The sequence below is a fragment of the Mus pahari genome, chromosome 8 (assembly GCF_900095145.1).
Source record: "Mus pahari chromosome 8, PAHARI_EIJ_v1.1, whole genome shotgun sequence".
NCBI classification, from domain to species: domain Eukaryota; kingdom Metazoa; phylum Chordata; class Mammalia; order Rodentia; family Muridae; genus Mus; species Mus pahari.
The window spans coordinates 63746099-63813498 of record NC_034597.1 but is presented as its reverse complement, the minus strand read 5'-3'; the positions used below and the strand labels follow the sequence as shown (position 1 = coordinate 63813498).

The following is a 67400-nucleotide window of genomic DNA, read 5'->3' as shown; positions in this document are numbered from 1 at the left end:
AGGGGAGAGGAGGGGAGAGGGGAGAGGGGAGAGGGGAGAGAGGAGAGGAGAGAGAAATAGATGTGGGCCAGGGTAGCCCATGTCTTTAATCCCAGCACTTGGGAGGCAGAGGAGGCCGATCTCTGGGAAGTCAAAGGCAGCCAGAGCTACACAGTGAGACCTTGTCTGGGAAAACAACATCCTAAATGTAAAGTGGTCCAGTGGAAAGCACCATGCAAATCTGCCATCTATAAATTAGTGACGACTTAGATATTAGAAGTCTAAGAAGCATGGACTTACAAATTTGTGTTAGTTTTAACATTAAATTAAAAAATTCTTACTCTGGGAAAAATACTAAATTGTGCTTTATAAGAACCACTAAAAATGTATAAGATCATAAATTTGTGATATCTTTTTTAAATCACTTAGAAGCTTTTGAAATTAAACCAAAGTAATAGCATAAATGCCACTGAAAGCAACAGAGTTACTAGGAAGTTGCATGCATGCTTTTAAAATGTGTTTTTTTTTTTTTCCCCAATCTGCAGTAAACATCTCCCAGCGGAGTCCAAATTCCAACAGAAACTAGCAGAAATGAGTAAGTTCCCATTCTCTTACTTTGTAAACAGGGAAGAAGCATTTGATTTCACTGAAGAAAGCCTTTTTACGCTGAAGGAATCCATATTATTCCTTCAAGTGGCAGAGTTATTTATGCATTTAAGAACTAGTAGTTCAAACAGGAGTATACAATTTACCTCACACATTGGTAGACTAAGTGTGTTCTACAAAGTGCGGGTCAGCACACTTTGAATAGTCTTAATCTGAGGTTGATCTGTACTACTTTTTGAAATTTTGTACATGTATGCAGTATGATTTGCTGGCGTTCTCCCCTCACTGGCCATCTTCCCACTTCTCCCAGGCGCCTCACCTTAAACTGCACTCCAGCCCTATCTCCTCTTCCTTTCCATAGCCACTGAGTCCAGTCAGTACTGGTGGTATGCAGACAACTTTAGGGCCACCCATGGAGGACACACAAACCACCAGGGGCTTGTTAAACTTCCTTAATCTCCAGGCTTTGAGACCGTTTCAAACAGAGGTTTCCATTACTGGAAGTCAGACTTTTGGAAATTTGGATCAGGTCTGTCAGTGTGACAGCAATTTGGAATGATGGGGTGAGGGGTTGTCACTGAGTGGCAATGTTTGCTGCCTAGTGTGCAAAAGGTCTTGAGTTCTCAGCACTGCAACAAACAGACTTATATATACAATAAATCAATAAAATCAATGTTAGTTTTAGAATATTATGACAAATTAAATTTCACCCTAAGCTATTATGAGACTAAAAAGTTAAGTAGATGGAAGGAAGCAGTATTTGCTCGGTGTTCTGGTGGTCTTCGGCACGTAGCTGTGGTGGTTAAGTGTAGTTGCTTCAAGATCCAAAAATAGGCAAAGAAAGGGACTTAGAAAATGTAGAAGTGTTTAGAAGCTTGTGGGAGGCAGTGGCAGTGAAGGTGAGGACTTGCAGGCGGGCCCTGGGCATGCATGGCAGCTGCCGGAGAAAGCACACGGCAGACTGCGCTTCTTCTTCTGACTTCTGTCTAAAGCCCTTCCCTTGAGTGTGTTGTTTGAACCAAAATTAAATATGCTAAACACTTAAAATACTAGTTATATGAATTAATACATTTCTATTGTTATTTTTTAAAGTTTTGTGTGTCCCATCCCCACCCCACCCCACCCCACAAGACCCCATGTGCAGGCATGATAGGCCGCCCCCGGTCCACTCACCCAGGGTCCTCGGCACTATTAATATTAATATATTGTTGCTTTTCCAGCTTCTACTCGAACACGAATGCAAAAGCAGAAAATGAATGAGAGCATGGATATCTCAAACAAGGAGGAGAAGTGAGGACCTCAGGACCCTGGGCACTGTAGACCCTGGGGACACCTGACTCATGTCTCATGGGTGTGACTATAGTTCCCAGGTTCTGCTCTTGTTATAGATAGAAAATGTGCAGGTACAAGCTGAATATTTGTGTGGGTGATTCGTAAGCCACTTCAATGTCGTAATCAATGGTATAGAATTGATAGTACACAGGATTGAGAATCTTGTGCAGATCATGCCATTTAAAATATGAAAGCAGATCGTGTGCATTTCCAACACGAGCCTGCTGCCCTCAGAAGTGAGGCTGCCTCTGGAGGGGCCCTGACAACCCTACGTCTGGCTGACTACTTTGCCTTTCCTTGTGGCACATGTGTGATGTTTGCTCTTGGTTTTATTAATTTATATGTATTTTTTTAATTTAACGTGACCTCCCTTAGAAAATGTGTCTTGTCTTCCAAATGCAAGTTGATTGACTGTCCACATTCAACCAAATTATCTTGAATCTTCTACTGAAACAGATTGTTACAAACTGGGAAAAAGTACTAATTTCTACACATTGGACTATTTTAATATTTGAATCTAATGTGCCGTGTGTTTGTTTCACATATTTTACTTTTGAAATACAAGCAAAAAAAGTATAATCATATGATACTGTCTTACTACTGACACAGATCTCATACCTCAGACCCTCTAAGAACCGATTCTTTTATTCACCCAATGCATACTTTAAACTGAAGACTATTGATAATACTCCAGGTATTTTTTTTTTCTTTCAATCATTCAGATCACTGAATTTATAAGTACCCATGTAGTACTTGAAAGTCAAGTCTGGCCACAACTGTGCTTAAGAGGACCCTAGTACAGTACAACCAAAGTGCACTTTTTAATGTTTCTGGGTCCTGAAGAATCAAGATACAAATTAATTGTGTTCTACAAGCAGACTGTTAACTATAGAAGCCTTCAGTTTTTTTTCCCCTCATAGAAGTATCTAATTACATCTCACCAGTTTGCTCTGTTCTTCTATAGCTGGGGATGTTTGTGTTCTCTCTGGAATGGTACATCTTCCAGGGTCTTTTGAACTGCAGGTATCTCTTTTTTAAAGCCAATCTGGTCTAATAACTCTGGCTTCTTCAAAGCCACACCATTTCTAGTCCAGCTGTGCAGAAACTTCAGATTAAAATAGCTGCATTGAAAAAAGAGGCACTCCCTTCACCCCTCCACCTAAAGGTGTATTTAAATTATCTTGTGGGATTAACTTATTTAGAGATGGTATAATTTAAAATAGGTGATATTTAAGGTAGCATCAGCTAGCATTTAAGAAAATCACTTTTTCTAAACTCCATAGTTTTTGAAAAGAAATCTGGTCTTGTTAGAAAACATTTCTCTTTTGTCCTCAATTTAGTTTCAGTTTTACTAGTTTGATAGTTATCTCGATAACAAAAGCAATAGACAGCTTCCCCCATTTCTTCATTAAGTTTTGCATGATCATCACACAGATTAGTTAGGTTTTAGGTCAAGGGCTTACCATATTTCTAGGTCTTTTGCTAGTAAGTTCAAGTTAGAATTAGTGACAGAATCATAGGAATTTTCAGAGATCCTGCTTTGAGATTTCTTAAAGCTGCAGACACTGCACTATTGGTTTTGTTTTTGTACCGGTTGAAACTGTACATTCAAATTGCTATGTTCCTATTTTCTATAATAGTTTGTCTATTTTAAAATAAACTAGTTGTTCAGAGCCTTACTGGTGTGATACCGTCTCTGAGTTAAGTGTTTTCTGCGTCTGAGCTTTCTCCTCACATCTTTTCCATTCTGATGACCCTCAGGTTTACAGAAATATACTTTTTATGCATACATATGGTATGTGTTATATATCAATATATATTAGTTCTGTTCTCTTGTGCCTTCTTTTTTATGAAATGAATTTGTTTAAAAAGCTGTATGCTTTGTGAGACCCTGCCAGAAACAGTAAAAAGATACACTGAAAACTTGAAAGCAACGTATACAGCAGGGCTCAGAAAGACTGGGATGAGACAGTAGTGGCTGTTTAGCTGCCGGCTGCAGGGCCTTCCCACATTTGAAGATTACTTTGTTGATAAACAGCAAATCTAACCAAACATGAAAATAAATGAGAGGAGGCTCATGTGCAGTAGTGAGTTTAGTGACGACTTGCTGGCTGCAGACATGGGCTGAGCTCAGAACAAATGATGTCTGTGGGACCTCTGCCAGACAGGGATACAAAAACAGAAGATCATACAGGACCACACAAGACTGACTGTGGTACAAATGCTTGTAATCGAAGTTCTCAGCATCTGAGTCAGGAGGGTAAATGTGGGAAGCCAGCTTGGGTTACACAGAAGATGTCAAAAAGAGGTGGAGAGGAGATAGAGTTGCAGACAGGGGGGAATGTTTACAAAAGATACATCTGAGAAAGGACTGTTACCTAACATATACAAAGAACTCTTAAAGTTCAACAGAATGACAAGTTCATATAAAAATGACCAAAGACTTGTCCAGATAGATCACCAAAGAAAAAGCAGATGTCAAATAAGTGCATGCAATGACAGTGCTGTCATACATTATCCAGGGGATGCACAGCAAGTCAACGGCAGCGCTACACACCAGCTAGAATGGTCAGAATTTGGACTGCCAATATTACCAAAGGCTGTGACGACAGAACTTGCCTCCATTGCTAGTGGGAAGACTTCTCAGCAGTGACTTATGAAACTAAACACAACCTTACCCTAAGATCACAGTCATGTGCCGCCTTGTGATTTACTAAAAGGAACTGAGAATATGTCTACATAAAACCTGTACAGTTCTTTGACCACTTCCTCACAATTGCCAAACCCTGGAAGCAACCAAGATACCTCTAAATAGGTGAATGGATAAACTTGTAAGTCCAGAGAGTAGAACTGTTATTCAGCACTAAAAAAAAGCTATTAAGCTATGGAAAGAGAATGGAGCAATCTTTAGCATCTATCACTACATAAAAGAAGGTAGTATGAAGAATCTGCATGCCAAAATTTCAGTGGTGTTTTGGAAAATGTAAAACTGAAGACAGAAGAACTGCGAGGGGATGGAGAGGGCTCAGCAGTCAAGAGAACGTGTTGCTCTCGGGGGGAACCTCGGTTCAATTCCCTGCACCCATGTGGTTCACAACCATCCAGAACTCTAATTCCAGGGACTCCAGCCCTATCTTCTTCCCTCTGCAGGTAATAGGCACATATGTGTTGCACTTACAGTTATGCAGGAAAAATATTTCTACACATAAGTTTTAAAAAGACCAGTGGTTGCCAAGGGTTGAGGAGGGAGGAGAATGGATAGGTAGACCACAGCTATTCCATGTGTTATTGTAACAATGGAGATGAGCCAGTGTATTTATTTGTCTAAACCCACAGAAGGTACAGTACCAAGAGGGAAACTTATAAACTAACCCTCATGGGATAAGGTTGGGTGAAGGTTTTCATCAACTGGAACAAGTGTACCACTCGGGAGATTTTGAATGGGTCAGGGTAACACATGTTGGTTAAGTAGCAGACAGAGGAACATATCTATACCATCTCAGTTTTTATGCAAAATTATAAAACTCTGCAAAAATTTTATAGCTTTAAAACAACTATCCTGGTTTTATATCAACCTGACACAAGTTTGAGTTACTTCAGAAGAGGGACTTGAAACTGAGGAAATACCTAAGATTGGCCTATAGGTTAGTCTGTCAGAAGTTTTCTTAATCAGTGGTGTGGGAGGGCCCAGACCAGTGTGTGTGGCACCGCCTGTGGGCGGGTAGTGTTGGCTTGTATAAGAAATCAGGCTCTGCAAGCCACGGAGAGAAAGACAGCAAGCAGCACTCCTCCATGGCCTCTCCTTCAGATCCAGCCCTGAGAGTTAAGCTGAAAAAAACCTTTCCTTTAGTCAATACAGTTACAGCAATAGTAACTGTAATGACTATATTTAGTCAGTTTGACTACATCTGGAGTGAACTACAATCCAGAAATGGAGGGCAAAATTTTTTGGGGTTTGAAGTAGGTGGATACACTTCTAGTCCAGACCTTTAAGATATGAGGACCTGAATCTTAAGACTGAAGGTAGCCCGTTGTGATGGCGCACACCTTTAATCCCAGCGCTCGGGAGGCAGAGGCAGGCGGATTTCTGAGTTATAGGCCTTATAGGCCAGCCTGGTCTACAAAGTGAGTTCCAGGACAGCCAAGGCCACACAGAGAAACCCTGTCTCAAAAAACCAAAAAAAAAAAAAAACAAAAAACAAAACAAAACCAAAAAAAAAAAACTGAAGGACGTAGACCTTTAATTTGAATCTTAAGATGGAAATACATAATACATGCCTTTAATCCAAATCTTGATTTGGGAAGACATACCCTTAAATATGGGCCCTGCCTTCTGCTGGAAGTCTATAAAATGACTTAGCAGAAGGAAGCTGTTGCTCTTTGCCTGCTTGCCCTTGTCTTGCTAGGACATCCATCCTTTCACTGGCATTGGAGCCTACCTCTTTGGAATTCCAGTATATACAGAAGACCAGCTAAGACATCCAGTCTTGTGTGACTGAGCAACTACTAGATTCTCAGACTTTTACAGATAGCCATTGTTGGATTGGCTAGACTGCAGCCTGTAAGCTATTTCAGTAAAATCCCCTGTGTATCTATCTATCTATAATTTTTTTCAAAACCTATTTCTAATGAAGGTTCTTAAACACCTTAACCTCTCTTGTAGCCCACCACTCACCAGAGGTAGTGGAAAAGAAAGGATACAGGGGAAGTAGACCTGTTTAGAATTGGTTCTTGGCAAGTGGACCTGTTTAGAATTGGTTCTTTGGAGCAACTCCCATTTGTTTTGTCAGGAAATCAGCACTTTAGTTCACAGGTTAGTAGCGGCAGCTCGATCCATTCCCAGACACTTCATGGATACACCAGCAGTCCAGTTCGATAGAGTCAGGATAGCAAAGAAGATTCAGTAGCTGTGGTACTACCTAGCAGAGACAGCCAGGGCTCAGTCTTGGCATGAGTCAGCAGCAGGAGGGACCAGCAGGAATGCCAGTTGTTGTTCTTGGTTATGCCTCTCTCAGGGAATCAAAGATCAGCGAAGACTGGAGACTAACAAGCATTGCACAGCTAGCTCTCTATAAGCAAGCCAAGCTCAGCTTCCTCCACTGTAAAGTCCTTTTTATACTCCCTCCAAACATCACATGTCTTCTACATGTCTTGCCTCAGCATATGTCTTGCCTCAGCACATGCATCTGTCTCAGCTGCTATCACTCTGTTAATCAGCCCAAGTCTGAGGAAGTGGCAAAAAAAAAAAAAAAAAGAAGAAGAAAAGCAGCAGCACACCACCTGATGGGTTTTCTTTGTTTTTGTTTTTTTTTGTTGTTGTTGTTTGTTTGTTTTAGTTTTTGGTTTTGGGGGGGTTGGTTTTTTTTTTTTTTTTTTTTTTTTTTTTTTTTTTTTTTTTTTTTTTTGGGGGGGGTTTTTTTTTTTTTTTTTTTTTTTTTTTTTTTGTGTGTGTGTGTGTGTGTGCACATCTCTCTATGGAGCTCAACTATGAAATATAAGGAGGATCAATACATGCTTGTTAGTGAAGAATCCTTCATGTGTCCTTTCATGTTTGCTTTACCAGAACATCCTTTCTCCTGTGTTTGCTTCAGCTAAACATTCCTTCAGGCGTCTGCCTTAGCCTTTCACTTGTATCCATTTCAGCTAAATGTGCCTTTATGTGTTTGCCCCAGCAGAACACCATCCAACTGACTTTCCAAAGAACCCGTAAGTTTCTACTTCAATCCATCCATCCATCCATCCATATCTATGGAGAGAGGGGATGGAGGGAGAGATTGATTCATTCCTAAATTCTGTGATTTTACCAATAAACACCAAGGCAATAAAATTAATAACTGGCATTAAAAAAATAGGAACCATTTATATCTTAGGGTCAACTTTGCTATAGAACATCTGAATATCTGCTTTTAATAAGTACAGATCATAAAAGGGTATTTTATCCACCTATAAGACAAAAGTTTGATATTTTTCAACAATTTAAGAAGGCAGTTTGTTCTTTATTATCAAATAATTATACATGAGAGTAAGATTTCTATTTCCAAAAAGATTTCCTTTACATAGTATCATATTGTGAGACACTTAGAGGAATCCAGTGCTACATTTTATTCAGTTTCTCTTTTGCTACACAATGGCTTGTTTTGGTCTAGAAACTCAGACTTTCTCCATCACAATGCAACCCATGAAATGTGTTAGTTCCTTTCTATCTAGTATTTACTAGTGCCTGGTTAAGAAACCTATTTTATAGTGACATAAAATCTAGCTACAAGAAAAACCTACAATCAGTCTTATAGAGAGAGACCCTCAATATAAAGAAAAGCAAAGGGCTTTATGCAATTACATAAGGCATAGGATTCCAGAAGTAACATTCAAAGTTAATGTTTTATTTTCAACAATGCCATTATGAGAAGTTAATGCAGAAAGTAGAAAATCAAAAGTAGCCCTTGGGCCTTTGACAACTTAGTTGCTAAGGCATTTTATGAATGCTAATAATGCTCTAAATTAGCTACTGTTTCTTAGAATTACAAACTAAAAGAATATGAATATCAGTAATTACAGACTTCTAATTTTGTTTATTCCTTTTCCAACCTTCTAGCTGTTCTCGGTGCACCCTTATGATGGACAGTGAATTAATTGAGTGCCTTTTATATATAAGGCACTGTGTTAGAGGCTAAAAATGTGGGCATGACAGCACTCCTTGTATAACTATGTATCAGCCAGTTGATACTGAACCATTTCTCTAGATTAGCAAACTATCAATGCCCCAAAGGTATCTACCATAGGTGACTCAGAGGAAGAAATGGTAACTATAATGTTTTTTTTTAGATGATACCTTATTCTTTCTCTACTTCAACCTCTTCCAGAACTTCCCAACTTTCCAAAAAAGACAACTAGCCAACAAAAGTGACAACAAAACAAAACAAAAAAGCACGCACACACAAAACAGAGCCATGAAATCTGTTAGCAAGTTACTCCTAAGCATGGGGCCTACCCTGAAAGAACAGGACACGCAGGTATGAAATCAGAGACTGACAGCGCGTAAGAGACTTGTACAAGCTCATGCCAGACAGATCCCTAGTCAGAGAAAGGAGGCAAACACACCCACCCACCCACCCACCTACCCACCAAGCCATTTACAGTTGACGTGTGCTGGGAGAGGGAGAGTCCTCAGTGCAGTGCCACTGGTACACTTTCAGCTTCTATGTGGTGTATCATACCCAGTTGGAGCACTCAGCGCCTGCTACTGTAAACCTCAGGGTAGGCAGATTAAGAGAACTGACTGCAGCCTTTTGACAGAACACAAGAATCTGGCCAGACATAGTTCTCATCAACACTGTTAATTACAGAGAAGTTGTTCATCAATGGCTTTTTTGGGGTAACTATTATTTATTCACTTGTTTATTTATCTTTGCTGGGGTGAAATGGGAAGGCTTAAGCACTCTTTTCCACATTCAGGATCAGTTCTTAAAGGCTCCAACTCTGCTGGCTTTGCTGATGAAGTTCTTTAGAAGATCATGGTCCATTTCTGCAAAGCCTGACGTTTGTGTTACTACAGTCAGATGGTTGATGCAGAACCTGAAGCAGAACTCTTCTAAGTCCTAGGAACAACAACAGCAGCTTGATGAGTTTGTATTCCCAGTGCAGCCCAACAAGGCAAGAGAACCTCCCTCAGAAGAAGGATCAGATGAGTAGTAGGAGGGAATATTAGCAGCGGTAAGGCTACAGCAATTATTAACTACAATTAGTCCATGTTTCTCAAAGTGTAAATAACATTAGAGTCCAATGCAGCCAGGCCAAACGCCTAGCCTTTTCCTCCAAAAGAGGAGTCTAAGCTAGGCATCCTTCAGTACCTTTTCCAGTCTTTCCTTCCCTCCTTCCCTTTCAATGCTTGGTCACAGCACTGCCCTCCCCTGTTTTAAATGACTCTGCCTGTGAAGAGTTTGTAGACAAAAGGACAACGAGACAATGCTAGTGCCAGCAAGCCTGGGACATTAACATCCTTATTTTTCTCTGAAGGACAATGGGTGGGATGGGTGGACTTCATCACATTCACCTTTGGTAATCTTAACTAGGAGTAACTAAGCAGTAGACTGTGTGCTTAGCACAGGTGAAGCTCTGGGTTCAGTCTCCAGAGCCAAAGTAATTTTTTACAGAATTACATATGTATCAATACAAATACATGTGTTTATATAAAATCAGTGCTGAGGAATGAGCTTAAATCCTCGGGCAGAGTAGGCTTTCTAAGGAAGTGTTTACACCCAGGTATGATCTGACTCAGCACAAAGGTACCACCTGTTCATATTCAAAGTTTAAAGTTCTGTCTCTGTTGTTGAAGCTATTTTATAAAATATAAAGCTCCCAACAGTTCCAAAGAAATTATATATGTCCGTTGCTTGTTATAGTCTTTCCTCTAAATACATGTAAACTCTAGCAAATGCTGAAGATGAATGTAGAAAAATAAACAGCCATGCCAACATGCACATAAACCCATAGGACATTTCCCTTGTGAGAAAGAACCAGCTACATGAGGAAAATGTAATCATGCCATCCTATAACAGACTGGCAGGCTGCTGGAGTCTCAGTGGCAGAGGGACATTTCTGCCTCACATGAGCTCTTTAAGACAAAATGGAATAGTCGTGTCCCTGCATGACAACAAAAATGTGCTGTCTGGATAAATGCCAAATACCCTTTGAGCCACTCAGTAGCAGACAGCATAGGAAAGTATACATGACAGAGTGGCACCTCTTAGGTTGAGTTCTACAGAATGATGGAGGGATGCTCACCCACACCAGTACTGATGCTATATGGAGGTAGGGAGATGAGCGCTTCGGTGTCTTAGAGATCCAGAGTCAGGAGAGTTGATAATGACTGGGAAACCAAAATGTCCCTAAGAAACTACCACTTAGGTCTATCTTCCTTTGGGTTTTGGACTGGGAATCTCCCATAATTATTCTAAAAATGGAATTCAGAAAGAGTTCGTGGGATTAAATAAATTGATAGAGTAGAACTGACCTCCCAGAGAATTCTGTCTGTATAAGACAAGCTCTTTATTATTTTTCCAACACTTTCTCTACTTAAATGGTTTTGTTTTACACAGTCACCTTTTAATAAGAGCTCTTAGTTCTGTTGCCTGTCCATCCTTCTGGAACATGACTCACACTTCATCCAGTACTTCCTCTTACTCGACTACGCGGGCAAATGGGGCCTCCTGCTTTACTCAGAAAAGGCTCCGTAAAGCCCTTCCCCTCACTTCTGCCTCTTGCTAGAAACCTGTGGACATTCCTCTTTGCGTATCATAGTGAATGGTCCGTGATTAATATAAGGCCTACCTCCTTGCTCTAATTAGGTCACACTGCCCCACCTATTTGAGGACTTGCTCTAGCAAGTGTCCCTATCAGCTTGTTTTTCATGTTTTTTTTTTTTTGTTTTTTTTGTTTTTTTTTTACACAAACATGCATTGATTTATCTCAGCCGGCCCTTCAATCTGTTTCCCGTTAAATCTGTAAGTAAAATTACCAAGAAAAGCTGCTTCTGGCTTCCCCGATTGCCAGTTCTTCGCTTCCATTCTCTCAGGCCTTCCCACAGGGCTCTACTGCAACAATGTAGCTTTCGCACTGGATCAGAGCACCCAACGTGACTCACTAGAGCTTCAGCATATTTAAGGATTTTTATCACCTCCTGAAACACCTGTCCTGAATTGTGTATTTCCAAATATTTGAAATTTCACTTTTCACTCAACATTAAAAATGGCTTTCCCGTGGTACTTCCATAGAGTTCTTTCCTAGTATAGCTCTCAGGACATGTCTCTCTGCACTGCAGAGTGGCTCACTGATGTCTTTTCTGCATGCTTCACAGACCCTTGAGACCAGATTCCTAGTGTGTCTCCTAAAACGCTGCTCTTAGTTGCCCTAGCCAAATGACTTGGTGCTCCTCGCCACGCTCCATCACACAGTAAGACTTCATCTTTTCAGTTACTCAGTCCAAAATTCTTGACATGAACCTTAATCTGTCTTTCCCCATCCCCATCCCACATGTAAGACATCAAGTATAGTTACAATCCAAGCACTTTTCAACATTCCTATAGCCAACGACTTGGGTGAGGCTGCCCTTACCACTGACTGGTAGACACTGGTGACCTCACTGGACATTCCCTACTACCAACCAACTACTCCATGTGGATACAGTTGCATGTTTTTTTTTTTTGTTTTTGTTTGAATATTGAATGAAAAATGAAACTTCAAGTATTTAAAAATACATACAAGTTTCAAGAATTTAAAAATAGATACAAGTTAGGCCTAGTGGCTCAGGTCTAGTTTTCAAGATATTTAGGAGCCCAAGGGCAAGAAAATGGCAAGTTGGAAACCTGTCTGGGCTGCAGAGTGTTCAAGGTCAAACCTGGACTAATAGTGAGGTCTGCCTCTAAATAGAGGGCAGTTGGGGATAGAGCTCAGAGGCCAGCTCTTGCCTGGCTCGTACAAAGGTCTAAAATTCAGTGTGTAGAACCACAAAACAAAGTCTTTAATGGAAAGTAAAGGAAGGCGGACTGAGCTCTGCCCTGGGGTGCTGGGGCAGCCAGGCCCTATGGATAGGACAGTCATAAAGTCTGCTCCCTGCATCGTTTCCTCCCGCAGACTTAGAATCCCCTACATAAGCATATTACTGTTTACCAAAAAGGAAAAGAGCATCCCGTCTTTACCAATCTCCCTTGCTCATCTATTTTTTAAAAAGTCACCAGGGAGAGAGGATATCCTTATACCAAGAGGAAACTGACTCCAAGAAGCTATGGCCTGTTTCCTACAGATTTAGCTCTAAATTAAGGTTCTTTCCTTTCTTTATCTTGACAATACACAGCCACTGTAGAAAGTTCAGGAAGAGAGCAAGGAGAAGGAAATAGAAACCATGCCTGACCTCCCATCCAAGTATATGCTCTTTAAGGACAGAATTATCTCCTGCTTCTCTCATTCATTATGTTTTCCATTTGTTCTTTGGTTCATTTTCTCTCAAACTGCCTGTATTTTCTTTTCATTTTTTTTTTTACTATGAAGAACTTGCTTTATTGTATGTTATGAAAACATTTTCTCAATGTGTCATTTACTTGTGAATTTATTGATGTGTGTGTGCTTGTCCATGGTGCATGTCATAGCACATGTATGGAGATCAGGCGACATTTTGGAGACAGTTCTCTCCTTCCATATGTGGGTCCTGAACTCACACTGTGAGGCTATGCAGCAAGCTCCTTTACTCGAGAGTCATTTCAGGCTTGATGTAGAAAGATTTTACTCACTGGAAATTACGTCTCCTGGCCTTTCATAGTGTCTTCCTCTAATGTTACTGAGACACGTTTGATGCCATTATAGTCACATAACTTCTCTAGGACTTTGTTTATTTCTATATGTTCCATTTTCATCTACCTACACGTCACTTTTAGTGGCTCACTGGAAGATGCTTTTCTTACCTGGGCATCGTACTTGACAGCAGCAGAGAGCAGAGCAATAGCATTCTCCTCACAGATTCCTTGCTTGATAGTTTGTTGACAGAGCTTTTTCAGCCGAGTCTCACTGTAAAATGTAGCCAGATCTAGCAATCCTGATGGAAATAAAAAAATTATTGTGAGTGTGCTCTGAGCGCCTGACCCTTGAATGCTTGAAGGGCTGTGAAGGGCTTCCATCAGGCAAAATGAGCTCTGCAGCACTAAAGCCGCCACCACAGCACCCTGAGAAGATAGCTGAGCTGAGCTGACACTGACAAAGGATAGGAGTTAACATCAGAATGGCTTGAATAATTTTTCCTAGAAATGAAACAGGTTTGTATTTCTCTGAATTACCCTCTCTGGAGTCAGCAGAATCTTCTGAGGCCATGCCCACCAGCACACATGTTGTCGTCATAGAATTAAAAAGAAAGCAGACTGGGCTGGGAGTGGGTCAGTGACACAGTGCACAAGCTCAGCAGGCCCAAGGCCTGCCTTCAGTTCCAGCACCAAATAACACATGGGCACATCTGCCTCCCGTCCTCCAACCCATCTTTCTGCTCCTCTCCAGCATCACTCCTGGAGAGCAGTCTCTTTAGCTGTCTTTCTCACTTGCCACTGTCTGAAGCTGCCCCGCGGTGAGTCTTCCCACACGTAAATGGGCTTCACGGTGCCAAATTCAAAGACTGGTCTGGATTCCTCTTATTCAACACTCACCCAGAGTGTACTGAGGGGGCATGCTCTGACCCCGGGCACTCTGTTACTTGCTAAAGTTTCCATTCTCTTTAATCAGTGACTCTCCTCTGGTTCTCTTCGCTAGGCTGTTTCCCCTGTGCATGACCTGGTCTTCAACCCTCACATTCTTATTGATTTCTCCAAATGAAAAAAAAAAAAAAAACAGATATAGTTAATAGATTTCAGATTGTGAAATGTTTAACTGAGCCACCTAAAATGCTCACTTTGACAACCAAGTATAGCAGAAGTGGCCTTGATGTACTCTGGAGCAATGATGACGAGATCTTCTAGGGCTTTACATTCACAGACAAGATTCACCATCTGCCCTTCCCTCCATGCTGGCCTGTGATGCTCCGGGGTGGCCTCTTACTGGACCTACCCACTCAACCTTCATATGTAGCAGTGACAAGGGAAGTCTGTGTTCTGGGCCTGAGGGTGTAGCTCAGTGGTAGAGTCTGAGAAAAGGCAATTGCTGCATCCAAGTACCAAAAAGAGAAAAGCGCAGGTTCAGCATCACCGGAAGAGCTCCTGCAAGTATCACAGTGTCTGTCTCCTGGCCTGGAAAGAAGCCACCTTCCTAATTACCCACCATTTGCCAATGTCTTGGTAAAGTCTGTGATGATTACCTACTGCCTCCTCAGGAGACAGACTGATGTTATCTGTGTATAGATACTCCAGGAACGCTCGGAACACAGGATACGAAAACTCGCTCATTTCTACAATATCGTCTTCACTGTCTTCTAATGAAGAACGAAAATGTTCACACCTGAAAGAAGAAAGGAAGATCATAGCCCAGGTTCTAGACTGGAGTCAAGGGACAACCTGAGGGCTTTCTCTTGAAGCTGTATACCTTTCCTGTTTGCTAGTCTGTCAAAGCTTGGCCCCAGGGTAGCAATAAGAGGAGGTGGTAGAACCTTTAAGAGGTAGGGTTAGAGAAGGGGACTTAGTGTGAGGTCTATCACTGGGGCAGTGCACTGAAAGAGACTTGTGGAGACCAAGCTCCTTTTTGACCCCTCATTTGTAACAGTAGTAGGGTGGTTCCAGTGGGCACTTCCCAACAAAATATGGTGCCTTTCAGGAAGCCCCAAACAAACCCTCCATATCAACCCCAAGCCAAGGTAAGCTTTCAAGCTGGAGTCACAGTCCAGCTGCACTAAGTAAGCAAATAACCTTTATGTCAGTTACTTATCTCAGGCATTTTCGTACAGGCACAGAACACTGCCAAAAACCCTGTCATTGCCTTGGCTCCTTGCTTTTCAATTGCCTAATCAGCAAGACTGCAAATGCAGCCTGCTGCTGCTGCTGCTGCTGCTGCTGCTGCTGCTGCTGGCAGCCCATGCAGCTGACTCTACAGCTGGACTGAAGGAGATGGGTAGTGGGGGGGGGGGGGGAACACCTGTGGCCTCCTTCTCACACTACATTTACAGATCAGCATTGTTTTCATAACTGAATAATTATGTTTCTTTACTCCATTCTGTCTGAATTATGTCCTTAAAAGTTCCTAGGTGATGATCTAACCATTGTAACTGGCAATGTGAACTTATGTGAAGACAGGCTCTTTACAGAAATCATCATAAGCTGAGTCACTGTGGTAGGCCCCAAGGCAATCAGACAAAGGGGAAGACTGCGACACTGGCAGACTCAGAGAACACTACGTGTCATGCCTCAGAAAGACAAAGATTGCCACAAACCACCACAAGTTCACGTGTAGGCCTTGTTCTTCTCCCAGCCTCAGAGAAAACGCCATACTGCTAATATGATAAAGCGCGTTGTCATGGCGTAGGCTGAGTATGTACAGTGCTCCCTCTGTCACAGCAAACTAAGTCCCCATTTCCTTTGTGAAAGTATAGGCTCCGTGGTGAGAGGGAACCAGGTGGCACTATGTGACCCTACAGAATGGGAACCTGAGACTGAAATACCATAGTGGGTTTCTGAGTCACGGAAAGAGGGTTTCAGTCTCTTTGACACAGTGGCAACACAATCCCAGATCATCATGCTAGGAGGAAGGAGGCAGGCAGGAAAGAAGAGATGCTATATAATTTCATACATATGAGCTTCTAGAACATGCTTCATGTGTATGACAGGAAAAAAAAGCATTGGCTATGGGACTTGGGATCTTTGAGGAAGGACAGATTTTTCTATCTGAAGGTAGGGTGGTGGCTTCACAGACTGTGACATGGAACAAAGGTGAGGTGAATATCATGCACTGCTCACATAAACAAATATAATTTATTTACATTTATAAATGTAAATGTAATAAGTTTGATTTAAAACACTTTTGTGTTGGTAACACCCAGGTCTCCTTGGTCTGTAAAAACCACTTTTTTTTCCTCCAGCATGGCTGTATCTGAATATAGCTGTATTCAGGACTGTCTGCAGGGCTGTATTCAGGCCCCAGGCAGCAAAGTAAATCAGAGTATTTGGCCCTGTTCCAAGGGCAAAACACACTCAGCACCAAACTACAGCCAGAGCTTCCATGGCTTATCCCTGAACAAACCCAGTACTTGTGGCCCACCTTGCCTTCCACATCTTGTCTCATTTCCCCACCCCACTGACACTGTGTGCTTTAAGGGCACAGACAGTCTCATCAGAGCTGCCTCTTAATTACTCACATGTCTGGCACAGTTCCCTTGGATACCTGAAGTGATTGATAAATGAATTCATTTCACTCCTCAAGAGACCAGCTCTTACTAATTATTTTAAACATCTATTTAGTGTGACACACACCCACAACAGCAGGCGTGTAGGACATGAATGGGAGCCAGCTCGGTCTGTCTACCCACCATCTGGGACCCAGGGATCATTAGACACTGTTGCCCACAGAGGCCCACTCTTACCTAATTTTGAGAAGGACTTTGTGAGCATAAATGTATTTTCCATCAACCAGAAACTTGAGGTCTGCAGTGTCAGGGTTGTCAAACTCCCTCTTCAGAGACTCAGCCACGGTGAGGTGGTCGTCAGGTTCTAAGGAAAAGCAACACCGTGCTTCTGGATTCAGTCACAGACAGTTGAACATGACGGCAAGGAGGAGGCCCCTACTCACTGGGCATTGGGGAAATGCTGAATCCCCCCAAACAACTGACAGCTATACAAGACTTTTGCCTCTGGGTATGGATTCACATCTTTCAACATTCATTGTAAACTTGCCAAAACCAAAAATGTTTCCAACTATTTAACTAACTGAATCAGATTTAAGATGTCTGGATGTCTAGACTGTTTCTAGATAAAAAATAAAAGACAGCTTTCAGATAGAAAGCAATCAAATCAAATTACCTCTAGTTAGTATTGTGTTGGTTCTCAGTAGTTTTAGTTCCCCTCCCCAAGGGCCCCCAGAAAGAAGTTCATTAGATCCTGTACCCAAAGTCCTAAGGTCACACAGCAAAAGGTCACACACCAGTCCTCTTCCTCGTTCTCAGAACTGTCCCAAGAGGACAAGGACAAGCTTACCCACGGAGAGAAGGCGCCAGGTGACAGCAGGGGTGGCGAAGCAGGCAAACACGTCATCAGTGCAGCAGAAGTGGGTGAGGTGTGGAAGGATCACCGACTGGCCCCGGCACTGGCCCCACATATACACGTGCCCGCCCTGGCTTTTGGCAGCAGACGTGTGGGTAGAGTGACAGGCTGCAATCTCTATGATTCTAAATTCACAAGCAAACACCACAGAGATACATTAACAGGAGGACAAGAGCCGGCCTCTCCTTCCCTGGGTGCACTTGATTCAGACTGTCACTGCCGACTCACGAGCTGACAGAAGTGGATGGGCCCAAGGAACAGAAAGAATAAAGCAAGACTTGGACAACTCCCTAAACTTTCAGCCACCAAATGCAGAAGCCATACTTTAGTGGCATTTATAACATGAGGATCTACTGATTACCAATAGGCCTTAAAAATATACGCCACCTAATTTTGAGTTAAAAATGCAATGTTTAATCCTTAAAAAGCATTACTAACTAGATAATAAAGACATGGATCATCTTACCTGGGTCAATGCATAAAATCTCAAGGTAGGATGGGGTTCTACACATAAACTAGCTCAGGAGGAAAGCTGCCCTGGGCTTGTCCCTGTCACCAAAACCAAACCACCAGGTACTTTAAAAGGAGAGGGCTGAAAAGTCACCCTGGCTTCTGCTCTACAATGAACTCAATAGTTTGTTGTTTTAATGCCAGAGATCAACCCTGGGACTTCTGCACGCTGAGAGAATGCGATATACTGAATGGATTCCGGGCCTTCTGCATGCCAAGAGGATGGCTTACACTGATGGCTCCTGGGCCTTCTGCACACTAAAAGGAAGGGATATACTGAGTGGACCCCCTATGCGCTGGGCACAGTGTCTGGTACAGCAATCCGCACAGCAGGGCCTCTATACGGCTCCCTTCCGCAAATCAGAACTTCCTTCCCTCTCTCTTCATGTCTATAATTGGGCAATCTCACTCCACAAGATAAAGCGGGTTAAGCCAAAGGAGGGTGTAAACAGAAGGAATGAAAGAAATAAGCAGAAACAGAGACAGTCAGTCGGTTCAATAAAACCACAGGGAAATGAGTGACCGGCTGAGTGACCCTCTCTGTGTAAGAATTAAAACAGGGAACTCCGGTGTCACGCGATTTCAATAGGACTGTCTGGGAAGTGTGGCTATTGTACTAATCCCGATCCCTTAGGTTGGATAAATAACTTGTTTTCAGATCCATGACAGGAAATTTAGCATAAAAGATTCCACTTTGACTCTTAGTCTCACAGGTCAGAGCAAAGCTAGGACTTCCGGCAGTTTGGTAACTCATCACTGCACAGCTTTTAGTGAAATGCCTCTTACACAGAGATTGTATTTGAGTCACGAACTTGGGTTGGCAGACCTTGTCTAATCTCTTCTAACATTTGCGTGGTTGGATCAAGGCGCTGACTCCCACATCTGGTGCTCTGCAGAATGGCCCTGCACAGTGGGAAGATGGTCCAAACAATCTGGCTTTCTACCAAGTATATGCTTTTCAGCAGATACGGAAACAGGAGGAGTCAGCCAATGAAATCCATCTACTAGAAGGAAAATGCACCACTGCTCCCACCTCACAGAAGACATAAGGGCCTCAGTGGCAGTCATCAGAGCATCCTGGTTTGGGTGCAGCATTAGTGCTGAGGCAGAAGTAGTTTGTAGTCTTATCAGTTTTATTGTTTATTTTGGTTTGTTTTGGTTTTTTTGAGACAGGGTTTCTCTGTGTAGCCCTGGCTGTCCTGGAATTTACTCTGTAGACCAGGCTGGCCTTGAACTCAGAAATCTGCCTGCCTCTGCCTCCCAAGTGCTGGGATTAAAGGTGTGTGCTACCACTGCCCAGCTTTACTGTATTTTTAAGGGAAAAAAACTCAAGGTAGAGAGAGCAAACTGCACAACTTATAGACAGGGTACAGGCTACCAAGCAGCCATTGTCCCAGAGGCAATGAAATGAGGTCATCCCAAAGACTGGGGCATCAAGGCCAGCTTCTTCCATGACTAACATCATTCAAACAGGTGCTGCAGGGGCAGACTGGGAGCTCGGCTTCCACCTGGAGAGAAGCAGCAAATGAGAGTATAGCAGTCTACCAGCTCTGCTGGGTAAGACAGCAGACCTGGGAGCTACTGGGCCTGGCAGACTTTGGACTTGTCAGAGGAGCACAGAGCCTGTGAGGCAGAGAAAACCCTATACCAAGGTACAGGCAGAGAGAGGCACAGTAAGACAGGGAAAGGGCCCTGATAGGGGCTTCTACCTGGAACAGACAACTCGGCGTAGGGCAAGTAAGCCATGGGGTTTGCTAGGAGTCATGCTGTCTCTTCCAACAGAGGCCCATGAGCTCAGCCTTGAGCTAATGTGACAGGTAAGTGGGAGAGAGCTCTGGACAAGGAGGTGAGGTCAGGAGACAGTGTTCTAAGGACAATGTGCATGACAGACAGCTGGGAGCTAGCTGGGAGGACCCAGGGAAGGGTACTGCTACAACCAAGCCCCATCTTCAGGGTAACCTGGATGAACAGCCAAGGAGGAGCCAGACATGGCCCTGCAATGAGAGCCCCGCGGCCCTGCATGGCTGAAGCCGCACTGCAGTGAGCCCCACATACAGAGAGCTAAGCAGCTAATAAAAGGGGGGTTGTTGCTGCTGCTTTGTTTTGGTAAGCACTCAGACATCTCAACTCTCACCAGCATTCTATGAGACAGAAAGACTAAGAATCTAATTCCCAGTCATGGTTCTGTAACCACCCAGTGGACCACTAAAGACCTCAAGAGGTCACAGAATTATCAAAAATTCAAGGCTTGGCTAATTTTACATTATAATTAATTATAATATGCCTCTATGGGATAAACTTAAAGAACACACGTGCCAAGCCTTTTAAAAGTGTTTCCTTTGGTTGAGCAGAGAATCCAGTGTACATAGGTTTTATTTTTCTTTCTCTATGAACAGGCACTAACAACTGTAGACTCACTCCCCTGCCCCACCCATACAATCCCTTCCTAATTAGGCTTCGCTGGAAGGAGCCCCAGAAGAGTAAGAAGAAAGTCATGACACATGAATGAGCCTTAGCCACTGGGAAGGGCAGGGAGGTATGGGACAAGTCCTAGCAGATTACACATTTCTTTCTTGCCACATGCCTGCGACTGAGGCCTGCCTGACACTGTACAAGCTCGGAAGGACAGCACTGGGAAACTCCGGAGAGCAGGATGGTCCTTTCAGAATATCCATCCTGCTTCACCAAGCACACTTGTGTGGACACCAGCAAGTGCACAAGTGCACAGGAGAAACCCCAGGGTTTCAGTCAAGGGCGCTGGGCAGGACGCTTGGAGCCCCGAAGCCACGGGTACCCCATCGCTCCCCTTCATTGCTTCTCTGCTTCCTGTTCTCTCCTCCACTTTAGTGGCCCACAGTCTGCTCCAGAGTGAGCCAGTGGGAAGATGTGGTCTCCTTCTTCATCAGAGAAAGCAGGGCAGTCCAAGCCAGTCTATTTGGAGATGCTAAGGTGGGTGCAGAAGCACCCCGGGGAAGGGCTGGTGAGTCACCTTCCTGTCCTTGCTGCCTCCGTGTGACCTTTAGCACCACTGTTCAGGCTGGGTACTAAGTGTCTACTGGCTGGCTGGTGGTCTAAGGCATTATTAAAGTTACAGTCTTAAGCCATCCCTTCTGTTCTCATTGATCTCTTTGGAAACTACACCAGTTCAGCATTGATGGAGCTACAGACATTTAAGTAGCAGCTTCAGCCTCCACTATCTCTCCTGTTCCCCACTTAAGGAGTCAAAGGTCCTATTTTCAAACTCTTAGCTTAAAAAGTTTCTTTTTAAAGATCTATATAGCTTATATAAGATTGACCGTGTTACTCCCAGGACTCACAGGGAGGGACCTTAGATGAAATGCCTGACAGTAGGGAGAGGGGACTTACAGAGTCCACCTCCAGCAGGAAGACAGGACATCAAGTGAGGGATGGGGTTGCCATCTCACCTCTGACCCATAATTGTTTCTGTCTGAAAGAATTACAGGGATGGAAATGGAGAGGAGCCTGAGGAAAAGAAGGACCAGCGACAGTCCCAAAGTGCGATCTAGCTCAAGGGGAGGTCCCAAGGCCTGACACTATTACTGAGGCTATGGAGTGCTCACAAAAAGGGATCTATTATGACGGCCCTCCGAAAGACCCAACAAGCAGCTGAAAAGGTCAGATGCAGATATTTGCACCCAACCAATGGACAGAAGCAGCTGACCCCTGTGGTTGAATTAGGGAAAAGCTGGAAGAAGCTGAGGAGAAGGGCGATTCTGTAGGAGGACCAGCAGCCTCAGTCTGGACCCCAGAGATCTTTCAAACACTGGACCACCAAACAGACAGCATACACCAGCTGATAGGAGGCCCCCAACACACATACAGTAGAGGACTTCCAGGTCTATGTTCATTCAGAGATGATGCACCTAACCCTCAAGAGACTGGAGGCCCCAGGGAGTTTAGAGGTCAGGTTGGGTAGGAGGTTGGGGCATCCATGTGCAGACGGGGTGGGGTGAGGAGGAGGTGTGGGATGTGGAACAGTCAGAGGGTGGATGGGGAGGGGTGGGGAATGGAATATGGAGTGTAAAAAATGAATTACAAATAAAATTAAACTTTAAAAAAATAAAATGTACATCTCAAAAATAAAAGAAGATTGACTATGTTTAGAGCATGTACATAAAATGACAATTATTAAGAATTCCAATGGAAAAAAGGTGAAAGAAGTGCCTAAGTGCCAGCACTCTATTTTATCCTTATAGTCACTTTAATCAAAAATAAAAAAAAATACCATGTGGGATAAAAATAGGAAGAGCACATTAATTTCTAGAGTGACAGCATCACTGGATTAAAGGGGAAGTAGTGTAATGTTTATGTGTCATATCACTGAGTCAGATGATAGAAAAGACAGTTACGTGACTGCCCTAAGAAACCAGAAGCTTTCAAAAGCATTAGGATCGTTTGGAAATAACATCAGTGCATGAAACTGAATCCTCATTTTCTAACACTTCTCTACTCTGTGTGGCAATAGTTTGGAAGTTCAAACAACAAAATCACCCTGCCTTCCAACTGGCCACTTTTATAAGTAGCTGGGAGATTAGTTCCCCACAAAGTACCATCATTTTCCCAAGCTATAGAAGGCAGATATCAAACACTACCAGCTTCTCCTTTAAGATTAAAAAAAAAAAAGGGCTGGTGAGATGGCTCAGCGGTTAAGAGCTCCGACTGCTCTTCCAAAGGTCCTGAGTTCAAATCCCAGCAACCACATGGTGGCTCACAACCATCCGTAAAGAAATCTGACCCCCTCTTCTGACAGCTACAGTGTACTTACATATAATAAATAAATAAATAAATATTTTTTTAAAAAAAGAAATTATGAAAATTAAAAAAAACAAAACAAGGGGAGAAGGATCTTAGAAGACAAGCCACACAAAAAACTTCAAGTGACAGTTCAGTCACTGTAGTTTGCACAGGGCAGCACTGGGGTACGGGGAGCTGACAGCAGGAGGGTCTGTGGAGCCCTGGCTGTCCCGAAACTCACTCTGTAGACCAGGCTGGTCTCAAACCCAGAGGTCCACCCACCTCTGCATCCCAGGTACTAGCATTAAAGGCGTGAACCACTGCCGGGCAACAGACAACTTTTAAAAAGGAATGAACAATCTGGTTAAAGACAAGTCTAACGATAAGAGTACTTTTCCACAATTCTATACTATGAATTCTAAGAGCTGTTTAATTACTAGAGACCACTGATTTGGAAATGTACACATTACCTGTCTTTTTCCACAACAACAGGGGTAGGATAGGACTGGTTACTTTTATTGCCAGTGCCCAACTGGCCATAAGAATTTGCACCCCAAGCATATATTTGACCTTCATCTGTTAATACTAATGTGTGTGCGTAGCCACAGGCAACCTGAAAGGACAAAAATAAGTAAATAAATAAAACCAAATGTCAGGTCTACAAGTAACAGGAAATGTTTCATCACTGCTAGGTTAAGAACTGAACTGAAAACCAAGGGCAGGCAGTCTGCCCCAAAAGGCCAACAGTACATTAACAAGTACTCCAAACCAGCAAGGCCCAGCTGAGTGGCCAGCACTGCAGATATCAACCCCAGTTCTCTAGCTGGCTCACCCACTGTACCCAGCTCTCCAACAGCATTCATTACTGTTGCAAAAACCAACGGCAATGAGCCTATCATAAGACAGACACATTAATCCTTTCTTCTAATTATTGAAGGAAAACATGTTTAATGTGGAAAATGGAGAAATGTGTAAACATGAAAATCTTTCAAGATCAGGGCTCAGCATGATCAGGGCTCAACATCATTTTTTCCTACTTATTCAGATATAGAAATATGCATATATATATATATATATATATATATATATATATATATATATAGCTACCTTGTATCTTTTTAGCCTAACACCTTTATTACACTGCGTCCTCCCTATTATTAAAGTCCTTTGTCATCTGGGTGTGATGACACAGACTATAATCTCTGTAGTTAGAAGAGTGTAGTTACACTTGGAGCCCAAGTGTAAGAATAGCCTGAGCTGACAGGAGACTACCTCCCGAACAGCATCATCTATGTAATTGTTCATTTGCCCTTACACTAGTAAATTATTTCTTACATTCATCTTACCCATTTTTTGTTTATTCTCTCCTTCAAAATTCCTTTGTTAAAATTATAGCTTTTAATGCATATTAATTATATGTATTAATGAATTTTATTGTGACTTAACTAATTTTATAAGAGACTCTTCAGTTTCTTAGGACAATTCTCTAAGAGTAGAATTACAGGCCAAAAGGCATGAAGATTTTTACGACTGTTGGTGTATACGTTATCCAAGACACTTCAGGAAAGGGTGTGAAGCATCCATTTCCAGGACAGCTCATACAAATACCATAGAAACAGCATCTCCCTGAAGATCTGCACCTCAGTTCAGTGAAAGGCTTTAACCTTTACTTCAACAGAAACATCAAAGCAGCTGAACTTTCATGTGCATGAGGAAACCAGGGTCTAGCGCACTGCACACACCGCCCAGGAGACGTACCCGCTGGACACGGATGCCTTGCAGGGCGGCCACTCTGCATGGCGTGGGCTGGTTGCCACTGCTGCCCAGGCCCAGCTGCCCATTGCCATTGTAACCCCAGACGTAGACCTGGAGAAAGACAGGAAACTCAGCACTCGGTGGCTCGGCTCTGTTGTGAGGAGCATGCTGTGAGGATTGACACTAGGGAGGCAAAGAAAACTTTTTTTTTTTAAGTATGAAACGACTTTCCTACCTCTCCAGTGTCCACAACTGCCATGGAACACATCTGCCCACATGCTATGTTCATAACTACTTTATTCTGCAAGCATCCCGTGACTCTCCGGGGGATGGGCTGGTTAGCTGTTGATCCAGATCCTACTTGCCCCGAGTTATTATAACCCCAGGCAAATACCTATGGGGAAGAAAAGACTGATAAACAAAGCACACGACTCATAACTGTCTCTACTGGACACTGGCCAGCGCTCAGGGCACCTCAGCACCCTCTCGGGGAGCTTCCTCACCGTCCCCAGTACAGGCAGAGGACGTACTAGAACACTTGTAAAACTATCATATGACACAAAAATACCTACTCCACCTCAGCCGTACTTCTCAACATTTTCGGATTTGGTATTTTGCAAGTAATATGTTTGTTACAGGAATATAAAAGTAATGAGGGGTCCTTTTAAGATTTGTAGTGATTGAAGTTCATACAAGGAAACTTCATAATAAAACCACCATGGCAATAAATTGCTACCAAGAATCAGGCTGAATTTGAGGGAGGTGGGTAATTAAATATCTCTGCTTAGCTCAGCATAACTGGTTACCCTTTAACATCCTGGCAAAAGCTAGGTGTGATGGATCTTGGTTGTCAACTTGACTAACCTGGAATTAACTAAAGCAAATGGTTGGACACGCCTGTGAGAGACTCTTCCTTGATTAAATCATTTGAAGCGAAAAGTCCCACCTTTTACCCAGATCTTTTGGGATGGGCAGATTTACCTTTGATCTGAACCAGAGCCTCTTCTGGAGCCGATGTAAAGGAGATGGAAGAAGAAAGCTTACTTCTTTGCCTACTTGATCTTGCCTCACTACCAAGGCCATTCCTTCACTGGCATTAGAGTCTACTTCAGGATTCCAGTGTATACTGAAGACCAGCTGAGACATGCACCCTCATGGACTGAATAACTACTGGATTCTTGGACCTTCTATTGGTAGACAGCCATTGTTGTACTAGCTATAGTCTACATAGCCTATACATTCCATTTTGTGTGTGTGTGTGTGTGTGTGTGTGTATGTGTATGATGATAAGATAAATGATAGATATATAGATAAATGATAGAGATAGATGGATAGATAATTGATGGATGGATGGATAGATAGATAGATAGATAGATAGATAGATAGATAGATAGATTCATGTAATAAGTTGTTTCTCCAGAGAACCCAGACTAATACACTAGAGATATCTGAGAAAATGACTCCATAAGATGGTGGCAGGCAAGTCTGTAAGGCATTATCTTGATTAATGATTGATGTGGCATGGCCCATGACTGGCAGCAGTGTCACCCCCTGAGCTGGTGGTCCTGAGAGGGATAAGAAAGTAGGCTGAATTGCTTCTCAGCCTTTTGGCTAAGATCAAGTGAAGAAAGTAGGCTGAGCAAGCCATGGGAAGCAGGCCAGTAAGTAGAGTTCCTCCATGGCTTCTACTTCAGTTTTTGCTTCTAGGTTCCTGTCTTGAGTGTCTTTCCTGACTTCTCTGGATGATGAACTGTAGCCTGAAAGCCAAATAAAACCTTTCTTCCCCAAGTTGCTTTTGGTCATGGTGTTTATCACAGCAGTACAAAGCAAACTAAGACAATAACATTCAATTTCATTGCTTAATCACATTTGGGGGCTGTTAAAGGAATCTGTAGATCCTATTGACAAAAGGAGAGAGAGAGAGAGAGAGAAGAAGAAGAAGGAGGAGGAGGAGGAGGGAGGGAGGGAGGGAGGGAAGGAGGAGAAGCCAAATCAGTGAGCTTGTGTTGATTATCCTCACCTCTCCATCAGATGTTAGAACCAAAGAATGGTAAGACCCACAGGCAACTTCAATGACTTGTTTGTTTGACAAATTCGTAGAGATATGGCAGGGCACTAAACCATGATTCGTTGTGCCATTGCCCAGCTGGCTATAAGCATTGTGACCCCAGGTGAAGACTTCTCCATCTGAAAACAGAAGGTAAGCAGCTGTCACAGCCTCGATTCTCTATAGGACAGTACAACCCGTGCCTTGATTGCCACCGATGGACTCCACCATTCAGCTGCAAAGATGCTTGAGTCTCCTTCCAAATTCCCCCCCTGAGAGAACCTACTTGGAAATACAAACTGCTTTCCACATCCAAGCAACATGATGGAATTGAAATACATAAAGTTAAAATATAGCTAGACGTTGGTTTCTGAATAAATAAAGTGCTAAAATAAAAGTGTAAGGTGTTCCTTAACCCTTCTGGATCTTCACTTCTTTTAGATAAGATGACCAAATTTTAAAATTTATTACTCATACAATTATAGAAATTCATAAAACATGTGCAAGTGTGTGGATAACAAATCACACACACACACACACACACACACACACACACACACACACACACACACACACACACTACTCAGGCCAAAGCATAGCATGTTTTCCCCAAAGCCCTATATATGTGTACCTTGCATATAAGAATTCAGTTTTACCTGACTTCACCATTCCTTAACCGCTAAGCAATCGCTCCAGCCTCAGGCTTTAGTTCGTTTTTAACTAAGAAACGGCCTGAATAATCTGGCCTATACTGGAATCCCCTCCCGAATTCCTGGAATGTGCACCTCAAAGGCATAATTAAATTCTGGTGACGTAGCCAAGAGACCGTTCTCTCTACACTACTAAGGCAAACTTCTCCTATCAGCCACGACTTAATGAAAGAAGCACTCACTGCTAAGACTTAGCGGGATGGCAAAAATCAACATTTGGTCTCTCGGTCCCCAGCCCAGGAATCTAAGTTCCAAGTGTAGGCTTCCTAAGCTCCAAAGTAAGCAGAGTTGTCACGAAATAATCCCACTCACTGAGCGCAGAAGGCCGAGTGCATGGTCTTGCATCCGTTTAGACCCTGTGTTACACTACCTTACCCTCCTACTCTAGCACAGTCCTGCTTCATGTTGCCCAACGCACGGCCAAGCTCGCAGGGCAGAGCCAGGAACTCTTGCTCAATCAGAAAGTTTGCTCTCAATTTCAGGGCATCCTGGTCTTATTTCTTAACAAATAAGCAATGTTTCAAACCTGTCCATTGAGTTCCTATTACCTGTTGTTGCAAGGACGATATGAGGGCCACTCCCATAGCTGAGGCTGGCTATTTTTTTGCCAGTGAGAGAATCCAATCTCCGAGGCTCAATAGTGCTCTGAATGTCACCTACCCCCAGACAGCCACTGCAGTTTGTGCCAAGCACAAAAATCTGTGGGAAAAAAAAACAGGCAGCTCAAGGAACTACATGTCTGAAAATTCTATAAATTACCCCAGGCAGCGTTCCTAAAGCAAACTGCCTTGTCACAGAATAAATACAAATTGACTTTCCATTCTTGTTTAAAGGTTTTTTATTTCTTAGTTCCCCCGGAGGTCTTCAATTTACAAACCCATTACTAAAAATATGGGTGGTTGAAGTTTTTCTTCCAAATTACCTCATCGTTGACTGTAGTGTATAAAACTTCATTGCCAGCACTGCCAAAGACACAAGCCTGACGAATCAACTGCAGCTCTTCCTCAGAACAAAGGGAGAAAATTGGCCACTTTCCCACATCTAACATCTTCAACGATGACAGTGTAGCCTGTACTGACTGAAACAAATCAGACTTACATACTGAGACAACCAATTAAACATACAAACAAAAACATTCTTCCACTCTTGTTTCTCCAGAGGCGAGTTAACCTGGCCTGAATAGGAGTAACCCACATCTGGTGCTGTGTGTGGCTGAGAGTCGCTCACAGCTGCAGAACTGAGCTTTAGCCTTCCCTGTACTGCTCCGGACCAGGTGCCACTGACCTGGGCAGAATCAGATCCTCATAGTCTACCCACTCACCCAAGCGTTAGCAGCACATTAAACGGTGGCCATGGCTTAAACGTAGCTACAGAAACAGGCTAGTTAAGCAGCAGAGGCTGGGAGAAGGAGAGAAGCTGCTGCATCTCTGTACAGCATAAGTCTTACGCACTCTAGCTAAGAGCACATCTCTTAGTTCTTCTAGCACAGTTTCCCCCTCAGGGAGACCTAGTCTTCCCTTCACTCAAGGGGTTCTGGGTCTGTAAACTGCCTCAGCTCTGAAAACTGACTGATGGGCCATGAATCCCCATGACTGCAACCCAATGTAACATTTCTTTCCTTTGTCTCTACACAAACATATTAAACAAAAACGGAAACATATCTATTTCATCCTAGGAAACACAATTATTGACTTGCTTGTCCCAAAGGTCAATGTCATCTAAAAAGTCACTTGCTTTACACTGCCCTTTATGGGCTAGGCTGTACTGGCTGCTTTCAAGTGTCACCTTAGCACAAGAGACATGGTAAGAGTCTCACATGTGAAGTTGTCTCCACCAGTCCCAGCTGTAAGGCATTTCCTCAATTAGTGATCAGTGGGGGAAGGCCCAGCCCACGGTAGGTGGTGCCACCCCTGGGCTGGTGGTCCTGGGTTCTGTAAGAAAGCAGGCTGAGCAAGCCAAGGGAAGCAAGCCAGTAAGCGGCACCCCTCCATGGCCTCTGCATCAGTTCCTGCCTCCAGGTTCCAGCCCTGCTTGAGTTCCTATCCTAACTTCCTCCAATGATGAACTACAATCTGGAAGTGTAAGCTGAATAAACCCTTTCTCCCCAGTTGCTTTTTGGTCATGGTGTTTTGTTGCAGCAATAGAAACCCTGACTAAGACACAGGCCTTTATGGGCCTTGTTTTGCCCATTATGGTGATAAGCAGGTTCATCTTGCCTTTGGAAGTTCTATGCTACTTCCTGGCCTACTTAAACCCATCAAGTTTAATACATCCCACTGTGCGGCAGCTTCTCCAACCCAAAGGTCTGGCACAAGGACAAGGGCAACAACAAAGCTCTTCAAATGTGCAGGCGCCCCTCTCACCATTTGCATCTTACAGGATTAGTGAAGGGTGGGTCTTCTTGGCCTGCCCATTCGGGTGGATTAGGTTTTAAGCAACAAATCTGCTCCAGTATTCCAGTTTCCCTATGCCTTCAAAATCCCTTTATCCACACTAAAACAAGCAATAGCAGGCCCAATCCCATTAGGCCATCTTTTTTTTTTTCCCCCCAAATAGTTCAACTAACCAATCAAATAAACTCTTGGTACCTTTGTCTTTTTCCCTGAACTGTGCAAGGTTTAATAGTAACCCGAGAATCTCTGCTCACTAGGCTCACATTGACAAACTCAGACTGATTCAACTTTATGTTCCTTCTACCACCATCCCACATCCTTAAAGTCCATGGTCACACACGCTCCCTAGAATTCTACTAGCCCATTAGGTTCCCATGGTGCAATTCGGTCCTCGTGGACCACACTTTCTGTTTTCCCACTCACTCACTGGCAGGTGACAACCTGTAGTTACTCAGCCCACGAGGTGTGGGCTCAGTAGTCCCAATCTGCTACGGGAAGCACAGAAAGTTCCTGGAGAACCAGTGGTCCCTAGTCCACAGCAGATACTTGGAAACACTGGATCTACTAGCAGGGAAGGAATCAACAGCAGTGACAGGGCAAACAAGTTGGTGTCAAGAGGGAAAGCCAAGGGGGGGGGGTGTCGAGGGGAGTAACCGTCCCTCTGAAATAGCGTCTTATCTGGTCTGTTACCTGAAGGTGCCACCCAGTCAAAGTGGACCTTCCTACACCAATCAAGATCATCGGGACACTTCTTCAGGTAAGGCTCCCTAAAAAAGTGATTCTACTTTGTGGCAAGTTGACATTCAAAGCAACCGTCATCAAGAACCATCCAGACAGCTTATTTGCTCATTAGCATGGGCAACCATACCTCGGGCAAAAGTAATACATGTACTAGCAGTTTTGGAGACTCAGAAGTCGCAAATCCGGCGTCAACTAGCTTGTCCCTAAAGGGCCCTCAGAAGAGATCTACTCCAGGCTCCACTTCTGGGCTTGCAAAGGGCTTTCTTCCCTTTGTCTGTCTGTTCCCTTTCTGAGAAACACCAGAGTCAGACTGGATTAGTACCAACCTTAATGACCTCATTTTAACTAAGCTCATTACTTCAGTGTCCCCATGCCCACGTAAATTGACTGCACTGAAGTCCTGGGTATTGAACTTTGGTGCATAATCTTGGAGGTTCACAAAAACCCCAACAGTGCATGGTAACTTCATGAGCATACGCCCCTCTCTCCTAGGACTATACATATGTCATAAAGCGGTTTCAATTGTCTGTACACTGGAGAGTTTTACTTATATACTTAACTTTTACATTCTAAAAATATACATATATAAATTCTCTCCCATCATGACACCATGAGATGCCTTGAATGAAGGTTGGTACACAGTTGGTATTAATTAAATGAAGAAAAAGTTCTCTGCCCCATGTTTCCTCAGGCTAGCCCTATGGCCAGAACGACACCTTCTACTTTCATATCTGGGACAACAGCAATGGCTGTCTCCCTCTGCTCAATTCTGAAGTAGTAATTACTGTTTCTTCAGTCACTTTAAATACCAGAGCATTTTGCCAAACAGTGGGCATACAAAAATAAACCTCACTTTGGAATCTGGCATTGTTTTTAAATCTCACATGTACAAGAAACTGCAGTGATGTGGGCTAGGTCCCTACACTCATTATAGGTATTTCAGGAAACTGAAGACTTTATAGGATGACGTTATATTAACTTGGAAATCAAAGAATTTTAACATAAAACCAGAATTCTTTCTATGTATTTTGTCTCCTGGAAAAAGAGTGACTTGCTGAAAGCTGGTTCACAGATAACAGACCTGTGTTGTGAGATTCTAATCTAAGATTCTATTTTAAAGTACCTACCTCCTCATATCATGAAGGAATCTTATTTCCTATGAGGTCTGCTTAATTTGTTTTCCTTCTGTAAATTTTAAGAAGAGTAAAATTTGAAACATGGCATAAAGAATCTAATGGAGATGTTATTAGTGGTCTTCTATGGTTTTTATATATTCTCTCTAGTCTTCACAGTAATCAGGATCTAGATTTCGCTACACAATCCCACAAGATCAGTACCTTCAAGGTGCAGGAGAAGGAAGGCCCATGCGTGCACACCTGAGAGCTGGGTAAAGAGTTCCCCTCAGGGCACAGTGCACCACCCTCACAGAGCCTTAATGGCTGCTTCACATGCATTGCCAAGATGCAGTAACTGGCTACTTACTACCTCAGCAGTTTCTCCTTTCAAGCATGCTTTGAGATTTTATCCTGGCCCTTGCTACAAAATCAAGTGGCTTTCTGGATACCAAGAATCAAGTTGTAAATTCTAACCACTTCCTAAACCCGTGTCTACAAGTTATTCATTGAACCAGCTCCTTGATCAACTTGTACAGATATGCATAGTATTCAGGTCACGATTCTCTGAACACGAAGATTCCAATGTGTGAATGAGGTTCATGCAATCTGCAGTCCTACAGTTGTTAAGAAATGCTACTGAGCAGGGAAATGTCATGTAAGATAGAATTACTGAATTAAAGACACAAAATAAGACACCACCATTCCTTCCTAGGAGGTGACAATCTAATGGAAAGTAGCCACAAATAGTTCAAGCACACTAGACATGTGAGTACATTATTGCTTTTCAAATCTGTTAGACAGCAAGATGCTTGGCAGCAGCCATATAAAATCCACCTTTTAAGTCCATGAAGGAACTATTACATAGCAGACTGATAGCTTAATTTATAAATGCATATACTATTTGGAGACAATATTTAATAGTAGCTGAATGGAACTGTAGCATTTTGTTCCAGGACACTCATGAGACACAACATACAAAGATTTACTGCACAGCACATGTAGGGGCCTCGAGCATGCATCAACCATTCTGTGTGCCAGAAATGTCTACATTTTAGTCTCCCGCTGTCAGGTGAGGGTTGTCTGAAGAGCTGGTGTGCTGGCCAGTGTCTGTATCAACTTGACACAATAGCTGAGGTCATCTGTGAAGAAGAAATCTTAAGCAAAAACCTGTCTCCTTAGACTTGGCCTGTGAACAAGTCCATAGGACATTTTCTTGATTTATGACTGATGGTAGGAGGGCCAGCCCATTGTGGAGGGTGCCACCATTGGGCCTGGGGTATATAAGGAAACAAAGTGGGCAAGCCGGAAGCAAGGCAGTAGCAAGCCAGTAAACCGAACCCTGACATGGCCTCTACATCAGCTCCTGCCTTCAAGCTCTTGCACCGAGTATCTGGCCTGGCTTACTCAGTGATGCTCTGTGATGTGAATGTCTAAGCAAAAATAAACGCCTTTCTCCTTAACTTGCTTATGGTCGTGATGCTGTGTCACAGAACAGAAACCCTAAGACAAATGGTCATGAGCAAGAAAATGTAGGAAACTGAGTCTCACAATATTCATCATTAAGACAGTATCTCTGGAATTTAGTTCCTAGGTTGTCCAGGTACTCTCCCGACTACATAATCACTTCCTTTGGAGTTCTTACACTACTTAATTCACCTCCTATCCACTGCCCCTACCTGTAGCGGGCATCTCTTTGCAAAAGGCAAGTAATGAGATATTAACTATGACAAGGAAAATATACTACCAGAAATTCACCTGCCATGAATTAGAGACTAAGATACACCTTATTAGTCTGGGTGTACGGTCTGGACCAAACAGGCTCTGTATCTACTGAGAAATCCGCTGTATGAGCACAGCAAACTGGCAAGCTGTCACAATTCAGTTTAAACTACAGTCTATATAGAAGAATCAAAACAACATGTTGGGTGTGCCTAGTAAAACAATGTCTTAAAAAAATACATGCAATACCTCACCTTTTGTAGATTTCCTAGAGGTAACATTTTGTATATAGTAAAGTAATTTCACTGCTGTTTCTGTGAATTCATTTGTTTAATTTTATGAAATCTGTTCCCAGAAGGAAGTAGGAATTTTTCTATTCACACATTTTGTGTGTGTATGTGTGTGTGTGTGTGTGTGTGTGTGTATGTGTGTATATAGAGAGAGAGGGGGGAGAGGGAGAGGGAGAGGGAGAGGAGACAGACATATGGCCATGGAGATGAGTAGGCCTTAGTTCCTCTGAAGCTGGAGTTATAGACGATCGTGAACCAAGAGTTTGAGAACCAAAAACTCTAGTCCTTGGCAAGAGCAACAGGCACTCCTAATTGCTGTGCCATCTCTCCAGTCAGTCCTCTAGTACATTTTGTAAGTTTCTCAATCTTTATCAGTAGTTTGTAAGTTACTTTTATAAATTCCTACAAGGATTCACCCATAACATTCATGTCAGCATGTGTTTGAATTTCAAAAGTCAGGTTGTTCTGTACACTATGCTAGTTTTATATAATTATTATAATTTATTGAATTTTACCTTTTCTATTTTCTCAAGTAGAAAAATGACAAAGAAAGTAACACTCAATATTAAACTGTTTCATGGAGGTGAGCATATAGTTTGTAAATATCGTAAGACATAAGATAGCAATCAACAGGCAGGCTGAAATATGTGAAACAATATCTACTAGATACAGGATGTCAAACAATATCTACAAGATACAGGATGCAAAACAATATCCACTGGATATAGGGTGCAAAACAATGTCCACTGGATACAAGATGGGGAATAATATTCGCTGGATACTGGATGGAAAACATTATCACTGGATACTGGGTGGGAAACACCATCACTGGATACTGCATTGACTTAAGCTGGTTGACTGTAATGTTCAAATGTGATGGGAAAGAATAAAAGAGCACAGTGAGTTGGAAGCGTAGCTTCTATGACTATTTTTATTTGTTTTTTAATATTTGGGAAAGGAATAAACATTATTTAAGCAAAGCCTTTTACCAGTCATCTGTGAAGAGATGCTTATGTCCTTATCAAGTCCAAATGCCACCATCCCAGGAAGCCCTTTCTCAACCTCCTAGGTCAGCTCCTTGCTGGTCCCATCCACATCCTATGTCCCCATACAATTATGTATTGGTATGTCAGGCACCACACTACCAGGATCTCCTAGGAACACTTCTGTGATCTCCCTGCTCTCCTCACCAGGTGAACAGTAGTTATGTTTCATGCAACAGAAAAGCTACAAGGCATGCTTTTGTTCTAACCTTGCCACTTTCTCCATAGAAACCAGGCACTTCTTCTTCCATATGGATCAGTCCTGTGCAGTCCCTGAGGAAAAAGTAGGTGGTAAAATCAGGAGGCCATGCCACATGAAGGCTCACAGAAACTGCCACATTAAGCAGGTTCCTGTATCCTCAGCATTTGGAAGGCTAAGGAATTAGAGACGCCTGGGCAACAAAGAGAGCCCTTGTGCCAGACATCCCAAGTTATGCTGCTTCTAATTAACAGGGAAAAGAAGCCCCAATATGGTGAGCGGATGACAGCAGAATTAAGCCTTAGCATGGGAGGCAACAGCTCTAAGCCCTACAAATGGTTTTTCCTGTTCAGGAGCTCCTAAGGGAATCAACCTTAAAGTCTGGAACATCCTGCAGAAACAGAGGTCCTTCTGTTTACAAGGAAGTGCTCAGGAATTCCCATCTCACAGATGACTTTTCTATTGATAGAGAAAAGAAAAATTCCACACCTTGGTCAGCTTTTCTGAGACTGCAAAGTTTCAAATCACAGTGAAGAAAAGACTTATCAGCTCTCAGCTCCTGAAGACTGTATGATCTGCTAAGCTGGAGAAAAACAAACAAAGGAGAAATGAATGAAATGAATGAATGAACAGCTGAAAGAAAGAATGCAGCTTTGTCACCCTGGACTTTAACAACAACAACAATAACAAAAAGGCTGAAACAGAAGCTATCAAGTATGTAGCAAGATCATTGAATACTCTTTGCTTAGTAACTTCCCGCTGTCACATCAAAGTGACAACAGGAGCTCAGGTGACAGCAGGACAGCCCTACAGAAGACATGCAGACTCTTCACTGTGGCTCAAACACAATATAAAGGAAGCAGTATTTCCCTCTGAAAGTCAATTTAATAAAACTATATTTAGTTTCAGCACTCAAGAGGCAGAGGCGGAGGCGGAGGCGGAGGCGGAGGCGGAGGCGGAGGCGGAGGCGGAGGCGGAGGCGGAGGCGGAGGCGGAGGCAGAGGCAGGTGGATCTCTGTGAGTTTGAGGCCAGCCTCATCTACAGAATGAGTTCCAGGACAGTCAGGGCTACACAGAGAAACCCTGTCAAAGAAAATAAAAGACAAACAAAACTGCCTTTAGTAATGGACACTGTTTTCTAACGTATTAGGTTTGCTCTGATTACTTCAATGCAATGCATCCTGCAAGCACTGCTTTCCCAGCGTCTTATCTGGTATTTGCTTCAGTCACTAAAAGTCAAAAAAGATAGATTAAAAATAATCAAATGTCACCATGCCCCTTATCAGTGTTTTATATGTCCATGATGAAATTTGTAATTTTTTCTCAACCGTAAATGGTCTTATAAAGACTAATGCATTCAGAAAATTTGAATTTAAAACAATGACAAATAATTCTTTCTAATGTTTGAAAAGTCAGTTTTAAAAAGACCTGCTTATATTTAAAAGCTTACTTAGGGGCTGAAGGTGAAATTCATGGGCAGACCATTTGCATACCCAAAACTAAAACCAAAAGAGAGATCACTCGAAGTTTCTCTCTTGTCAACTTACATGATTTGACTTGGTAAAATATTTTTGCTATAGTTAATCAACATCATATATTATAGCACTTCAGCAGATCTGCTGGAATCCTAATTTTCTTTAAACCCTACTGTAACCATTACTGCTGTGCCTCCTGACTCACCCAATAGCCTTCTCTCTTTGCAACCTCAAGAGTGGCACTCTCCACATGTTCTGCCTCACACTATGTGACTTGTTTTCTCTATTAACTGGCAAGCTTGTTCAAGAGAGGAGACCACAATCCTTTGTTACTAGAGCCACCAGGACATATGACACATATACATTATGTTCCAAGATATGGAAAATAGGGCCTTTATATTAGAATCTGGCATGCCTCCTGGGGTTCCCTCCCACACCCCAGTGCCAGGGGTCAGTCCCAGGGTCTGGGACATGCAGAGCAAGCATGGCCACCACTGAGAAACAATCCCTGGCCTAAGCACTTAAGGGTGCTCTTCCCCTCTCTTGACGCCTCAACCTATCTGGAAATACCTTTTTCATATTTAAGACTAAATTTACTAGAATGAGAAATTTTTAAAAAAGAAAAGAGATTTGGGCTTAGGGGCATAGCTCAATGAGAGCACATGGGTGAGGTTCTGGGTTCAACGCCGACATCACAGAAATAAAAATAAGATGGAAGAGACAGGAAGGGAATTTATGATTAGGAAGAGGAGAGGAAAAGAGTTTGCAGTTGGGAGGAGGGTCGTAGGAAAGGTAGAAGGAGCAAACAGAGGTCGCCGCCCTCGCCGCCCTCCCTCGCCGCCCTCCCTCGCTGCCCTCGCTGCTCCTTAGGCCTCCTTAGGCGAGGGAACCTCCATCAGTGACTAGGAGTCCTCAGAGTCTTATGTAGTAAAAATGGCTCTTAGCTATATCTTTCTTTGATCGCTGTAAATATAATCAACTCCTTAAGAACGTTGGTAATAATAGTCCATTCTGTTTACTAAATTAATCAGGTTAAAATGTAACTGTATGCATAGCATAAGGAAATAACATATTCAAAGAGGAAGTATTCATAAGAGCCAATCAGGATTAACTAGAATGTTAACAATTTCATGTTATTCAGAGTTAGTCAAAGTTCAAAAATAACTCAAGACAAATTAATAATATGAAATAATGTAAACACATTTAGTTTTATTTTTAAAAAGATGGTAGACTTGTTTTCTACCATGTCAAAGTAACAACTACAACAGAGAAAACTAATAACCCTGATTTGTACCATTCGGGATACAGCGTGTGTGTGTGTGTGTGTGTGTGTGTGTGTGTGTGTGTAGGGGGTTATAGCTGTCAGCTGTCTCTGCCACCTGCATGATTCTTCTACTGTGACCTGTAAAACACATGACTGGTGTATGGTACACTGACATTTAGAGTGCGCGATGGTCCTTCTCTTATTCTCTGCAATATCCAGACCATAATCATAGGAAGAAGGTACAATCACTGTCTTTAGTTTAGGATGCTTCAGGAACCTCACCAATAGCACTACCCGGTCAGATCAGAACTTAGAATGAAAGCTACGAGTGCTTCCAAGCTCTTGGACCCTCTCAGCAGGCATGTCCAACCTGCCACCCATCAGTCACAAGCACGGGCCAGGGGCCAGCCACCAGTGTGGCCTAACCAAAACCGCAAAATTACCCAAAACATTCTGAGATTTGGCTGTGTGAAATATTTGTAACTCGAGTGTCCTCGAGCGAGAGCCTTGTAAATGATGACATTACAGCTGGTCTGCCCGCTCCTACTGCTGGGGTCATAGTCTTCCTGTGCACATCCCAGATACCTTACACAGAGTGGCTAGGAGCATCCCCGCTACAAGTGTCTGTACCTGGTTGGTGGAATGTTCTGGAGCCTGAAAGTTGGTCCGACTAGATTTCTTGCAAAGCTGTCTTCCAGAAAAAGTTAATGTGACTAAAAATAAAAACATATAAATTCTATTAGAGAAATTGAAAAAAGAAAATATGCAATTTTCCAAAGTTAACAATCCATTATTTATTAAGGGAAATGTTTCTTAAATTGTATCATCTCTCTTATTAAAAAAGATAGCAGTAGAGGTACATAAATATAAAATATTAAAATGATAAAATGCAACTTCTGGATATATTTTTATAAGTTTTAAGACAGCGTTTTAACAGTGTGAACAATGAAACAAGTACAAAAATATGTATTAACAAAGTTGGGCTTTGGATTTTGAGACAGGGTCTCACTATGTAGCCTTGACTGACCTGGAATTGACCATGTAAATCAAACTCTAGATCCCCTGCTCTACCCCCTGAGTACAGAAGCCATCACATCCAGGCACACAGTACGCTCTAACTGTACTCATCAGCAAAAAAGGAGTCACATGAAATATAAAGCCAGACTTTTCACATGTCCGGGAAGATTTGTGTTTGTTTTTGAGACAGGTTCCTTTTGTACAGCCCAAGCGGGCCAACAACTACCTCCTTATACAGCCCAGGCTGCCTTCAAACCTGGAATCTTCCTGAATCAACCTCCCCAGTGCTATGTGTATAGGCCTATGCCTCTCACCCAGCAAGAGCTTTCTTAAATAAGACATGGATGCACAGACCACAAAGAGTAGTAGATTTGTGGAGAAATGTAAACTATGACAGGCACAACATGAGAGAAGATGGTGGCAGCATCCAGAACTGACTGCTGCCAAGGGGCTAAAGATGCTCACGTTCATCACAGGATTCATCAGAGACAACAAACACAATGAGCTCAACCTTGTCCCCTCGGCCCTTAGAAACTAACAAGGCACAGCACCTGGGGACAGTGGCATACTTGTATAGGGGTAAAAGGCACACAATTAGTTCAGTCAGTTTGCACTCTGAAGAACATCTCCACAGTGTTTGGATCACCACATCATTCATTTATTTATTTTTTATCTATCTATCTATCTATCTATCTATCTATCTATCTATCTATCTATATCTATCTATCTATCTATCTATTTATCTATCTATTTGATGTATATATGGACACTGTTATGGGATGAATTTCACACATTTACCCTCAAAACTCATGTGTTCAGTGTGGTCCCAAGTGGAGCAGTGTTTGGAGGTGGGCTTTGGGAGGCAACTGGTTCAAGGCCAGTCTGTAAGTAGGATGATGTTAATCAATACTAAAATCAGAGTACCACCATTTTGACTCTACCTTTACCAGGAATTTCATAGAATATTGATAATGATGACTTCTAAACCAAGACTTCCTCTGCCGTTTTAAAAATAAATTAATACGATAGAACAATACAGCATTCTAAATGCCTGTCAAGGAGACTCTGAGCTAGGGAAAAAAAATGTTTCATATCAGTTATGCTAGGATAACACAAATGTTTTCTATTTCTGCTCTATACTGGCTTCCAGGAGTCTCCCCTCTTCGTAAAGCAAGGCAGTGTTTCTGAAGGACCAGAATAGAGGTGGATATCCATATTGGACAACTTTTCAGAGTAACAGTGTCATACCAACAGTAAGTTGGTCCCAGTAGTGGGGACCACAGTGGGTGCCCTTACTACTCCACTGCATGGAATTTCACTGCTTCTGCATCCTCCTGCAGGCTATACAACATGGCACATATATATACTCCATAGCAGGCGGTATGACAGCTTATTTACATATTCCATAGCAGGCTATGACTTGGCTCATATATATACTCCATAACTGGCTCATATACATACTCCATAGTACACTCTGCAAACAGTTTCCTCTACATCTCATTTTGTTTAAAATAATAAAAATAACTTTATGGGATATCACTGTTTGTTCCTGGAGATACAAACCAAGATGAGAAAGGAAGGCCTTCTACCAGAGGAAGCTCCTGCCCCTGTGTCCTGCCCCTGTGTCCACTTTCCAAGGCTCATAGCTGGAAACCCAGGAGCCCGGGTTCCAATAATTCACTAGTAATTCTGCAAAGCCAAATGAGTATCAACTAGGGTCATCCTTTTTGCTATTTTTTTTTTATTGTAGCTGTTTTCTTAAACTTGTATAGTTTGATAGCCTGTTTCTAAATTATCCTTGTTTGAGACAGGCAACTCCTCATTTGAATATATTATATTTTTTACGTTTTTTTTCTACACTGTTAGTAACAACAAAGCTGAAGACTGGTAAACAAAAAGAATATAACATGACCCACATATTCCTTCCAACGCTTGGAGGGAACAGCATGAATACTTCACATCCCTACAAAGAACACTGTTAGTGAAGTAATTGTTACTAATGAGTTGTCTGCGGCACAGCGTGGCACATTACTTAGGAACAAGGGACACACAAAGGAGTTAGGATGATGATGGAGCACATGTTCATGTGCCTAAGTCACATGACTAATACTGTCTTACTGTCTGCATTTCCAGGGAGTGGAAACAAAGGTGTAAAAGAACATAACTGTAAAGACAGAAGAGCCATCTCTCAAGTGCTGCAGACAGCCTGAAGAGCTAAGGGCTGACCAGAAGCTTCTAAATGCTGATAGTTATCTATGAGAAGTAACCTCAGAAGAAAATAAAAAAGAGGAGGATTTCCTCAGAGAAATCTAAGATTTACTTTTAAATTCAATTCCATGAGATCAGCTCTAAAGCCACGCTTGAGGGACATAACGCATTTTCCTTGTGATATAGAACTCAATGCTACTGGCAAGTTCTCCCATCTGAGACGCTCCTTACTGAGTCAACGAAAGGCAGTGCAGGAGAACAGGGTTTACAGTATCAGTATGTAAGGAAGCTATAGACAAAGCGAATGCCCATGGGGGTCCCCAAACATGTTCACTGAGTAATCAAACAGTATCATTTCCTTTTATTAGTGTCATCCCTGAGTTACAGGTAATGTAAGTATATAAGGTGACAAAACACAGCCTCAGTTGGTCAACTGCATTGCTTATAATTCAGCTCCTCTTGAATGAGATGCTCGAAGTCACAAGTGATAATAGCAAGACACCTGACTGCTGCAAGATGTTTGGTCACACTGTGGGCCCTGAGGCTATTTACAGAAAAAAGAAAAAAAAAATCCCAGTTGTGGTGTGGCTCAGTCTTTAGCATGCACATTTAATCCCTCTGGCTGGAATGCAGACATACCCTTAGTACATACCTTTAGTCCCAAACAAAGAAGGTAAAGTTAGTTTCTAGAAAAGCACCCATCTTTGAAAATGACTTCTAACTGAGTGGCAGACAGAGAGAGTGAGTCAGCGACAGAATACACCCAACTCATGAAAGGAAAGAGAGGGGACCTAAGGAGGAACAGCACAGGGAGAGTGAGAGGAGGCAGCTCTACCAGGAGAGTTACAGTTTGCAGGGAGAACAAGCTGGAGATAGGCGAAGAGAGAACAAGACAGAATGAGAAGGGGCAGAAGACTAGAACATATTGCCAAGCATATGAGGCCAAGCAGAGCAATTCAGTCAGTGGCCCAGAGAGAAGTCAGATTGAAACAGTCAGCTTTGAGGGGCGTTTGAACCAGAACAACCTGAGTTGAATCAACCAGCCTGCAATCAGAAAAGAACTAGGAAGGGTGAGGTTATTCAACATTCAGCTTCAGAGCCTGAAAACATTCTAGGCCTAGATAAAATTATATGGAGCTAGAAGATTCCAGTGTTAGGCCTAGCTTACCAGACAGAGGCATAAGCCTCCAAGATGACAATTACATCTAGCAAATAAAAATAATGTCAATAGTCAGCTTCTAGGTGCACCAGGGTGGATAACCAAGTGGACAGAACTATGCAGGAGCAATGGGAAAGCCAGTGCACTGTCAAAGGAAGCGCCACCCAGTGTGTACAGAAAGGGGTGCACTGACTGTGGCACGTAACTGCTGTTGTAATTGTCTGTTTGGTTTCCAAATTTCGCAGTGAGGCTTAGGGTAAACCAGACTACAGCAATGCTGAGACAGACTGCAGATTACTGAACTCAACATTTGATTAAAAAAAAAAAAAAAAAAAAAGTCACCTTCAAGTGGGAAAATATATTTTATGTTGCTCCATAAATGACATGAGCTGACACAGAGAGCTATTTATAAGTCCATTTGAGATTTAATTTCTTATACATCCAATGCTTAAATAGGTATTAACAGATGAGGTAACTATTATCCTATTAAAGACTTGGCTCTACAACAAGATTCTTGAACACAGTGGATCCTCGACCTCCACTTGTTTCCTCTTGGGAATCCTTTTGTATACACTTGGCACAATATAGAAAACACTGAAGTTTAGCTATCATTCATCAGCACTTGTTAGCTCAAAAGTGTATTGGGGGTGGGGAGAACAATGCACATTAGCTCAGGTTAGATGAGCAGAGCTGAAGACATTAAAAACACACACTTGAGTGCCAGATTGATGTTTAATGATCTACTGTACTTTCAATCTCCTTCAGCTCATGTTTTCAGACTGAGGTCACCACCTGAAAGAGACGCATGCTCCTTCCAGATAAGGGAAGCGAGAAGGGTCACCTGCAGCATCCCATGACAGACATTATGAATCTTCCTTACAGATGGGCGGCTGATCTGCGTAAGGAGGCATTCCCACATGGGCTTACTTGTTTTCAGCCTTGGACGGAAACTTTAATGCCTCTCTGCCACAGTGATGATTCTTTTCCCCAGCATCCTTTCCTCAACAATTTTGATTTGTTATAATATCAGATAAACTTTGAAGACAGCAATATCTACTAGGCATTTTAATTTCACTTCAGATCTGTTAAAACTGGAATTAAATATGATAATCTGCAGTGGACAAAGGGAAATAAGAGAGTTCCCTGAAGCTATACTATAGGAGTAATGGTTTTTAGTGCCTGAGCACAGAGTGTCTGATCTACTTCATTTAATGAAAGACCTCAAGGGAAGCACACTTTACGTCCTATAATCCATGCCTTCTCTAAGTCCTCTACAGACCAGAGCCAATGGCTGCTTACATTTGTCTAGCTCATATAAAACCTGCTCTAGGAATCGCTGAAATCATGGCGTCACACTAGTCATCTCCATGACGTCATGTCAGGGGACATTAAGGTACAGTAAGCCAGAGGAGAGTGAGACTGTTGCAGGACTCCAACCTCAGCAAGTCTATACTCTGTCAATGTTCAAGTCACTTACAAAAACTGTAATGTGCACACAGCCAGGCACACCCCCTCCTGTGTACTTCCGGCCAGCCCTAGAAGTAACACCCAATGTAAATCCTGGGTGGGTGGTTGCTGTCCCTCCAGGCTTGGTGCCTGTGATCTCAATACTGGAGAAGCTGAAGCTGTGATTCTTCAATTCCAGGCCAACCTGGGCTACCCTAACACGTTGTTCAGGCCAGTTTGTGCCAGTGAAGTACATGTCTTAAAAGAAAAAAAAACTAATTTTAAAACGCTGATGTATTTTGTTAATAACCCCCCTCCCCCAAATTCTATATGTCCAGTCAAGGGTCTTTCTTAGTATTTCCAATTCAAGATTTGTTGAATCCACCACGGTTGCAGAATATAAGGATATGGAAAGTTGGCTATGTAGTTTTTCTGAGCACATCTGTAGAGGTTATTTGGCTAGTTTCTCCTATATGAAAGATTCTGACTTCTTCAATTTCTGCGGTGAATGGAAAAGTCCTTTTAGGAAGGACTACTTCAAGGCGCTGCCCTGAGGCCTACAGCACTGCCACTGTGACAGATGTGACTGCTCTTTATAAAGTGTATAGGTAAGAGTTGAAAGTATCGGGATTTCTCGGTTTAACTCATAACCACGTGACTAGAAAGCACAGAAGTTATGGCATTGTTAGTCTCCATAGTAGCCCTGGAAACTGACTTACCTGCATGCCATTGCCCAGTGAGGTGACAGATTTTTACTGGGAAGGTGCGAATACAGAGCGGACTCAATGACCGTTAAACAGTGACTATCACAAGAATGCACTAAAGAACCAAGTTCCACAGGGCTGTGTACTCGATCTCTTTTATTCGGCTTTAATAGACATTACGTCGCCAAAACCGTTCTGTCAGGATGGAAGATATTCTAAAAGAGAAACACGTTCGCCTCTCCCTTCAGGCTTTGGACTCCAAGGAATTGTGACTGAAGCTGAGACAGGATGGGTCAGTGACAGGCCGGACCACACCTGGACCAGGCTGACTCTGCACATACACCCCTTGCTCGCGATTTAAACCGAAACTTCAAGTTAGAGCCTCTAAGGGGTCCTGGGTCACAGAACCTCTCTTTGTTCCCTTTCCCAACGTGGCCACATTTATTAAATCTCTCTGATTGCCACAACAATCTCGTCCATTGGCCCAATGTGGCCAAGCTTAGTTCGGGCAGCCAGGGCAATCGCTGGGTGTGCAAAAAAACATCTCTGTGTCCCCTGCTACAGTCCGAGTTAAATCTTTACCTTGTAGAGAAAGGCAAAAAGTCGGCTGGAAACCTAGCTTCAACTCAGGCGGAAGTTCCATCGCCGCCGAGAAGGGACACCGGGAAAGTTTTTCACCTCTAAACCCCTCCACTTCCGGCCTCAGCAGCGCCCAAAGGACTGAAACCCCTTAGGACGGCCAGGCCTTCCCCGCCATCCCTCCACTTGGGGACCAAAGGCCTAAAGCGTGTGCCGCCATGGAGTCGGCGAGGCGGCTGCGGGCGGGAAAGAGCGGAAAGTCCTGGAGACGACACCGCTAGCCCGCGCCGTGTGCACGGAAGGGATGGAGACACCGGAAGCAGGGGTTCCCCCCAGCTGGAAGCGGGAACCCCACAGCCGTGGCCTCGGGGACGACGCGCAAAACGGACCCCCGAGGCTGGGCCTGCGCGCATGCGCACCGCTGCGCGGTCCCAGGGCCCGGGAAGGGACGTGAACCCGGAGCCACCGCAGCGACCTCGTCCACGGGCTCGCGCGTGCGCGCCGGGCCCCGGCCCGGGTGGGTTGGCGCTGCGCCCTGCCCCCGCAGAGGCTGCGCACCCGGCCGGGCGCAGGGGGAGCCCTTCGCCCCCGGGGGCCCCGAGCCTGCCGCCCACACGCAGGCTTACCTCCGCGTCGCGCGTCCTTTCCGCTCCCCGGCAGCGGGGACGGCTCGCCCGGGGCCAAGAACAGCCGACACTTGGCGCCTCCCCCAGAAGCGGCCCGGGCTCGGCGGGCAGAGCTCGAGTTCAGCCGTGCGGGGTGGAGGGGGCCGCGGGAGCGAGAAAAGAAACCAGGAGAGAGGAGGAGAGAGTTCAAGGGAGCGAGGGAAGGGGACGGGGACAAAGAGAAGGGAGGGGGCTGCGCGCTGCGCCCCTCCTCCCTCCTCGGCCGGGACCGGCGACCCTGGCCTCTCTGGGGACCCTGTGCCGGACCCCGCTTTCTAGCTCAGTGCCCCTATTTCAGGGAACCTGTGTCTCTCTGATTTTAGGTCTTCATTCAAAGGCGCTGGTTTTCCTGCTTGCTGCGAAATAAGAGGCTAATTGCATTCTGTACGCGCTAGTCCTGTCTTACCAACTCCATCCAGGAGGCCCACCTCCTGGATGTCTCTTGTTTGAGGGCTCAGAGAGCTGTCCGGTGTTAAAATGAAGGAAATCCTGTCACCTGGGACGATCTGGAATGAACCTGGAGGATGTTAAAGTAGACACACAGCACAAATACTTACGGATCTAATTTAAGGAGCGCTGAAAAAGTCAAGTCGTGCCAACAGAGAGTAGAGAGGTGGTTACTGGGACTAGGGAAAAGGGAGCCTGTGGGGCTAGTGATCAAATTTCAGTTAGGAGGAGCAAGCTCGGAAAGAAAGCTGCTGTGCTACATAGTGGCTACAGTTATGAGCAGTGTGCACTAGAAAATGCTAAGAGAAGAGATAATGTTATGGCTTTGAAACAGGGGCTCTGTATTAGCCCAAGTTAGCCTCAAACACCATAGCCTCCCTCCCCCCCTTGCTTGATTTTGCCCTCACATTATATACATGTATTAAAACATTGTGATATATATACATATATGTATATGATATATATCAGTTTAGGGGAAGACAATGGAGATTTGAGTAATTTGCCTCAGGCCATACAATTAGAGGTGACTCAAATCCATCTCTTCATTCCACAGGGCCTCTTTTACCTCTTGACCATGTGGTTTCTTTCCAAATGACTTTAAGAAGTGGGTCAGATAATAAAGGCCATCCTTGTAACTGCAAGCTGGGTCACAGGATCCACAAAGGGCTTTTGGGAAGAGGCAGGCATGATCCCTACTTTGTCTTGAGCAAGTTCACTGTTCGGAGGCTGCAAGTTCAGCTTAGGCTAAACAACAGTCTGTGAACTTAGTGTAACAATGGGCTGGGCTTAAAGAAGAAAGAAAATGAAGTTAGGACTAGATGTGGAAGACCAGAAAAAAGTGTGAGGTTGGTGTGTCACCTAATAGTTTATGGACCCAAAATCTTTGCCTTTAAAATAGCGCATCTCACTGTTCAGTATCTCACAAAACATGCTGATAAAACCTGACAAAGATGACATAATGTTTTAATCCTAAATAAATTACCATCAAATAGGATCCAACAATAAATACCATGATCAATGCAGGGATTATTTCAGTGGTTTAAATATGTTATAATGATAAGAAAGTTATTCTTATAAGTAAATCAAAGAAGTAGGCAAGTTTTGATTAACTATTTAAAGTGATAAAGAATTCAACAGTCCTTTTGATCAAAGAAACATTTAGTACGTGGCTACATTCACTCAATAATAAACCTCTTAAGAGTATGTCTAAGGAGTGAAGGGATACAGTTGCTGCACCCCCATAGTACCCTGATGGAGTATGATGACAATGTACCAATACGGTTGCTGCACCCCCATAGTACCCTGATGGAGTATGATGACGATGTACCAATACGGTTGCTGCACCCCCATAGTACCCTGATGGAGTATGATGATGATGTACCAATACGGTTGCTGCATCCCCATAGTACCCTGATGGAGTATGATGACGATGGACCAAGGGACCAAATGGCTAAAACTGATGTTGAACTCTTGGTACCAACCAATCCCTCAGATGCAGTTGTAGGCATGCACCACCATGGTTAACCCCTTTTCAGTTTCTGATGAGTTAAATTTGGAGGCGTTTGTGGATGTCTGTCCTAGAAGGCAGAGTTGTCACGGAGCTAGGGTAGCATACTGTCCATTCACAGGGTGCCTGTCTAGTGACAGACTCGGGGAGTGACCCTTTTCACGGCTCTGTATAAAGCTGGAGGGAAGAGAAAACATTCAGACCCCTCCCCCAAAGGGCAGATGACATTTTAGTTTCTTCAGCTCTTCCTTCCTTGTGCCTGAAACAGCAAGGTGCCTAACAAAATGCTCTTTGACTGTTGGTTGCACAAATTTCTGGTCAGTGCTGTGCTCCAAAGTAGGCTTTCCCTGTATTTTAAGAACAAGGACTGAGGTTGAGGGTGGAGTGCTAGGACAAGCAGAGCGGATTTCAACAGGCAGGTTGGGCTCTGAGTGTTGTAGATGTTTATAGCACAATGTTGTGGTCTCATTTGCACCAGCTTACCATCAGCCTGTATGAAGCCTGAAGCAGTGATCTCGTCCGCGTGCTTTGCTTACTGTGTCCATCTAGAGACTTCAGAGAAGGAGACCAGCAAGTCTGGGCTTCCCTCGGTCTCCGGGCAAACACCATCTCAACCATTCTCACTTTGGGCCTGACCTAACCATACTTTGAAACCATTAAGAAATGAACTGAAATTAAAATCAAAGGCATTTGCGGATGTCATTAGGGATGAACTGATGTCCAGTTACAAAGTCAACATATAATCAGTGAGGAGAACTAAAATTACCCAGGGGCAAGGCAAAGTGAAGACCCTTGTCTGTAGGAAGGAGTCTATTCTAAAACGAATCCACAAACCCAGTGGAATGCTAGCCAAAAGCCTAAATGTTACCTAAATGTCTTAAAAATATAACAAAGCTTAGCTTGTTAGAGGAAGTCATTTCCGGTAGACAGTCTGCCCTTTGCCTTAACGGTCTCACGGTCAGGACTTTCCTGGCATGGAAACAGGTCGAAGGATCATCACTGCAGGGTTGGTTATAACCGGAGAACATGGCATCTGTCCATTCACGCCGCCATCACCCACACCTCTCAGTGTCACATTTTTGGGAGTCAAGAAGGCCAGGGTGACACCATCAGAAGACCTGGTGTCTGCTAAAGGCTTGCTCTCTGCTTGGTAGACCATACTCGTCCCCTCACTGTGGAAAAGCTAACCCTGTCCTGATGTAACTAAAGGGTGAGGGAGCTCCCTGGAGTCTCATCCCTTCCCTATGATCTAAGCACATCTGGCAGGCCCACTCTGTAATTGGCTACCAGGTTCTAACACATGAAAAAGAAAAGACACCACCATTCGCATAATACACTCAAGAAATAACCTATATATTTATTCAATAAATATATAGAAAATTTGAGTAAATTAAAGCATAGCAGATCAAAAGCCACATTTTTTCTTATCAATTTTAGGAAAAAGTAAAAAAAAAAATCTGTTAAGATAGAATAATTAACTAGGAAAATAAAATTGACATTCATTTAACAGTCAGTACTGTGTGACCCACCTTGTCTTATAAGTAGTTTTTTCTCCCCACCATCATGTTATATTGAAACATCTTATTCATCTACCAATATTTCAGTGAATATCTCTAAAAGATAAAGAATCTTAAAAGTTCTAATCAAAATATTATCACACCCACAAAAACTAACATTGGTTCCTTGGCCATCCAACCCTCTGTCATGGTCCAAGTCCTCACTACTTAAAAAGTACCATGATTCACTAGCAGGTTGACTTGGGACTGGAAGGAACTCAGACATGGTGATTGGATTATAATCCTCACATCTCCCCTTTAATCTATAAATTCCATCTCCTGCCTCTTCTGTTCCATGCAACTTATTAATTGAGGAAAGCAAGTTCCTTGCCCTCTGTTTTCTCCAAAGTTTAATTTCCCTGAATACACCTCACATATTCACCATGTGGAGTCTTGACTGTTTAATGGTTGTTTGTTTGTTTGGTTGGTTGGTTGGTTTTGGCAAGCTCGTTTCTGAGGCTCTAAGGCTGCCACTCCTTCCACTGTGTCAATTAAGTAGGTAGGGTTGTTTCTCTCTGACATTGATGGTTGTTAATGCTCAGTGCCTACATCCATGCACTCAGTAGATGTTGGGAATGGTAATAGCGTATTGTCTCTTGTTAGCTCACTAGCTGGAATATGTTCATAAAGAGAGACACCCTTCCTCGATGACCCCCAGTCACACAGAAAAAGCAGAAGAAGCTTCTGGCTCTTTCTCTTGACTTGCCAGTCTTTGAAATAATGATTCTACCCACTGACAGTCTCAAGGCATCACTAGCCAGGTTCTTAGGTGTTTGATATAACTGTAAATTCAAATATTTCATCCCAAATCTCCTTCAGAGATCCCCGATGTCTACTTACATGGTAATTCAGCTGGTCATAGAGAAGAATTCGTAGCTTCTGAGTTGATCACACCAGGCCATTCTTGACAGTGTCTAAGGCAGACATGTGACTGGTGCAGGCCATAGACCAGGAAGTTCACAGGAGGCATCTGGAGACAGGCTCATCACCCAGTCACCAAGTGTCCTCTGTCACAAGAGGACTTGGAAGGATGGAACAGCCTGGTGACGCATGTGATACAAGTACTGAGACCTAGATTTCTTAACAGGTATAATACAGACCATTAGAACCACATGCATGCAGTCAAACACAAGTGCACGTTTACACTAAAACCTGCTTGGAAATACAGTCACTTCAACGTCGAGCAGTTCTCTCAATGACGAGATGTTGGTTAATTTCTACTTTTCCATAATTTTTCTATAAAGTTGAAATGCTCATGGTGTGATAATTTTTTTAAAAGGTATGATTCCAAGTAATTCCTATTTATTTTATGTTACTTACAATGTTTTCCCCAATACATAGCTTCATCATAAAAGTCCCTTTTTGCCAGGCATGGTGGTACATGCCTTTTAAGCCAGCAGTCATAGGTCAGAAAGCAGTGGGTTTCTATGAGTTCAAGGCCAGTTTGGTCTACAGAGTAAGACCTAGATCAGAAATAAATAAAGACTTTGTAAAAATGAGTCCTTGTTTTCTGGCATACATGATTTTCTTGTAGCATGATCATCAGGCAGAAAACGTTTTAATTCCAGAGTCTAGCCAAAGAGCCGACTCCAGGATCAGAGAGAGACTCATCTCAAGTAATAGTAAGTAGAAAGTAATAGAGAAAGATGCCCAGTGTTTACCTCTGCCTTCATACATGCATCCGTGGGCAACCACATCCGAATAACACACTTACACATTCCCATGCATACTCTGTCCCCCATACACAGAGGCAAGGCTTCCAGAATAAAACCTCTCTTTCTATAGAATGACTCTGTGTGACAGATCTGGCCAGTCCATCACACAGTGACAAAGACACCGAGCCGGCATTGCATGTCCCACATCCTAACAGCCTTAGAGCAGCGTCTGTGGAAAATGTAGGCGGTTACTTTGCTCTCCTGGATTTGGTACTGAAGCTGTAAATACCAGAAGGACATGAAATGAGTGTGTAAAGACAGTTCCCAGAGGGTCTGGAGAGTGGCAGAGGAGAGGGGGTGGGTGTAGGGAAGCAAACCAAGACACAGTTGGAGGAGTCCAGTTGAACCCAGATAATAGCTTTGGGACAGAAAAGACAGAGCGCTGATCAAGCAGGCACTTACTCATGTAGTTAGTCTCCAGCCTCTGCCTCTTGTCCTCTCAGAGCCTGACTAGATTCTTCAGAGAGCTGTGAAATCTCAGCAGGGGCAGGAAAACTGAGAACAAGCTTTTCTCTGTCCAGTGCCAGGTCAGAGCTCTCCGGAGCAATACTTCACTCTGGGCAGCCAGTATGGATGTGGCAAAACTCCCAGACAGGTCATCTGCTGGTCCGTGCTTTAGTTAGATAAATCCACCCATTCACCTGATGAATGACCCTGGGAATTACATCCCTACTTACAAATGGAGATGTGGCCTTGACCTCAGTAGAAATACAGCAGCCCAGCGATCCCTGTGCCTTAAGACAACCTTGTCATTCATTCCTTTCCTACCCTCAAGGTCCCCTCAGGAATTTACCATAGAGCATTCTTGTGGCTTCCGGAAAGTTGGAACAGACTGCCTTCAAGTTTTACCAGGGGTAAAACACAGGTCTTTCAGGGGCTTCTCTCTAACAGCAAAAACAAAAACAAAACAAAAAAACAAAAACAAAACCCTGAACATGACCAAAGCAGCCAAGCCAATGAAGCCTGAGGCAACGTGAGTCTAGAGAGGACTGCAGCAAACCCAAAACCTGAGGGGGCGGCTGGAACTGGAGACCCTCTGAGCCAGACACCAGAGCATCTCAGAATTGCTTTTGGTCAAAACTAGGAGTTGGTGCTTCAGACCCAAGTCACTAAAGAAGCCATGGGACTAATGGCCCATCACATTTGCAGGGCCGAGTATCCTGTTTCCAAAGCTCCGAGTACACTCCGGACTGATGATCTCAGGCACATCTCAATGGGAGGAGGAACGGAAGGGATATTTTAATTATTTTTATACTTTGAAATATTTATCCATGTGGAGACCTAGATATAAACTCGTTTGTAAAGTGCTTGCCTCACATACACAAGGCCCCAAGTTTGATCTCCAGCACCGTGCACACTGGCTGTGGTTATTCACAGCTATAATCCAAGTGCTCAAAGGTGGATGTTGGAGGGTCAGAAAATCAGAGTCATCGTAGGCTCTGTAAACAAGTTTGAAGATAGTCTGGGCTACATGAAGCCCTGTCGCAAATAAATAAATAAATAAATAGCCAGGCATGTTGCTACACACCTTTGGAGGCTAAGGCAGGTAGATCTCTGTGACTTCTGGACCAGGCTGAGCTACATAGTGAGTTCCAGAAGAACCAGGGCTATATTGAGAGACCCTGTCTCAAAAATAAATAAATTTCCATGCGAGAGGTCTGAGCTCCAAAATTAAAATTGGGAGAAAGACTATAGAAAATTCCTGGCTCTGTCTTCCAGAGTCTCCTAGCTGATGTGTAGAATGCCTTCTGTGCCACCATCATCAGTGACAGGGTTGCTGACTCTCTGCCAGGGGACATTAGAGCATTAGAGAGAGAGGAAATGAGGTGTAAAATCAGTACCTTAGAATCATTTTCCAGTCAACAGGTCACAGTGGCACTGACAAACTGGCAGGACTTTTGTTATTAAGAAACCAAGAAGGCAGAGAGGGTTAGTGCAGAGGCAGGAGGATCACTTTAAGTTCAAGGTCAGTCTGAGGGACTTATTGATCTTCAAGCCAGCCAGGGTTACCTAATAATACCCAGGGTTACCTAATAATTTTTAAACATAAAAATACCAACTAAAAACTAGGGAAGTATGGTGAGATGCCACTTGACCCTATGGTTTTAGCTAATGTCCCTCTCAGATCTCTCATCCCAGCCTACTTTTCTAAGAATTTAATGGGTATTTCTTTTGGACTGATCTTTGATTAGAATTTGGCAGTGACACCCAGTGTTGAATGTCTTGAAATTCTTTCTCTTTCCTTAGCATTTATGGCCAAAGTTCTTCCATTCTGACCAAAAGTTCCAGGACCCCATTTAACCAGTCTTTCTGGTCACCATTAGCTTACATGAGTCCTTGTTTTCCTCCTCTAGTGAGGTACCTTGAACTAGTTAATGGTTCAGATGAATCTTCCACACCTGCCTAAAAGTTCAGAGGAATCGCTGAGCTCACAAACTCCTCCAACCCTCCTCATTCAGTGCTTGAGCCTGGGAGATGATTATCCCCATACCCATGACTGTCTTTCCTGCCTCCTTGGAAAACTTGGGTCTAGGGATCCCTTTGGCTGTGTGTCCTGCAGGATGGAGGATCATGCTTTGATGCTAAGGCTAGGAAGTCGGCACGAGTAGGTTCATGACTTTTTTCTGACCACAGAGACTGTGATTATACGACGACACTAGGTTTCACGCAAAAGGTTGGTATTTTCAGTGTCCAATCTCCAGAACCATCCCTCTGTATTTCCTTTCCCCTGAACTACTCTGGTCTTGAAACAGAAGTCAGCTATGACCTGTACATAGGAAATGATCTGATATCTGGAACCACGACAAAAAGAATCCCTGTTAAAGAGAAACAGATATCCATTGGGTACCTATTGTCTACCCAGTACAGGCATAATTAGTCACAATAATAATGATCGTAGCTGTAGTGTGCACCGGTGTGTCAGGCATTTGCTAAGGTACAAGTCACCACATGTGACCTGTTTTAACCCCCACAATGACTCCATGAAGCAAGCATTGTGATACAAGCCTAGTTTACATAGGATAATCTTAAGCTTGACCAAGGTCAGTGACTTGACTTGTTCAAATTGAACTGAGATTCAAACCCAAGTCTCTTTAAATTTAATACTTTCTACAATATATTACAGAAACGAGAAACTGAGCCATGTGCTGTAACTTGAACATGATATCATCAGAGAGTAATGATATAAAATGAAATCTGAAAAAAGAGAATTTAGATAGAGAGTATTCACTTCCTTTAAATCTCTCACTATATTTAGGCGATGAATACAGATCTCAATGGCACTCGAGAGATTATTTCATGAGGACACAAAAATTCCATTCATTCATTCTGGGCTTGTCACTACAGCATCAGAAGGCTAACATGATGAATTATGCCTTAATATATAGATAGGTTTAATTGTAAATATAACTTCTCAAATATTATATATATATATATATATATATATATATATATATGCATTTGTGAATAAAAGTTCCATGAAATTCAGAAGATGCCATCAGATCTCTTAGTGACTGGTGGTAATAAGACACTTGACATTGGTACTGGGGACTGAACTTGAGTACAGTGGATGAGAAATGAGAGATGAGGCCATCTCTCCAGCCCTGAGAGGCCTTCTAGATCTAATAGGTCAGTTTCTACTTCTCCACACTATCACTTTTTCACTTCAGTAGTGACTGGAGTGTATTGATTGTTCAGTTCTGGAGGAGTGACCTCATCTTAAAAAACGGGAAACATGGTAGAGTGGATTAGAGTTAGGCCTTTGTTTTGTTTTGATTGCCTAACATATTAACCAGGTTTTGTCATTGTGACAAATACCTAGGGGGAAAAAAAACAACTTAAAACGGGTGAAATATTTGATTTTAGCTCATGGTTTTGGAGGTTTGGCTGGATCTATTGCAGCAAGGAAAACTATGAAGAAGATAGGCACATAGCAGAGAAAGCTGTGTAACTTGAGGTAGCCAGGAAGCTTCCAGAGAGAAAGAAAGGGACCTGGGTTCCAATTTACCTTTCAGGGGCATGCCCTCAATGGTCTTCTTTCTCCAACCAATCCCCACTTCCCCCAATAGCACCACTGGCTGATGACCAAACCTTCAACACAAGCCAATGGGCAACAATATGCATTCGGACCGTGACAACTGGCACATTTGGTCATAGCATCTCTTCCTTTTAAAGAAGTCTTTCTCTCTCTTTTTTCTTTTTTTCTTGGATATTTTCTTTATTTACATTTCAAATGTTTTCCCCTTTCCAGGTCTCCCCTTCGTAAATCTCCTATCCCATTTCCTCTCCTCCTGCCTCTATGAGGGTGTTCCCCCACCCACTCCCATCCTCTCATCCTCCCATCCTCCCATCCTCCCGCCCTGGCAATTCCTTACACTGGGGCATTGAACACCCTCAGGCCCTAGGGCCTTTTCTCCCACTAATGTCCAACAAGGCCATCTTCTGCCACATATGTGGCTAGCGCCATGGGTTGCTCCATGTGTATTCTTTGGTTGGTGACCCAGTCCCCGGGAGCTCCTGTTGATACTGTTGTTCCCTCCATGGGGCTGCAAACCCCTCAGCTCCTTCAGTCCCTTCTGCAACCCCTTCTTCGGGACCCCCGAGGTCTTTCTCAATTCCATATAATCTGGGTAAGGTTGTGCTATAAACCAAAATGTATCCATGCGAGTCCATGCGTTGGAAAGTGAATCCCACCCAATTCAGCAGCCTTGGAAGGTGATTTTGCAAGGGTGTGTTTAATGGTTTGGTAAGGTTACAGAAGGTCTTGCTGGTGGGAGTTTTAGACCAAGCCTGAATACTTTACCAATCCAGTGACATGGAAGGGCAACATGAAGCTGTACTCTTGTAGAGGGTTGCATCCACGTATGAAACCTCTTCCTGTGCAATGGTTCCTCCCAAGAGTAAACTTGACTTAGACATTGTTTTGGAATCAAATTGATAGTCTCTCATTTGGGAAGGGAAATGAGGAAGGTAGGAGGATGGTATCACAGGAGTAATTGGTTCTAATGCAGCATCCATCCTTGTAATAGAAGTCCCAGCCAACTAGAACAGAAGCTCTGTTTCCCGGCTGCCCTTGTAACTAGGTATGTCATCTGGCCACATCTGGGAAAGGAGCTGTAAGCATGAGATGGCATAAGCAACTTCTGGAAGATGTCCTTGGAGCTGAGGATATGCCTCCTCCCCTTTTCCTCCTCTGTGGCCAGACTCTGGATGTGGAGGCTAGATCTAGAGTAGCCTCTTGGACCAGGAGGTCGGAGCTGTATGTCAAAAAGGACAGTGACATTCTAGAAAGAACCCAAGTCTCTAGGGAAGACAGAGCTGCCGGCGGCCTCCTCCCTCCAGGCACTGCTTTTATGGATTTCATATACGTTGTAGCTGGGCCTATTTTAATGGACAGACAGTGGGCGCACTGTTTATTATACTGAAGTGGGAATCAACAGGCACAGAACTCCATCTTAAGTAATATACACATACACACATACATAAAGGTATGCGGTGGAAGGGGGAGGTCCTGTGGTCATCTGTAGCTGTCCAGAAGCCGGATGTTCTGATCACCATTCTCAGTTTTAGCTGAAAATCAAAGCTCTGAAGGAAAGGAGCCCTCCAGACACCCTCAGGGCCTCTCGCTCCACTCCGGTTACTGACCCTGGGCACACAGAACCTGAATTCTGCAATTAGGACTTCTCATTTCTAAGTCTTAAGCAGGATCAAGATGAAAACACTAGTCAGAGTTTGTTTTATCTTCCCTTGACAATGCTCAGTGAAATGTCCTTTTCATTCAGACATGTTTAAGTATGTATTATAGGAGCAAATGGTATATATATATATATATATTAAAATATTTAAAGTATAGTTTGAAGCTAACAATCTCTAAATGGATTGTGAAAGTTTGTCACGCTGACTCGTGCTTCAGTCCTCTGACCTATAGAGAGAGCACCCTGTAGCCTTGGGTTTGTCCTACTGAATGTGGCAGAATAACATTTTGAGTTAACACGCACAAACACCCAGAGACATGAAGGTAGGAGGGAACTATTTGGGAGGGAAGAGGGGTTCAATAGAACTTATGGGATGTATATGAGTGAATTTCATTATAAAAATTACCGTCTGAATGAATTAACGTTTGTACTGAGTCTCTTTTTTTAAAAAAATCGAAAATAAATTCTTCTCTCATATAGTGCATGCTGATCAGTTTCCCCTGCCTCTGATCATGCCAGCTATCTCTCCCTTCCCCTCTCCCCCAGAGCCACACCCCCTCCATCTCCTTTCAGAAAAGAGCAGACCTCTTAGAGACAGTAACCAAACAGAGCAAAACAAAAATCCAGTAAGACAAAGCAAAAGCCCTTATGCCTAGGCAGGGCAAGGCAACCCAACAGGAGGGAAGGAGCCTCAATGGCAGGCCAATGAATCAAAGACACACCCACTCCAGCCATTAGGACTCCTGCAAAAACACCAAGCTGACAGCCACAACATACACACAGAGGACCTGGTACCGACCCCAGCAGTCCCCATGCTTGCTACTTCATTCTCTGTGAGCCCATGTGAGAGCCCTGCTTAGTTAATTCAGTGGGCCATGTTATCCTGGTCTCTGCCATCTCCTCTCAGTCCTTCAGTCTTTCTGTGCACTCTTCCACGGGATTTCCTGAGCTCTGAGAGGAGGGACTTACTAGAGGCCTCCAATGTAGACTCCTGTCTCCACAGAATGTCTGACTATGGGTCTCTGCATCTGCTCCCATCTGCTACAGGAAGAAACCTCTCTGATAGCAACTGGACAAGGCACTGACCCTAGGTTCTCCAGTTTATCCAAGTCTCTGGTTCCTGGCCATTCAAGCAGAGTTAGGCCTCAAGTTAAACTGGGTCATTGGTTGGCCACTCCCAGAAGTTTTGCATCATCATAGTCCCAACACATCTTGCAGCTAGGACAGATTGTGGGTCAAAGGTTTTGTGGCTGGCTTGGTGTCAAGTTTCTCTTTCGGTAGTCAGCAGTGTATCTGGCCTGACCAAAGAGATTTAGGGATAAAATGTTCCACGCATGCACCAGCTTGACTTCTCCACATTCAATGAACTGGGTGGATATTGTCCTCAGGGATGTGGCCCTGCTGTGAATTTTCAGAGAGCAACCCTCTGTCCTAACGTTACCCTGAGTTGTTTGAAGATTACCATGGAACCCTCTCGACCAACAACTCAACTGAATACAGTCCAGTATTGCCACTGGGAGCTTTGCCTGGCTACAAAAGATGGCCAGTTCAGACTCTGTATCCCTCATTAGTAGGAATCATCACTAGGATCACCCTCATAGATTCCAAGAAGTTTCCACTGCACTAGGTTCCTCTACCCTCCCCCAATTCTAGTCACCTCCCCTGCACTCCTGTCTTCCATCCCATTACCCACCACTTACCCAACCCTTCTGGCTCCCATCCATCTGCTCTACATCCATCTGCAAAATCTACTCTGTTTCCCCTTTCCTAGGAGATCCATGCTTCCCCCTCTACAGCCCTCCTCTTTACTTAATCTCTCCAGGTCTAGGAATTGTAGCTTATCATTGACTTAATGGCTAATAATCACTTATCAGTGAATACATACCATATTTGTTTTTCTGGGTCTGGGTAACCTCACTCAAGATATTTTTCTTGTTCCATCCATAATTTCTAGTCTAGTAATTTCATGACCTCTTTCTTTTTAAATAGCTAAGTAATCATCCATTGTGTAAATGTACCACATTTTCTTTATCCTTCTGTTGAGAGACAACTAGATTGCTGCCAGTTTCTGGCCGTGAACATGGTTGAGCAAGTGTCCTTATGATAGGATGGAACTTCCTTTTGGGTATATGCCTAGGAGTGGTATAGTTGGGTCTTGAGGTAGATGGATTTTCAATTGTCTAAGGAGCAGCCATACTGACCTCCATAGTGACTATAGTTTGCTGTACTACCTTCAGTAGAGGAGTGTCCCCTTTGTTCCATATCCTTGTCAGCATGAGCTGTCACTTGTGTTATTTATTGATCTTAGCCATTCTGACAGGTGTAAAATGGAATCTCAAAGTAGTTTTGATTTGATGGCTAAGGATGTTGAACATTTATTTAAATATTTCTCAGCCATTTGGGATCCTTGAATTGAGGATTCTCTGTTTTTTGATCTGTACCCCATTTTTAAATTGGATTATTTGGGTTTTGATCTAGTTTCTATAGTTCCTTATATGTTTTGGAAGTTAGCCCTCTGTCAGATTTGGAGTTGGTGACGATCTTTTCCAATTATGTAGGTTGCTGTTTTGTCCTATTGACAGTGTCCTTTGCCTAACAGAAGCTTTTCAGTTTCATGAAGTCCCGTTTATTAATTGTTGATCTTAGCATCGGGGATATCAGTGTTCAGTTCAAAAAATCCTCTTCTATATCAATGCATTCAAAGCTGTTCCCTACTTTCTCTTCTGCCAGCTTCAGTGTATCTGGTTTTATGTGGAGGTCTTTGACCCACATGGACTTGAGTTTTGCACGGGATGATAGATATGGATCTATTTGCATTTGTCTACATGCTAACATCCAGGTAGACCAACACCATTTGTGAAAGATGCTTTCTTTTTTCCATTGTATATTTGACTTCTTTGTGTGTGAATTTACATTTGGGTCTTTGATGAAATTTCACCGATCAATCTGTCTGTTTTTATGCCAATATCATGAGTTTTTATTTTTTATTTTGTATTACTATAGTTCTGTAGTGCAGCTTGAAATAGGGATGGTGATACTTCTAGGGAAGTTCTTTTACTGTATAGGGTTTTTTTTTTTTTTTTTTTTTTAGATATCCAGGGATTTTTGTTTTTCTATATGAAATTGAGAATTATCCTTTGAAGGTCTGTAAAGAATTGTGTTGACATGCTCCACTATGTTCATAGCAGCCTTATTTATAATAGCCAGAAGTTGGAAAGAACCCAGATGTCCCTCAATAGAGGAATGGATACAGAAAATATGGTACATTTACACAATGGAGTACTACTCAGCTTTTGAAAACAATGAATTTATGAAATTCTTGGGCAAATGGATGTATCTGGAGGATATCATCCTGAGTGAGGTAACCCAATCACAAAAGACGTCACTAGATATGCATTCACTGATAAGTGGATATTAGTCCAGAAACTTAGAATATCCAAGATACAATTTGCAAAACACAAGAAAACCAAGAAGAAGGAAGATCAACGTGTGGATAGTTCATTCCTCTTAGAATAGTGAACAAAACACCCATGAAAGGAGTTACAGAGACAAAGTTTGGAGCTAAGACGAAAGGATGGACTATCCAGAGACTACCCCACCTGGGAATCCATCCCATCATCAGCCACCAAACCCAGACACTATTGCACATGCCAGCAAGATTTTGCTGAAGGTTCCCTGATAAAGCGGCCTCTAGTGAGGCTATGCCAGTGCCTGGCAAACACAGAAGTGGATGCTCACAGTCAGCTATTGGATGGAACACAGGGCCCCCAGTGGAGGAGCTAGAGAAAGTATCAAGGAGTGGAAGGGGTCTGCAACCCTGTAGGTGGAACAACAATATGAACTAACCAGTACCCCCTGAGCTTGTATCTCTAGCTGCATATGTAGCAGAAGATGGCCTAGTCAGCCATCATTGGGAAGAGAGGGCCCTTGGTCTTACAAACTTTATATGCCCCAGTACAGGGGAATTCTAGGGCCAAGAAGTAGGAGAGGGTGGGCAGGGGAGCAGGGGTGGGGGAAGGGTATAGGGAACTTTCAGGATAGCATTTGAAATGTAAATAAAGAAAATATCTAATAAAAAATTTAAAAAAAAGAATTGTGTTGAAATTTTGAAGGCGCTTGCATTGAACCTGTAGGTTGCTTTTGGTAAGATGGTCATTTTTATTATGTTGATCCTATAGAACTCCAGCTTTAGTCCATGGTAGGCTGATAGGATACAAGGGATTATTTCAATTTTCTTGTATCTGTTGAGATTTGCTTTGTGTCTGGGTATGTGCTCAATTTTGGAAAAAGTATCATGAAGTACTTAGAAGAAGGTATATTCTTTTGTGTTTGGGTGAAATGGTCTGTGTTCTCTTAGGTGCATTTGGTTTATAACATCTGTTAGCTCCAGTATTTTTCTGTTTAGCTGTTGTGTGAGTGACCTGTCCATTGGTGATAGTGGGGTATTGAAGCCTTCCGCTTCCTCTCTCAGTGTGTGAGGGTCAATATGTGATTCAAGTTGTAATAGTGTTTCTTTTACAAAAGTGATTGGCCTTGTGTTTGGGGCATAGATGTTAAGAAGTGAAAGGTCGTCTTGGAGTATTTTTCCTTTGATGAGCATAAAGTGTCTTCCCCTGTCTCTTTTGATTAGTTAAGATTAAGAAGGCTACACCAGCTTGCTTCTTAGATCTCTTTGTTTAGAATAACTTTTACCAATCTATTATCCTAAGAAGATAACTTTGGAGGTATGTTTCTTGGATGCAGCAGAAGAAAGGATCCTGTTTTCACATCCATTCTGTTTGTCTGTGTGTCTGTTAGGGAATTGAGACCATTGATATTGAGAGATATCAATGATCAATGACCAATGATGATTTTTATTTTGTGGTTGTTATTATTATTGGTGGTGGTGATGGTAGTGGTGGTGGTGGTGGTGGTGGTGTGTGTGTGTGTAACAGAGAATGTATGTTTCCCTTCTTTTGGTTTTGATGGTGTGAGATTATTTATTTCCTGTGTTTTTGTGGGTGTAGTTAACTTCCTTTCATTGGAGTTTTCTTTCTAGTGTCTTCTGTAGGCGGGATTCATAGGTATTTGTTTGACTTTATCATGGAATATCTTATTTTCTCCCTGTATGGCGATTGAATGTTTTGCTGGGTATAGTAGTCTGGGCTGGCTGCCATGGTCTCTTAGAGTCTGCAGCACATTCATCTAGACCCTTCTGGCTTTTAGAGTCTCCTTCGAGAAGTCACGTGTACTTGGTCACTTTCCCTGGCAGATGTTAATACTCTTTCTTTGCTCTGAATGTTTTAGTGTTTTAATTATTATGTGTTCAGGGGGCTTCCTTTTCTGGCCAATCTATCCCAGACTTTGTTTTCTTCTCTTTACCTGTATGGGCATCTCTTTCAGTAGGTTAGGAAATTTTCTTCCATGATTTGCTGTTTATTGTGGAAAACATTTTTTTTCTGGACCTTTAAGCTGGTATTCCTCTCCTTCCTCTGTTCCTATTGTCCTTTGGTTTGGTCTTTTCATAGGTCCCAGCTTTTCTGGATACTTTGTGTTAGAAATTTTTTTAGAGTTACAGTTTTCTTTGACTAATGTATCTATTTCTTCTATCATATCCCCAAAGCTTGAGCTTCTCTCTTCCATCTCTTATAATCGGTTGAAGCTTGCCTCTGTGGTTCCTATTTGAATTCCTAACATTTTCATTGCCAGAATTCCCTCAGTTTATGTTTTCTTTGTTGCTCCTGTTTTCATTGTCAGGTCTTCTAACAGTTTGCTTCCCCCAACTGTTTTTGGTTTTTGCTGCCTTTTAAAAAGGGATTTATTAATTTCCTGCAATTGTTTGTTGGTATTTTCCTGGTATTTTCTTTAAGGAATTTTTACATTTCCTCTTTAAGGACCTGTGTCATCCTCATATGGTGATTTTAAGGTCCTTTTCCTGTGCTTCAGCTATGTTAGAACATTCAGGGCCTGCTGTGGTAGGATAGCTGGGAATCTAGTGGAGACACAATGTCCTGGCTGTTACTGATTGTTTTTTGTTTTTTGTTTTTTTTATCCTGGGTCTAGGAATCTGGTTTTGGGGTGATTATATATAGGTCAAGGTCCTGGGAGGTGAGGTGGGAATAGTTTGTGGGATCCACAGGAGGTATGGAGAGGAGGGAAGGGAGGCTGCAGCTAGGATCCTGACGGATTGGGTCTGCTGGGGAACAGAGAGAGCAGAGGTCTGTGGTTGTCCTACCTGGTCTTCTGTCAGGCAGGGCCTGTAACCTGCCCAGTGGAGGAGGGAGCTCAGGCACAGCAACAATCGGAGGGAGGGAGTCCAGGGGCTGGGATCCTGAGGGATCCACAGGAGGAGGAGGAGTGAAGTCAGGGAGAAGGGAGGCTACAGCTGGTGTACTGAAGTGCTAGGAAGGATCCCGAGGGATTCGGTGAATGGATTACTTTTAAGAGGGAAAGTTAAAAATAAAAAGATAAGAAAGAACTACCTCTATGTGACATCTCCATAAAAAAGCGACAAGTAAGCCCGAGGACCTCTGCTTTGGTGCCCTTGGGAGGCCTGCATATTTTCCGTGACTGCACTAATGGTACCTATGATTTCTGGTTATATTTGTGAGTATATTCCCGGAAGATATTCACATTTCAGTCAGTAGACTGAGTAATATCTGCCATCACCAAGCCAGGCAGAATCCAATCGGTTTAGGGCTGAATAAAACGAAAATGGTGGCAGGCTGGCAGATTTCTGCTTTCCATTTGAGTTGGGGTGTCTGTTTTCTTGCTTTGTTGGACATCAGAGCTCTTAGTCCTAAGGCCTACTTTTTCGGTATGGGACTTGCCCAGTCAGTTCCCAGGCATCTTGGCTGCACTGAAACCACATTGCTCAGCCCCTCTCTGGAACTCCGGCTTGCACATGGGTGCTACTGGGACTTGGCTACTTCTGTGATTGAGTGAGCCAGTCAGGATGGGAACCCTGAGAAATAAGTGTGTTTAGCCCAAATGTAGGCATTTAAGGTTTAATTATTTACTTTTATATATGAGTACACTATAGCTGTCCTCAGACACACCAGAAGAGGGCACTGGATTCCATTACAGATGATTGTGAGCCACCATGTGGTTGCTGGGAATTGAACTCAGGATCTCTGGAAGAACAGTCAGTGCTCTTAACCACTGAGCCATCTCTCCAGCCAAATGTAGGCATTTAAAACTTAAAAAAAAAAAAAATCCTATATTATCATCTATAAAGCTCATGAATTTTACAATGCTAAGTTAATGTAATCCCATTCAGGTTTAGAATATCTCAAATTATGTTGTTGGGGTTTTTTTTCCCCTCCATTTCAGGTTCGTCTTAAATTTCTGACTTTTTATGTACAGTGGTCAATGTAGTTCTGTATGCTGTTGGTAATTTGGGCTTAAAAATAAAAATGTTTTAGACACACACGTGTAGCAAAACTGTACAGAATGAAGCACACAAACATTAAACATGTTCAACCAGGGAGACATGGATAAGGCATTCGGGTTGAATTGAATCAATGCGAATTTTTGCTTATGGTAGTATGCTGTTTTGCAACATAGGAAAACTGATAGAATCATCTATGTTATTTTTTATAGCTGCACAGAAATCTACAATTATATCAGTAAAAGTTTGAATTAACAAACTGTCTTAAATTATTATTGATGGGACTTTTTATTTTCTCCTAACATTCTATTTTATAGTCTTACCTTGTGTTTGTTTTGTTTTGTTTTTTGACTAGCACAATGACAAGATAAATTTGTTTGGGGGGATTCCTTCCTAAAAAGAGAACTGTATTGGCATGTCTGAGCTCCCAGCTGGCACACACTTCTGGTTCTAGTCGCCAGAGTCAGCTGTGTATAGAGCTGGGAAGAAAACCCTTGCCTTCCTTGTGGTCAGGTGGTAATTTTACAATAATGAAGTAGTTAAAACCTTTGTTCCTGGAGCTGGTCGGCACGGCATCCCAGGACTCAGTGAAGAATCGCTTTCAAGTCTAAGGACTCAGTGAAGAATCGCTTTCAAGTCTATCTGTTCATCTCCACACGGCTGCAAAACTGCCCTCTGCGCTGCCCTCATAATAAATGATGATTACTATTATTAATACTAATAGCCCCAACAACATTATATGGTGTAATGCAGCGGCGATTAGCCTGAGAGGTTTAATGGGCGTTATTTTCCTTAGCGTATCCTGAAATGTCTCTTGGTTCAATGTTATCTTGTTGTTTCTACTTATTTGTCCCCTGAAATACCCTGCCTGTTATTGCCCCTGAAATCACACGGGAAGGCTCTCTCCCTGGGTTCCTTTCCAGTGTCTGGAGCATTGTGGTGGCTTCATAAGAGTGGTTCCCCTTTGGATGCTATTCTCTTCAAGTGGATGCAGGGGGCCTTCACAGTGTAAGACAGTCACCGCATCAGCCAGGATTCACTTGGTGAACTGTTTCGAATTTTAAGTGTAATGATGACTCGAAAGAGTAATGATAACTGCCCTGATTTATTCCTTTCCTGAAGACTTTGAAATCCAAACTTAAATGGTGCTGTTGGGTTTTTTGGTGTTTTGTTTTGTTTTGTAGATTCCATTGTTTATGGTAACATTTAACCTAAAAATATGTAAAAATCACTATAAATACACAATCATGATTTTACTTTCAGGTTATTGTTACTCTGAGTCTCAAATCTCGAACCAGATTAACATCCAAATCTGTGGATTTACAAACTCTTTAAGCAGCAATTGGACCACGGCTACTCTGATGTCTTTGACAGCACAAGACAGAGTTAAGGAACTTGCAGGAAATGCATCTAGACAGACAACGACCTTGGTGCTCGACCAGTCAGTGTTCGTGGAAATGGCATCGTACCTCTGGAACACAACTGTGCTGTTCTAAGCAAACCCTCTCTGATGGTGGTGAGTTAGAAAGTTACCCCCACTGCAAGCAGAGTTCGGGTTAATCGGCATCTTCTTGCTGAGTGTTATTCATGCAGAAAAGGCAGTGCGTGCTGATGGGAGATCTAGCACGTTATCTGCAGGAAGCAGTGAGCTCTGAGGAGGAAACCTCAGACTCCTCACTCTTGAGATGTGAGGAGAGGATGTCGGAACAGAAGTACGTATTCAGACGTGTGGCTTCCTGTTCAGGTGGCCTGAGAGATGGCAGGTGTGGTTTCCGCTCTGCTATTAGTTAATAAATGAATGAATAAATAAGTGAATAAATAAATAAGGATTGGTCTATGAAATTTCTGAAATTCCTGTCTGTTCTAATGATTCCCAGGTTCCAGATCCACAGTTCAGCAAGAAGTATTCATGCTTTTATTCTATTCTCTTCCATTTATCAGTTTTATTCTTCAGGTTGTGTGTGTGCGTGCGTGTGTGTGTGTGTGTGTGTGTGTGTGTGTGTATGTGTGTGTGTACATGGAGGTGGCCAGAGGACCACCATTGGTTTTATCCTCCTTTTTATTTGAGATAGGGTCTCTGAATGGCCCGGAACTCACTAAGTAGGCTGGGCTTCCTGGTCCTTGAGCCCCAGAGAACTGCCCTCCACCTCCAGCACTATGGACCACCAAGTCAATGTTTTCCCCTTCTTAAATGTGGGCTCTGGGGATCTAAATCAGCTTTCTCTTTTGTACTTTTGACTGACTGAGGTGTCTCTTCAGATTTGTATCAGATTGCTTTGTATCTAAACTTGAATTGCTTTAATTGCTTAAAGGTAATTATCACATTTAAATACAAGCGTTTAAACTGGTAAGAAGTATGGCCAAAGGAACCTTAACATCAGGGCCAAGTAAACTTTCTTTAATTAAAACAAAACAAAACAAGAAACCTTCTTGTATTTGTTTCATTAGTCATCCTTGCTTGCCTTGCTGCGCTTTTAATAAGCTGCATGACTCACCAGGAAGCCGAGCAATACATGCTGTTTGCTTTTGGGTCTCTTGAAACAAAGGTGCTGGAGGGGAGCTCTGATACACAGTTGCCGGTCCTGGACAGAAACGGAAAACGGGACTCAGGGCTACAAAGGCAGAAAGACATTTATCCCACAGTAGTTTATTCAGAAATAAAGATTGATAAATGAATGTTTTCCCTTTACTTGGGTCGCCGGCAGAAACAACTCATGGAAAAAAAAAATCCTGCTATCACAGCAAAGAGTGATGATGAGAGCATGGAAAATTGCATATTCCAATTTTAAAAGATCATCTTTCCTTGTCTTTGTTTTACTTCCTCTTTGGGTTCCTGACCTGCTCTATTATGACAAGGGTAAGAGGCCCTTTGAGATGTTTATAAATACTGACTCCAAAGCTTGCATTTACGGGTTACTTTACCCCAGCCCCTATTTAGGCCAAAGAAATTGAAAACAAATTGTGCAATGCAAGCTTTTCTTAGAAGTGTGCACTGTAAGAGAAAAAGGAGAACCTTTTAAAGAAGGTCCCACAAGAGGAAGTAGCAATGTATCGCAGTGCAACAAGGCCGTCATTACTCAAATTATTATGACTTCACACTATTTTCTATTTTTCTCCACATAATTAATTGACACTTGCATTATGAAGGTATGTGTAATTGCTGAGTATGGAATGGTAAGATGTTTTAGGTGTGGCAGGGTACCCTGCAATTCCAGCACGTGGGAGGCTGAGGCAGGGGGATTGTCAGCTGAAGATCAGCCTGGCCTAATTAGTGAGATACTAGAGAGACGCAGGGAAAGAGGGAAGGGCAGTGATGGCAGCAGTTTCAGACTATCATAACCAAGAGAGTAACCCAATTTCTACAATGATATTTGTGTGTATAGTGCAGCTCTTCCAGGAATATACATGACCCAGGAGACTTGCTTGTTGCAACTTTGTAGAATCTACAGGTGTGTTAGTCAGATTTTTATCACTATAATGAAAATGTAATTAACATAACAATAGGAAAGGTGGTCTGGAAAGATATCTCCGTGGTTAGAAGCACTGCCTGCTCTTCTAGAGGATCTGGGTTCAATTCCTAGCACTCACATGGCAGCTCACAACCATCTGTAACTCTGCTTCCAGAGGATCTGACCCTCTCACACAGGCATTGATGCAGGCAAAAGACCTAGCACATAAAATAAAATTAA

At 43.0% G+C, this 67400-nt stretch overlaps 2 protein-coding genes across 9 annotated transcripts in view; one reads left to right on the top strand and one right to left on the bottom strand.

The window, feature by feature from the left end:
- Rb1 (RB transcriptional corepressor 1) overlaps positions 1-3596 on the top strand; it is a 129472-nt gene extending 125876 nt beyond the window's left edge. The window contains exons 26-27 of the mRNA XM_021203051.2: positions 525-574; positions 1806-3596. Of these exons, the coding sequence (XP_021058710.1) occupies positions 525-574; positions 1806-1879 (124 nt within the window). The 3' untranslated portion in view covers positions 1880-3596. The remainder of the gene's footprint in view (positions 1-524; positions 575-1805) is intronic.
- Positions 3597-7753: 4157 nt separating this feature from the next.
- Positions 7754-46066, bottom strand: Rcbtb2 (RCC1 and BTB domain containing protein 2). 8 transcript variants are annotated; one of them, XM_021204120.1, is made up of 16 exons: positions 45386-45791; positions 38277-38359; positions 35397-35490; positions 34918-34981; positions 31669-31726; positions 28330-28485; positions 27956-28106; positions 26671-26837; positions 24886-25044; positions 24654-24761; positions 23366-23508; positions 17565-17755; positions 16955-17081; positions 14744-14883; positions 13371-13501; positions 7754-9512 (listed from the first exon to the last, which is right to left on the bottom strand). In XM_021204120.1, exons 6-16 carry the CDS (start codon positions 28453-28455, stop codon positions 9372-9374), a joined length of 1584 nt encoding a protein of 527 aa, XP_021059779.1. In that variant the 5' UTR covers positions 28456-28485; positions 31669-31726; positions 34918-34981; positions 35397-35490; positions 38277-38359; positions 45386-45791; the 3' UTR covers positions 7754-9371. The 8 variants fall into 8 exon arrangements, with proteins under 8 accessions (XP_021059779.1, XP_021059783.1, XP_021059778.1 ...); XM_021204124.1 differs by lacking the exons at positions 31669-31726; positions 45386-45791 and adding an exon at positions 45982-46066 and having other exon boundaries at positions 9289-9512; XM_021204119.1 differs by lacking the exons at positions 31669-31726; positions 45386-45791 and adding an exon at positions 45982-46066 and having other exon boundaries at positions 9289-9512; positions 35397-35485.
- Positions 46067-67400: the final 21334 nt, after the last annotated feature.

Bases quoted from the DNA above. Each gene is read 5' to 3' on its own strand.
- Rcbtb2 (XM_021204124.1), bottom strand. From the start codon at position 34,959: ATGGAAGAAGAAGTGCCTGGTTTCTATGGAGAAAGTGGCAAG. The intron at 25,045-26,670 runs GTGAGGATAATC...TCTTCCCCATAG, and splicing joins TTCTAACATCTGATGGAGAG to GTATTTGCCTGGGGTTATAA. The intron at 17,756-23,365 runs GTAATGTGTACA...TTGTGAATTTAG, and splicing joins GTTGTTGTGGAAAAAGACAG to AATCATAGAGATTGCAGCCT.